This window comes from Mesoplodon bidens, assembly GCF_964165515.1.
Source record: "Mesoplodon bidens genome assembly, chromosome: Y".
Classification (NCBI taxonomy): domain Eukaryota; kingdom Metazoa; phylum Chordata; class Mammalia; order Artiodactyla; family Ziphiidae; genus Mesoplodon; species Mesoplodon bidens.
This window is the reverse complement of record NC_138180.1, coordinates 53,227,978-53,300,066: the sequence shown is the minus strand read 5'-3', so window position 1 is coordinate 53,300,066 and position 72,089 is coordinate 53,227,978. Positions and strand designations below refer to the sequence as shown.

The following is a 72,089-nucleotide window of genomic DNA, read 5'->3' as shown; positions in this document are numbered from 1 at the left end:
CTCGTGCAATCTGTGGACACATCCACTTGTCATAAAAATGAGAATAGTTAGCGATTACAGAAACCCACTGCATTGCCCTCTTCCAGCCCTGTGGGTCCCCCACTGACCACCACTCCCCAAAGGGACCCTCCTCAGCTTCTGAAGACCTTCAATTCCTCAGTTTCTTTTGTCACCTAGTTTTACTGTATCTCTGTTTTGTGTCTAACTTTATGAAAAAAGTGTATCCTGCCCTGTGTAATTTTAAGGAACTCACTTCTCCCCCTGAAAATACTCTTGTGAAGATTCATCCAGACCATGTCACCGCTGTCTTTTTATTTTGTTGGCTCTATAACTAGGTGAAAATGCCACATTTAATGGATCCATTGTCCTGCCTGTGGATATTGGATTATTTCCAGGGAGTTGCTATTTTAGGGCAGGGCTGCGAAGAACATTTTTGTACGTGGTTCCTGATGGGCAAATCAAGACTGCAATGAGACGTCCTTTTTTAGACCGATTTGATTAGCAAACATTTTAAAAATAAAATAAAGATTCCTGGCACTTGCAAATGTTGGAGGAGGTGCCATGAATGGTTTCCTCCATGGGGAGGGTGCCGCCATCTTAGAAAACCATTGAGTCTCATCTCCTCAGGTTGAGCAGGGCATCCTCCCCAGGCTGGGCAAATGCCACACTTAATGGATCCATTGTCCTGCCTGTGGATATTGGATTACTTCCAGGGAGTTGCTATTTTAGGGCAGGGCTGCGAAGAACATTTTTGTACGTGGTTCCTGGTGGGCAAATCAGATGGCAATATTTATTTTATATTGGAGTACAGTTGATTTACAATGTTGTGTTAGTTTCAGGAGTACAGCACAGTGGTTCAGTTCTATATATACGTGTATCTATTCTTTTCCAGATTCTTTTCCCATTTAGGTTATTACAGACTGCTGAGCAGAGTTCCCTGTGCTCTATAGTAGGTCCTTGTTGGTTATCTATTTTATATATAGTAGTGTGTATATGTCAATCCCAAACACCTAATTTATCCCTCCTCCTCCTTTCCCCCTTGGTAACCGTAAGTTTGTTTTCCATGTCTGTGAGTCCATCTCAATCTTGAGTCCATCTCTCTCTTTTTTAATTTATTTATTTATTTTATTTATTTTATTTTTGGCTGCATTGGGTCTTCATTGCTGCGTGAAGGCTTTCTCTACCTGTGGTGAGCAGGGTCCACTCTGCATTGCAGTGTGCGGCCTTCTCATTGTGGTGGCTTCTCTTGTTGAGGAGCACAGGCTCTAGGTGCACAGGCTTCAGTAGTTGTGGCACACGGGTTTAGCTGCTCTGTGGCATGTGGGATCTACACGGACCAGGGCTCGAACCCATGTCCCCTGCATTGGCAGGCTGATTCTTAACCACTGTGCCACCAGGGAAGCCCTATCTCTCTTTTGTAAATAAATTCATTTGTGTCATATTTTAGATTCCACATATAAGTGATGTCATATGATATGTGTCTTCCTCTCTCTGATTTACTTCACTTAGTATGATAATCTCTAGGTCCATCCATGTTGCTCCAAATGGCATTATTTCATTCGTTTTTATGGCTGAGTAATATTCCACTGTATATATGTACCACGTCTTCTTTATCTATTCATCTGTTCATGGACACTTAGGTTGCTTTCATGTCCTGGCTATTGTGAATAGTGCTGCTATGAACATTGGGGTGCATGGATCTTTTCGAATTATGGTTTTCTCCAGATATATGCCCAGGAGTGGGATTGCTGGATCACATTGTAGCTCTATTTTTACTTTTAAGGAACCTCCATACTGTCCTCCATAGTGGCTGCACCAATTGACATTCCCACCAACAGTGTAGGAGGGTTCCCAAAGGAAGTTTTTTCTTGTGACACCCACTCTTATTGAAGTTGGGGGCATGTGGTGATGTCTGCAAAGAACTCCTGATGAAATGACACTGCATCCAACAATCTCCTGGATCCCCTGTTTCCGTTTTAAGCTTATTGATTTCTCTTTTTCTAGCTTTCTTGAGATAAATGATATATAATACTGTACTCGTTTCAGGAACACACCATGGTGACTTGACATAAGTATATATTGTGAATGATAATCACAGCAAGATTAACTAAAGACATCTGTCACCGCACAAAATCACCATTTTTTGATAAGGGGTTAACATCTAAAATACATAGGGAACCCAAAAAACCCAATAGTAAATAATAATAATACGATTGAAAAAATAGGCAAAGAATCTGAATAGACATTTTTCCAAAGAAGACATCCAAATGGTCAACAGGCACCCAAAAAAGATGCTCAACATCATTAATCACCAGGGAAATGCAAATCAAAACCACAATGATGTATTGCCTCACACCTATCATAATGGCCATTATCAAAAAGACAAGAGCTAATAAGTGTTGGTGAGGATGTGGAGAAAAGGGAAACCTCGTGCACTGTTGGTAGGAATGTAAATTGGTGCAGCCACTGTAGAAAACAGTATGGAGACTCCTCAAAAAGTTCAACATAGAACTACCAGAAGCTCATTGATTTCTTCACTTCTCTGATTCTTCAAGGATTCTGAGTTTCCCATTGTCATTTGGAAATTATGTTCAACATATTTTATTCTTCACGTCATAATGCTCTTCTGAGGACCACCACACGCAGGAGAGCAGAGGTTGACAGGTTAGGAATTCACTCCATTTTCCCTGAGCTGTCCCAATTTTAAAAATCAGGTTGTGTTGTTTTCCAGGGGATGGAAGTATGGGGTCCTTTCTCCTAAATCCCTTCTGGAGACATTACATGTTATGTCAGATTCTTAACCCTTACCTTCAGGGAGCTTTTCTAAAACTCTTCTGCAGATAATGATTTTTTTAAAAAAAATTTGCAATTCCTACAGTCAGAATATACATGAGAATACAGAAGTTCAAATAACACACGGGTATGTTATAAATGAAGGAACAGTTGTCTCTCACTGGCCATCTGGAACCTTGAGCGCCCACCTCCCATGCAGTTGTCTCCTCTCCATTCCTGAGGTCCACCTTGCACATCCAGCCTCTGAGCCTTTTCTCATGCTGTTCTTCCTACTTGCAATGCCCTCCCCGTTGCCCTGTGTGTACACCACACCCACGTCCCGTCAAATCCCATCTTCTTCCTCATGTCTTTCTTGACCCAAAGACCCAAACACGTCTACCTAAATCTCCACTCTGCCTTGTTTTAGAGGGGGGACCCAAGCACATCATTCCCTTCAATCTCCTTCTTTTTCTTTAGTCTGTAAAATAGGACTAATAAAACCACAACGTATGGAATATTTGTGAAAATTCAATGCAAGAGTCTTTTCCATCAATAGTGCTAGAGCAACTGGACATAAAAAAAAAAGAACCTCAATTCTTATCTCATACCAGACCCAAAGTTACTTCAAAAGGGGTCCTAAACTTAAATGTAAAAGTGAAACAATAGAACTGAGAAGAAAAGAGGAAAACTCTTGGTGACCCTTGGATAGGCAGTGATTTCTTCCATGGATTACAGAAGGCATGACCACTGTTTTTGTTTAAAGGTGATAAATGTGACATTATCAACAATATAACTTTGGTCTTTGGAAATCACCTCTAAGGCAATGAAAAGGCAAGCCACATTTTTCGAGAAACTATTTGCAACACATGGGTCTGATGACAGATTCATACACAGGATGACAACCTAATGGCAAATAACTCAATTTTGAAAAAGAAAACAAAAAAAGCAGTAGATGTGAGCAGATCCTTCATCAGAGAAGACATATGGATGGCAAATGAACACAGGAAAAGACAGTCAGCATCATTAGTCATCAGGAAAGTGGAAATAAAAACCACAACAAGATGCCCCAACATAACCAAAAGTATATTTTCTGAGAACATAATAACTATGTAGTCAATAAGCTACTACATAGAAATAAATACATAAATAATACAAGGTATCTATCTGGTAGTAAAAATGGCAGAAATTAAAAACATGGATAATAGCAAGTGCTGACGAGGATAAGGAGCAACAGGAACTCTCTTATACCACTGGGTGGAGATGCAACATGGTGCAGCCATCTTGGAAAATGGTTTGATGGTTTCTCATGACAGGACAAAGGCACCAAACGTATGATCTAGCTGTTGCACTGCTGGATATTTACCCTACTTGATTTTTACCCAAGAGTAAAGGACATGAAATGACTTGTAGACAAATATTCATAGCAGCTTTGTTTACAAAAACTAAGAACTGGAACCAGCCTGAATGTCCATCAACAGGTGAATGGATAAACAGACTGTCTTCTCTCTTTTTAGTTCCATAAAACTCAGCAATAGAAGGGGATAAACTCATTGTGCCCTCAAAAACATGAATGAACCTCAGAATAATTATGCTGAGTGGAAGAAGCTGGACAAGGAAAAGCATATACGTAGTGTGTGGTTCCGTTGATGTAAAATTCTAGAAAATACCCACTCACGTGGAGTGACTCATAGGTGGTTGCCTGGGTTGGGTTGGTGGGAATGACTACAAGACGAAATCAGGAAATTTGGGATAAGGAAAGTCAATGAAAATAATCTGTATCTTGATGGTGCTAATCATTGCATGGCTACTATGGATTCATCAAAATGGACTTACTGTGCACTTAAAACGGGTACAGTTCATTGTAGGTAATTGATACTGCAACGAAGTGGACTAAAAGTTTTTAAATGCAGTGAGCTTGGGGTGCATTGGACGGACTGTGATGAATGAAATCTTTTCTTGCAAAAGCTGTGGCTCCATGTACAGCTCGGAGTTGCCTTACAGGTGGGTTTTCCATGACACTGATGCACCGTCTTCCTGACAGTCCAACCTCAATACATAGTTTTGCATCGGCTGAGTCCTAAAACAGCCAAATCTGCCCAACCCCCTGCACCAGGGGATCCCCTCTGTATAGATTCCTAGAATCAGGTAAGCTCCAGCCTTTAAAACTTAGGCACCAAGTACCAGTGAAAAACAAGCATGCCCTCGTCCTCCTGTTTTCTTTTCCAAGGAGCTCCAGATCCCAGCAGACGGAATTTCCTTCAGCGCATGCCGCTTACGCCTCCCTTCCCCGCAGGTGTGAGCCGTGACCTCCAGCCTGTGACCTTTGCACTAACGAGCTGGTGTTTCACTCACTCCTCCTTTCCAAGATGTGCCCAAGATACAAAACCATTCCAGCAATGCCCACACGGAGAGAGAGCACAGAAAGGACCATGTAGTTTGTGATTTCCTTTCCCAAAATAGTCTGAGCAAACTTCCCCCATTGCGCCCCCACCGCGGAACGTTTTGTATAATTTATTTCCATGTCATGCATGCTTACTGGGGGTCCCGTGGATAGTTAGTATACCTGTCTTCTGTCGATAACAAAAGCTGGGACCCAGGACATGAATTCTTGACAAGAGGTATACATGCATAGGTTAGATGTATCCATTTTCGGGGAGTTCCTGAAAGAAACCCAAAGATGCTCACTGGATGAGTCAGGGACTGAGGCAGAATGGGTGCGACACCCCAATACGGTGTCTGCCCTGAATCCCCTTGTGTCCTGCACTTGGTCCTAATGAGATGGAGCGATTCACAGGGACCATTCCTCATGCAGGAATGAGATGGCCAGGTACACAAAGATCCGGTCAGAGGGTCCTGGGGGAAGGCCACTAAATGGTGGACATTTGTTACAGCTGCAACAGGAATCTATCATGTGGGGGACATCCTGGAGGGGGTGGTTGGGGCGGGACCCCCACACACACACGGCAGGACCCCAGATGTGAGAACAGAGCCATCTTCAGAGCCAACAGAAGAGAGTAGGTTTCTGTGCCCTTGGGTCATTCGGGATGGAAGCTTGAGCAGCCGCTCCGGTATTTAAGTTTTTGCATTTAAAAAATAGTTAATTCAATCCCTGTATCGTTATCACCTTCAGATATATCAAAACCTCCAAAGTATAACATGATCTGTGAAAAACTAATCTCCCTTCATGCTTGGCTGGCCGCCTGCCTGGCCCTGACAGGACACCATCACTCTACTAACTTCTGTTCTTTCCAAGCAAAAATGAATGTCATGTATATTTTACCCTTAACGCAGTCTTCTTAAAAATATATTTTGAATATATCTTGGAGATTTTCCACTTCAGTACAGAATGAGCTTGGTTCCTCATTTTTGAAAAGGGACATAGGACCAGGTGTAGGGATGGACCATGATGCATGTAACCAGTGGAGTCATCGCAGAGGTTTGGATGGTTGTTGATAACTCTGTTTTTACAGTGTTGCCATGAATGATCTTGGCCGAGTAACCAGGTGGTAATCTGAAGGTTTGGATGGTTGCTGATACTTTGCCTTTATAAAGTTGGAATGAATGTCCTGGGGCAAGTAACTGGTGGCATAATAGCAGAGGTCTGGGTGATTATTGATACACTGTTTTTGCAATGCTGGCATGAGTGACCTTCGGCGTTAGCTCTTCTGCATCTGTGAAGGCATGTTGATGGATAACCTCGCCGGGAAGAGTTGCTGCCAAAAAGAATGTCCATCTTTATGTTCATGGAAACCACCAAACAGCACTCCCACCAGCACGTAGAGCCATGGACGACCCTTCCCATGCCCACACCTTCACTTCCAGAGAAACTATCAGGCTTTAGAATGTACACCATTCTGGTGAAATATAGTTCTCTGATTATTTTCTTTTAATCTTTATTATGGAACATTTCACCTACAAACACCATCAGAGAGAAAAGTGTCCTGGAACACCTGACACCCATCTCCAGCTCCAACCCATGGCATCGTTGTACCACCCTCACGTCATCTCTCCCCTCCTCAGTTTTCAGTGTAACTTACATTTCTAGCCATCCTCTCATGAGTGGAGGTAAGCAACTTCCCACATTTTGACTCCTTGCATTTCCACTTCCAGGAATTTTCCATTGGCACCTTGCATCCTTTTCCTATGGAGTTCTTCAGCCACTAGAAAAGTGTGCATCCAGTCGGCAACTTCTAGGTCTTTTTTATGTATTAGGACATCCTTTTCTCATTTTGACATTTATTTGTGAGCAGGGGGCTGGTTAAACACATGTCCACTGCACTTCGTTTCTCTTACAAGGGTTCAGTTATTCAGTTAAATTCTCCAGAGGGGTTTTAATTGTTTTTTTTTTCAACGAAGTGACCCACTTTTTTTTAATGTTCTGTGATGTTTACTTTCAATGGTCCATGTTGTTGTTCTTAAACTATATTGTATCGAACTCTCTGTGGGTTGGCGGCCACAATCACAGCCAACATCTCACACTTCTGTCTGCAGTCCCAGGCAAGGAAAGCGTCATAAATCATTGTGGGGTTTTTTAGGTAGAATGCACAAAACGTAAAATTCACCATTTTAACCTTTTTAAAGTGTGTGTGTCAGCGGCACTTAGTACCTTCACATGTCGGGCAATCATCACGTCCATTTACCTCTAGAACATCTCATCTCCCCAAAAGACACCCATCCCCATCGGGCAGTCACTCCCTCTCCCCTCCCCCCAGGTACTGTCAACCACAAATCTGCTTCTGTCTCTATGGATTTTCATATTTGGAGTATTTCACATGAATACTTAGCAACCGGGGGGAAAACATTGGCCACAGCCCGGTCTGACCTGCTCAGGGAGCCAGCTGCCTGCATCCCATGCCCCTCAGCCTCAGCACCCCTCCCGCTGTCTGCCCTCAGCCTCCTCGTCAGCCCAAGAAGTCTTCCTTTTTCTGTCCTTCTGAAGCGATGTAGCCCACTGGGAGCTGGGGCAAGACCCAGGTAGACACTGAACAAGGAATGGGATGGGGACAGGGTATGAGGACTGGTATTGGGAATTATAAGGCCCCTCCCAGCAAGCCTGATTTCAGGTTCACATTGGGGAACGGGGACAGTGAGTCTACAGGAGAGGCGGTGTTTGTCCCAAAGTGGTCCTGCGGGTCACGGGATGGGACTTCCTGCACCCTGGTGGTCTCCTGATGGCACACTCATCGAGCTTCCCCTCGGCCCCATATCTGCACGTACACATCTGCCTCGTGTTGTAAATACATTTTAGGTTTGATGTATCACAGCAGGGTGCCTGTGAGAGGTAGCGAGTTCCCTGCCTTTCTCTCTCCCACCATCTTTGCGGGGCATCGGGGCAGTCAGAGTCAGGGCAGCAGGAGTTTCTGCTCCGAGGCAGGGGTACCTGGGAATAAGCAATTCCTGTTTTCTTGTAATCCCCGCTCTAAGCAGGTTTAATGGCCCTGTTATTGCCGAGGAAAATTAAGTCCTTATGAAACAAGTTACAGAGTGCCTTTGTGGGTCCCGTTTTTCAATAATAAAAAAAAAAGGGTTTTGGTCACGTCGGGCTGTCTGCTTCTTTTTAACACGTTGCCTGCACGGGGCTCCCTCACCCAGCACAGGGTTCTGTTTTCATTAAACACCTAGTTTAGTGGGGCTGTCATTTTTTTTTTTTTAACATTCAAGCAAAATGTAGAACTTGAATTGCAGATGACCTCGGAGAGGAGATAGGAGATTCCAACCTCCAACTTCTTGTCCCATACGATCCCACCCCAGCTTGGCCCTGTCCTTGTCACAGTGGGACAGGGCGTGGAGAGAGCTGAGTCTGCATCTCAACATTTATCCTGGCAGGTGGACATGTATGACCCCCTGGGTAACGGAAATGGAGCCAAAGGCTTTCTGACTCCTTTGCGCTAGTGCCGGAAACTTTCCCAGAAGATAGATTTGCCAACCTCACGGCTTGCAAATTGCCTTCAAAACCGTGTGGAGGACAACGTGGTTCAGAGGGATTTCGTGATGTTTCCACATCGGTGAATTTAGAGTCTGACGGGTTTGCACGTGATAGGGTGGAGAAGGGAGAAGGCTATTCAGGGACACCTAGAGCCTGGAGTCCGCATCCCTGGGGAGGCTCAGCCTGTGGGTGTGAGGGCCCGGAGGGCCCGGCTTCTGAGGCAGGGGCCCCGTGACCTCTTGTGCACATGTCCACACACAGAGGAGACAGATGATGAGGCCCACAGCCGCGGCTCTGAGGCACCTCGCCCAGCACACACCACTTCCAGTTTGGGTTTTCGTTTTACTGTGTGATCTCTCCGGAGCCATCAGTTTGTTAGAGAAGTAGTTCCAGGACCCTCTGGGAAGGCGTAGGGAGGAGAGACTGGGACAGGAAAAACAGTAAAAGATGTGTTTTCCAGCAAGTTTCCGCTGTAGGCGAGGGGGCACAGACCTGCCGGGCCCTCCAGGAGGGTGTCTGGAGCACGCGGCAGGGTGGCCGTCCTCCAGGGGCCAGGAGTCGGGCTGCTCTTCAGCCGCACGCTCGCTTGCATCAAGGGAATCAGCCCTGCTGTGATGGCCCCTCTGGCGCCCACAGGGACAGCGTCTTCTGTCACTTTTATCACACACACGTGTGTCCCTCAGAAGGTGCCTGGCACATCCTCAGCTCTGCAAGAACTGACTCAGTCGGTCCAACAAGGGCCGATGCCTGAGTCGTACAAATGTTGGAGACACACGTGTGGCCCTCCAAGACAGGGGGCATTTGGCCAAATCCGTCCAGCCATCTCCCTTCTTTCTGCCCCGCTGGCCGCTGGCTCCTGCCAGGGCTCGCAGTGTTGGCTCCTTGGTTTTTCTAAGATGTTCCAGGATCCCTTCATCCACCCCAGCCCGAAGCTTCCCCTCCACCGTTTCCCCCAGCCCTTGCTGCCGGCCTCCTGGTGCAATGCTTAACCTGCATGCCCTCCTTGAGCCCCACGAGTAACCTGGTGGTCAGCCCCCATCCACTGTGGCATGAGTGTGGAAGAGAGGAGGTCGATCAAGAAAAGAGGTGAGTCTTTCTCTGTCTGACTTACTTCACTTAGTATGATCATCTCTAGGTCCATCCATGTTGCTGCAAATGGCATTATTTCATTCTTTTTTATGGCTGAGTAGTATTCCATTGTGTATATGCACCACATCTTCTTTATTTATTTCTGCGTTGGGTCTTCATTGTTGCACACAGGCTTTCTCTAGTTGTGGCAAGCAGGGGCTACTCTTCGTTGTGTTTCCAGGACTTCTCATTGCAGTGGATTCTCTTGTTGTGGAGCACAGGCTCTAGGCACAAGGGGTTCAGTAGTTGCAGCATGTGGGCTCAATAGTTGTGGTTCACGGGCTCTAGAATGCAGGCTCAGTAGTTGTGGCACGTGGGCTCAATAGTTGTGGTTCATGGGCTCTAGAATGCAGGCTCAGTAGTTGTGGTGCATGGGCTTCATTGCTCCTTGACATGTGGGATCTTCCTGGACCAGGAATCGAACCTGTGTCCCCTGCATTGGCAGGCGGATTCTTAACCACTGCACCACCAGGGAAGTCCCCACATTTTCTATATTCATTCTTTTTTTTCTAATTAAGGAACTATGTTTTTAATTATTTTATCTTTTTTGATGGGCACTTAGGTTGCTTCCATATCTTGGCTATTGTAAACAATGCTGCCATGAACATTGGGGTGCATGTATCTTTTCAAATTAGTGTTTTCATTTTCTTCAGATACATTCCCAGGAATGGAATTGCAGGATTCTATGGTAGTTCTCTTCTTAGTTTTTGAGGGAATCTTAAAAAATATTTTTAAAAACTAGTGAATAGAACAGCAAAGAAGCAGACTCACAGATCTAAAGAACAAACTAGTGTTTCCCAGTGTGGAGAGGGAAGGGGGAGAGCAAGATAATGGTGAGGGATTAAGAGGTACAAACTACTATGTATAAAACAAATAAGGCACCGGAGATATTGTACAGCCCAGGGAAGATAGCCATCATTTTACAATAACTACAAATGGAGTATAATTTTTGAAAATTGTGAATCATTATATTGTACACCTGTAACATATAATATTGCATATCAACCATACCTCAGTTAAAAAAAAAAAGAAAAGAAAAGAGGTGAGTGAGACATCCAGGCAGCTCCCTGCTTAAAACATGACATCAAGCAAACCCATAGGAAATATCAGGAGAGGAAAGAAAAAAATCCACAAAGCAAATCTATCAGCTGAACGAGGGTTCAGGTCTCTGGCTGTCAGGTAAGGGGGAAGTCATTTGGAGCATAAGTCTATCCCGTGCAGTCTTTGGGAAGGACTTATGCTGAAGCAATGATGGGTTGTTGATGGGATGCACAATGTAACCAGCTGTCCTGGGTTTTCTCTGGTAACCCCAGGAAGGAAGCGCCACTGAAGGGGGGACAGAAAGGTAGGAGATGCCCTTCTAGATTCCCTCCTGCTCCCCTCCTGGGGGCATTTGCTCTGGGCTCTGGCAGGGAGGGGTCCACCCTTCTGGTTTAGGGTCTGCTGAGGGCTGGTCCACCAGGGCTGGCCCTCTTTAAATAGATTTGTATTTGCCCCTTACCTCCAGCTTATGGTGACTTGTTCATTAAAGCCCATCTTATACACCAGGCTGTAAGTTGGGTTGGTTTGGTGATAGGGTCCCACATAGGAAGGACCACAAGGAGAACCAGGGACAGGGTCACCCCCTCCCATTAGGGTCCCAGAGGGTCCCACCTCCACTCCGGGTCTGTAATTTCCCCACGGGGACTTCCATGGGGTCTGGGGGATTCTAAGCAAGGGATTACAGGGATAAATGATGATTTTGGCAATCAAATGCAGTTATAGGGACCCCCACTGATGGGGGTCCTGAGGGCACAGAACTTCCCATGGCTGCTTTTAGCTCATTTCCATACTAACAAGGAGAGTCAGGGCAGGCTCCAGGCTGGGGGACGTGCATGGCCACACAGGGGTTACCTCAGTGGAGATGACCCCCGAGGGGAGCCTAGTCTGCATCCAAGAGGTAAGGCTGCAGCATCTCCCTCCCCAGGGGCCACAGGCACCATGGGATTGGGGAGAGAGGAAATGTTTGACTTTAGGCTTTGCCGAATCTGAGGTCTGGGACATTTGTCAATATACTATATACATATATATGGTGTATGAACACACGCACATGTACAAATATGTGGTGCATATGGATGTATGAATGAAGGGTATAGATATATTCATACACATATGTAAATATATACACCTGTGCAAATATATGGAATACACACATATACATGTATACAAATATATATGGTATGTGTATATGTACTATACAGGAATACATATCGTATTATTACTTTTAGATATGTGTATATAGATACGTACGAATATTTACGTACATATATAGGTAGTGTGTTTATACACACATATGGTGTATATGTATATATACACAGATATATCAGTATATGGTTTACACATATACATATGTGATGCGTATGTATGTATGATGTGTATATATATATGCATGCACATATGTAAATATACCATATATACATACTTACACAAATATATGGTATACCTACACAAATACATGCACATACTTATATACCTATATATGGTACATGTATATATACTATACATGTATACATGTCATGTAATAAACATAGACACACACACACACACACACAGGGTCCTTGGCTTGGAGTACGCATCCCAAGACGTTATTCATTCCCCATGAGAAGGTCTGGGCCAGCCCACACCTTGATTATTCCACCTAACTGTCGAGAAGGAATGCCGGGAGGACCATCCTGTCCCCAGGAGGCCAGCTGTGGCTGCGCCCCAGGAGCCACGGTGAGAAGTCAGCTCCAGGAGACCCGTGAGGCATGAGGATGTAAATTGTTTCCATGCGTCCAGATGTACAGATGCCTATGCAGAGTCAGAGGGGCACCAGGGTCCGGACTGTGCAAGCCCACCAGGAAATCCTACTTGATGGAGCCTGTTCCTCCCATTTTGTCACACAGTTCTTAAGGTACATGGTGTTTCCTGGGGCACATGTCCTACCCACAGCTGTGTATTCTCACCAGAGATGTGGTGAAGACACCATGTTTGTGCTAAGGGACAGAGAGAAATCAGTCAACTCTGCGGGAGAGGTGCCACCAACTTAAGTTGTAGTCTCCTCCTACAACGATGTTCGAAATCCTGTTCAGAGTGTGAGGGACCATCTTACTGGAAGGATGGCTCAGCCTGGCTGTGTCTCCTTTGCGTGAGACTCCTGGGAAAATTAAGGGAGGATTGCAAGCAATTCCCTGGACCTTGGCTCCTCCTGTCTTGGAGGGTACCCCAAAATACGCTGCACGCCTGAAACACTTGTGTCAGTGTGTTGGGATGCACTAACACCTTCTAACTCTTGGATGAGATGTGGGTAGGTTTTTCAGAGGTGCCCGCTGCAATGCCCATGATAGGATGGGAGGTAATCAACAACACCTGTGTTTTATTACGTGCCCTCTGACGGACGGGGAGAAATGGATGCAATGCCCCTTTCATTTCTGAGCAGCAGAATCCCATTCCTTCACTCCCATGCTCCTTGGATGCAAAGCAATTCCTCTTCCCGCCGTTAGTTTCAGCGGGTCTCCATCCCTCTTTCCTGGCAATAACCGTGACCATCAGGGCAATTATTCCCGTCGATGGGATCTCATCCGAGACTCTTGTACCCTAAGTACCTGTCCTCGGCCGTGATGGAAAAGTGGCTCCTCGGTGGCGCAGATTTGGAAACGCGATTTGTACTAAATCATACTACTGGGAGCCGTTCTGCCCTCTAAGTGGATGCAGGCGTTTTAAAATGCACGCAGGGTTTCTGAGACCTGACTTGCCAAAGGCACTTTTCCCCATAGACCGCTGAAGCGCTGAATAAATAAACCACGTTTCCCCGGCGCGTGACCGAGCGTCTGTGTCGTCCTCCAGCGAGGGGGAGGGAATTAACACCCTTCAGAGAGGCTCACATAAGTATGCAGATGTGGGTCTGTCGTGAGCACACTCGCCCTGACAAACATTTACCCTGACACCTATTATATTTACCGACACATAGCTCTCCTTTTTCATTATAATAGAAATTTGTAGGCGACCAACGGGTTCGCTGTTGAATATTAAAGGATCAGAGCCTACGTGTGTGCCCGGTGACACTTTGCAGAGTGACTGGCTTCCGTTCTTATTTTCCCCAGATTCCCACGACATGGGGTCATTGGAGGAGAACCGACCTGTTCCCCTTTACGTATTCGGGTCCTAGAATGAGGCCACTGGGCGTTTGTAGGAGGTGGGTAGTGCTTCACTTTTGAGAAGTGGACTTTTTTTTCCCTTACTCCTTTTTATTTAAATTAAAACTGTTTAAAGCTGAAAATAGAAATGCTTTAAAACAGGCAGGAGGTCTTGCAATGAAGAGCTGCAGACTTCTGTCCTATATTTCTCCAAGTTTTCTTCACCCTCATAGATGGTTTTCATTCTTCTGGAGATTTCTCTGTTGGCAGAGAGTGTCTTCATAACCATGACTCAAAATGTTACCCTTGGACACTGTCGATTTTCTTTTTCTCACTTATCACCCTGTCATCTTTTCTCACATCATTTTCTCCAAAATTTGCATCACTATTGGGATATGGTGATAGAATAAGAAATGTATATTTGGCTTTTATTCCTGGTCACTGGCACAGACCTCCTAAAATGTTTGAAATACCCTTAGTGATAGGAGTAAGAACATCTTATAATCTGTTGTTGGTCACAAGTTCTTCTCCACCGTGCCTGAGTTTATGCTAATGAGGTGACACCTGGAGGAGGAGGCTAGTTATCTGCAGAACCAACCGTGTGATTAGACAGTTGGAACTTTCAGCCCAACCCCTGATCTATGAGGAAGGTTGCGGGACTCCTGATCGAATTAATCACCAATGGCCAATGGTCTCATCAAAAGCAAGAAAGTGGGTTCTGTCCGGACACTGAATGAGCCTGGAAGTGGATTCTTCCCCACATCCTTCAAGAAGAGACCCACCTGGTTGTCACCTTGATTTTGACCTTATAGGGTCCTATACAGAGAAGCCAGCTGAGTCAACTTGGACTTTTGACCCAAAGAAACTGTAACATGATGAATATGTGTTGTATTCTATCCTAAGTTTCAGGTAATTTGTGCTTTGGCAGCAATGGAAAAGGAATGTGAAGGATAAGCTTTAAAACCACAGGACAATTCAGTAGCAACAGGACAAGACGTGGGGAAGATGGAGGTGAGGGGTGAGTCCTCCACACTGGATGCTCGGACCCTAAGGGATTTTGTTTCTCTGTTCTGTTCTCTGTCTCCCAGGAGACATGTGCTGCATGCATCACTTGTGTGGTCCTTTGGATGAAAGGCAGTGTTATTACCAAAGGAAGGAAGACACACAAGAAGACCGAATTGGTTATTTTGCTGTTTGAGGATGTGTGCGTCTTGAGTGCAAATGGCCCCAATTCCAGGTAAAGACCTGGGCGGGGGGTGAGGGGCTGGGGGTCTCATCATACATAATACACCAGGGCATGGTCTGCAGAGGCTGTGGTCAGAATCAGTGTAAAGGCTCCCCAGAGTGTTAAACACAGTTACCATGTGACCCAGCAACTCCACTCCCAGGCGTATACCTCCATAGGAGGATTGAAAACAGGTTGCTGAACAAGAAACTTGCACAGGTGTATCCACAGAGCATCATTCACTGTGAGGGTTAATTTTAATTGTATGTGTCAACTTCACAGGGCCACAGGAAAGAGGGGGCAGGTATTAGGCTAAACAATACATCTGGGTGTGTCTGTGATGGTATTTCTGGAAGAAATTTGCATTTGAATGGGTGGACTGAATAAAGCAGATTGTTCTCCCCGGGACTGGGTGGGCCTCATCTAATCAGTCGAAGGTCTGAATAGAAGAAAAAGGAAAAGGAAGGGAGAATTCATTCTCTCGCATTCCCTCTCTCTCTATATATATATATCTATCTCTCTATCTCTATCTATCTCTCTGCCTGATTGATAAGCTAGGCCATTGGTCTTTTGCCTTCAGACTTGGATTGGAACTTACACCACCAGCTCTTCTGGGTCTTCAGCTGGTAGATGGCAGATCATGAAATGTCTCAGCTTCCACAATTGCAGGGAGCAATTCCTGTAATAAATCTCTTTATTTATGTGTGGGGGGGTATATAAAGAGATTTATTATATATAATATAATATATATAATAATGTTTTATGTATATCTCTCCAAACTAAATCTTATTATATGGTTCAACCTTGAACAGCACAGTTGAAACTGTGTGGGTCCACTTATATGCAAATTTTTTCAATACTAAATACTACAAGCCACACTTGCCGAGGTTGGTTGCATCCTTTCATGCAGAGGCAGAGGTATGACTCTAAGTTACAGGTGGATTAACCCCCGTGTTGTTCAAGGGTCCACTGTATTATATTACACATACATATATAAAATCACCTGTCTATTCTGTTTTTCTGGAGAACCCTGACTAATATATTCACAGTACCCAAAATGTGGAAACAACCCAAGTGTCCATGGATGCAGGGATGGATGGACAGAAGGATGGATATACAGAATGGAGTCCATCCACACAGTGGAATATGACTCAGCCATGAGAAAGAGTGAAGTTCTGACACAGGCTACATGGATAGACCTTCAACACATGATGCTCAGTGAGAGAAGCCCGACGCAGAAGGACACACAGTGTGTGATTCCATTGATAGAAAATGTCCAGAACAGGAAAATCCACAGCGACAGAAAGTGGCTTCCTGGTGCCAGGGGCTGGAGGAGGGGGATGGGAGGTGACTGCTCATGGGGGCGGGATCTCCTTTTGAGGGTGTGAGAATGTTCTGGAACCAGACAGAGGTGGTGGATACACAACATTGTGAATGTGCTAAATGTCCCCTGAATTGTGCACTTTAAAAGTGTGTGCTAGGTGCATTTTGCCTCAATAAAAATTAAAAACAGTAAGAATCCGTGTGAACACAGAGACCAGGATAAAAGAAACCTAAGACTAAACACTCCCTTCTCCTCTCCCAGGGAAGCCGGGCATCCTTCCCGCCCAGAACAGGAGCATCCCTCTCATTGCTGTTTCCTAGGCAAAGACTAGGGGTGATTGAGCAGATGGCCCTCACCAAGCAACTTTGCTTTGATGAAATGCCTTGAAAGTAGACACCTCTCCCCTTCCACATTCGTGTGGCTGCAAATTGTCAGTTCTTTTTCGGGTGAGTGGAGGAACATCTTGTGCTGAGAATCAGCTTCAGACTGAGAATCACAAAAGCCATGTGAGACCAAAGAGTCCACAACCCAGCCTCACGGGGCCCCTTATCTGTCCTGGGGCGACTCTGTCTTGGGCCCTGAGAGGTTGTAGATTTTTCTGGGAGCCAAGATGGAAGGGGAGGTTTCGGGTGGGAGGTTTCCAGCTCTTTTGTCAGAGGGGCGTTTCAGACAGGGTTTTGTGTGAATGAAAGGAAGGCTTTCAAAGTTTTTCTCTCTCTGAGAGAAAGAGAGGGCAGAGAGAGCTTTGCAATGAGCAGGACGTCCAGTGGACTTTGAAAGAGTTCCTCAGCGGTTGGGCTCCTGGAAGCGAGGCATCAGGTCAGATGGGGCATTTTTGGAGAGCAGAGATCAAATGCAGGGTAAGGTGAAGGTCTCGGCTGCCAGGATGCAGTCTCGGCGGGGGTGTGTGTAAAAAAAGAAATGTCAACCTGCACCCTCCCAGTGTGATGGCTAGGGTCATCTTGGAAGGCAGAGCTGCACGGTAGGTAGTAAATGTGCAGAAACTTCGGGTAAAGGGAGGGTCAGACAAGCTTTTCCTCTTGGGGGATGTAAGGTCGATGCTACCGAACCAGCGAATGGGAGCGTTCTTTAACACGAGTTCTGCGTTTAGGGATCTTCCATCTGCTTTCTCTCTAGAAGGCAGCCTCAGGAGAGTGTGCTAATTTGTTATCATCCAACCAGACCTCTTGGATTCCTAAGGATTCTGAGAAATGGGGTTTATTCCTGTGGAACGCTCGTGTGGTAGTAATTGCTGGATGTGGAACCCTATTGGACGTTAGTTATTGGCCCGAAAGCATCCTGGAGAGAATGGAATGATCCGGATCTTTCTGGAAGCTGCAATCAGCTTTCTTCTTCTACTAGGTGGTAACCAAGGGGAAAAAAACAACAATCACTTGTGTGAGTATATCATGCAAGCATTCGACTGAGCAAATGAGTAACTGGACTCCGGTTTCGTTTAAGGGTATGCATCCTGCTGGCCTGTGGTTATTGCTGGGGGGTTTTGGGTTCATGCAGAGGTAGGCTGTGTGACCTCATGTTAACAGCGTGGCCGCAGCTTACAGCAGGGGCAATGCTGGTTCATGATTCACTTTTGCCTTTTGCCTTGAACTTCATCCCCGTCAACATGGAAGAGATTGGCTCTAGACCAAGCCCTAATGCCTGAACAGAGACCACCCCCCGCCCACAAGGAAGCCACATGGACAGCTCTGGATTGGTCAGGGAAGTTCTTGGGGGAGGGACAAACGACAGGTACTGCTCCCTCAACACTCATTGCTGTGGTTCATCGGCTCACTCAACAACCACCTGTCGAATGCCTGCCAAGAACGTCTGTAAAAGAGAACAAATGGGTTAGTAACCAAAGAATAACTGGCATAGTCTCTTGACCTTTCCTTACTCCTAGCCTCAAAGCTGGACCACTCAACTTAAGTCCTCAGTGGTATAACTCACCACACAAATAAATATCAAGTGAATTAGGATGGCCACTACAAACAAACAGAAAATAATAAGTGTTGGGGAGGATATGGAGAAAATGGGACTCTTGTGCACTGCTGGTAGTTTGTAAAATATTGCAGCCACTGAGGAAAATAGCATAGAGCTTCCTCAAAAAAAATTAAACATCGATCTATGACAGGATCCAGCAATGCCAACTCTGGGTATATATCCAGAAGAATTGAAAGCAGGGTCTTGAAAAGATATTTGGGCAGCCATGTTCATGGCAGCATTATTCCCAATAGCCAAGAGGTGGAAGCAACCCAAGTGTCCATGGATGGATGATGGATAAACAGAATATGGAATAGTATTCAGCCTTAAAAAGGAAGGAAATTGTGACACAGGCTGTATTGTGTGTGAACCTTGAGGACATGGTGCTGAGTGAAATAAGAAAGTTACAAAAGGGCAAATACTGTGTGATTCCACTCATAGGAGGTCCCTAGAGGAGTCAAGTCCATAGAGACAGAAGGTAGATGGTGGGTCCAGGGGCTGGGGGAGGGGGAGGGGGAGCGAGTGTTTCATGGGGACAGAGTCTCAGTTTGGGAAGATGGAAAGTTCTGGAGACGGACGGTGGGGACGGTTACACACAGTGTGAACGTGCTTCATGCCCCTGAGCTGTGCACTTAAAAATGTTTAAAATGGTAAATTTTATGAGTTGTTTTTTTTATCACAATTAAAGTTTTTTAAATGTCAAATGCAAGTCAAAGAGTGTGAGGAGATTGTCATCCCTGGCCACACCTGTGCGCAGCTTGGACCAGCCCACTTCACACCGAACGGTCTCGCGCTAAACCCACTTCTCTTTATTCCCCCTCTTCCTCCAAGTTACTCATTTTGGGTCATTTGGAAATGCACATTTTCCTCTCTATGAGAAACTGGTACTTGACCTCCCCTGTCTCGGGCATTCTTTTTCTATAATGCAGTAAAATGCTTGAGAACTTTATTCCCAATATTTTTACAAGCTGCATTGGGATTTTATGAGAGATCCACATCCTTCCTGACACAACTTTCCCAGAAATGTCTTTCTGTTACAGAAATGCATCCTTGGCTTTGATTTTTTTTTTCATGTTAATTTATTTGATATTCAAAAGTGCTCCTCCAACTCAGGGTTCTTTCCAGTTTAATCTGAATGTTTCCTCAAGGCGTCATGGGAGACCCAGGGCTGTTCCAGGGGCACCAAGAATGCATGAAAGCCACAGCACCACGTGGGTAACATGGGAAGGGAAATGAGTTGTCTGTTGCCAAACCCTCCAGATACACAAACCTCAGAGGAGCTGAGAAGTGGTGATGGGCATCTTGGTGCCCATGGAGAAAGCCCTTTAGGGAGCATGAAAGATCATTTTGAGCCAAAGAATGTCTGTGGACCTGTGTTATGCTCCAGTGAGAAGGTAGAGCTTTTAGGAGGGGACCATGAGAGGACCCATAGGGCTGGGAACTGTAGGTTGGGACGTATAAGGTTGTGACTCATAGTTTAAGCTCCATAGGGCTAGGACCCATAGCGTGGGGATCTACACAGCTGGGATTCTAGGGCTGGAATCTTGAATCCATAGGAATGGAATTCCCAGGGTTTGGGCCCATAGGATTGAGATCCAATGAGAGTTGGAATCAATAGGGTTGGGATATATAGGGGTGGGACCCATCGTGTTGTTGGGGTCCATAGGGTTGAGATGCACAGGGTTTGACTCATAAAGCTAGGATCCATAGGTTCAGGATCTATAAGGCTGGAATCATTAGGGTTGCAACCCATACTGTTGGGGCCCATGGTACTGGGATCCATAAAGTTGGATCCAAAGAGTTGGATGATTCTGTCAACACAATTTGGAAGCATTTTTCAAGAGCTTCCACCTGAAGAAAGTGACTGACCTCTTTCCTGAGTTCGACTTTATACGTTCTCCCCACACATGGCACATCCATGTAGGACACCCTTCTTAATCACCAGCAACCTCATTGGTGACTATTTTTTAATACTGAAGGGAAGCAATTGTTGGTTTCCTATTGCAATTGTCTCATTAAATTAGGTAACTGTTGTGTAACAAGACCCTACAGGAATAGGACATGGGACTGATAAGGTTTTTTGTTTGTTTGTTTTGGTTTTGTTTTTTGGTTTTGTTTTTGTTCTGGCTACACCTTGTGGCTTGTGAAATCTGAGTTCCCTGACCAGGGATTGAACCCAGGCCCCAGCAGTGAAAGCACTGAGTCCTAACCACTGGACTGCAGGGGAATTTGTCTTTCTTTTTGTCTTCATATTGAAAGGATATCTCTAGTCACTCATCCAACAAATATTTATTCATTAGATGACCATCTGTGGATTTAATGCCTTGGATTTGGATGGATGGATGGATGGATGGACGGACGGATGGATGGATGGATGATAGATGGATGGATGGATGATGGTTGAATGAGTACTGTGTGGTGGATGGATGGATGGATAAGTAGGTAGATGGATGGGTAGATGGGTGGATGAGTGTGTAGGTAGACGGGTGAATAGATGAATCTGTTCCTTGCCTTCTCCAGCTACTAGAAGCTGCCCACATTTCTTGGACTGTGGCCCCTTCCTCCAGCTTCAAAGCAAGCAGCATAACATCTTTCTCCAACTCCAACCTCTGCTTCTCTCATCACCTCTTTTCTGACTGATTCTCTTCTCTTCTCTTCTCTTATAAGGACTCTTGTGATTGCATCTAGGTTTCATCCAGATGATCCAGGGCCATCTACCCATCTCAAGATCTTTAAATTCATCCCATCTACAAAGTCCCTTTTGCCATGTAAGGTAACATAGGACAAGTTCTGGGGATTAGGATCTGTGGACATCTTTGGGGGCAGTTCTTATATTTTCCACAGGGAAAGTTCTTTTAATACAAATTTCTAAATGTAACATCCAAGGGGGTGTGGTGATTAGAGAGAACAATGGAGAAATCCCGGCCATAGCCAACTGAGCTCTATCTCAGTGATATGGACTTGATGTTTGTGTTCCCAAAAATCCATATGTGGAAGCCCTAAACCCTAATGGTATTAGGAGATGGGCCTTCGGGAGGTGAGTAAGATTAGATGAGGTCATGAAGGTGGGGCCCCCATGATGGGATTAGTGTCCTTATAAGAGGAGGAAGAGACACCAGACTCTTTCTCCACCATGTGAGGGCATAACAAGAAGGTGACGGTCTACAAGCCAGGAAGAGAGCCTCGCCAGGAAGTAAATCTGCCCACGCCATGATCTCAGACTCCCAGTCTCCAGGATTGTGAGAAATGAATGTCTGTTGTTTAAGCTCCCCAGTTAATGGTATTTGGTTCATGGCAGCCCCAATGGGCTAAGAGACTCAGTTAGTGAAAGAAAATTAGCCGACAGGAATTCCCTGGCAATCCAGTGGTTAAGACTCTGTGCTTCCAATGCAAGGGGCACAGGTTCGACCCCTAGTTGGGAAGCTAAGGTCTCACATGCCACACAGTGCAGCCAAGAAAATTGTTTTTAAAAAGTTAGGTGACATTCCTCCCAGTGTGGTGCCTGGCATGAAGGTGGGATTGCACCAATTCTATCCCCAATATTATCAGTCTTGACCTATTTCTGTGTCTGGAGGAAAATTGCGTAAATGCTTTCAAATTATGGAAGGCAGAGAGGAAGGGTGTGGGTCACAGGACAGCATCAGTTTCCTAAGAGCCTTCTGTTCACTGATTAGGACATCCATTCATTCATTGGCTTCAGTCTTTCCTTGATTAGGACGATTAACCTTCGCCACTGGGAACATCAACCATTGCTTCAATAACACGCCCTCTAAACCTTCCAGATGATGGCTTTGGGTGGCATCTCTTGGTTTTCTCGTCGATGAGTTTCCTCTTCGCTGTGGGTTTCCATGAAAGCAGAAGACTTAACGTGGCAATTACATGGACCAGCAGGCGATGAGGCCAAGGAGGCGTCCCTGGAGGAATTGGGGGGAGCGAGGGGGGGCTCCCGTGTCTGTCAGGGTCTTGATGAAGACAGCTTCTCCCCTGCCATTCTGGGTTAACGAGGCAGAAAGCATGGCGTGACAACGGCGTGCTCCCCGACAGGAGGCCAGAGATTTCCTGTCGCTGAAAAGTCAAGACAAAATAAATTGACCTCCGCATTGAAACGTTTCCAGTTGGTGCTCAGCCCACATTTTCAACCAGAAGGATTTTTTTTTTCCCAAGATGCCAGAGCCACGGAAGATAAGGGCTTCCACAGAAATCCACACACCTGGCTCTTCTTTACCAAAGTCGTTGTCATGTCCTGCGCAAAAGATCGAGGACACGGCAGAAGGGGTCTCAGGCAGGCGGACATGGGGCCACCTCCCTGTCTGGGGTGGGGACTGACACCTCTGTCGTCAGCATGGATGCTGGCTCTGCTGGGCTGGGGACGGGGGTGGGGGGGCAGTCCTCAGATTCCGATGCCTTTCCCCCAACATGCCCAGGGAGATGGGTGCAAGAGACCTCTCATGTGCAGGTGGAGTGTGTCCACGGTGGCTCCAGGCAAAGGAGGCTCCGAGGAGAGGTTTACTGACATCATTTTGTTACCCTCTCGGAGACTCAGGGTGCACGTGGCTTCCGAGCAGACCTGACGTGCGTAAATGCCAGCTTGTCAGCCTCATCAGGCGCCAGCAACCGGAGTCGAAGACGCTTTTTTGAATGCTACCCCAGAGTCAATTAAAATACAGTAGGCTGACATCTGCAGAATGCAGGATGATCAAAGGGGAAAATGCCCACACAGATTCTGACATAAAAACAGTGTGTTTGGCGGCAGACTGACACAGTGTAACAGGTCAGATAATTATGAGAAAATCTATGATATATCTGTTGCAATTGCTTCTCTTGTTTCCATTATCAGAGCCATCAAACACACCAGCGGGCTCACTTCTGCTGGATCCGAAAGCTGGTGACACCCTCGCGATGCTGATACAGATGGCATCTCCTGAGCGACTGAATTAATTTGACAGTAAATAGATGATCGCAGTTACCAGCTTGTTTAAATATATATTTTTTAATTGCAGCAGGACGGGGGTGTTTTGCACTTCTGGGAATAGCTAGGAAAGCATCAGGGGTGTTAACAAGGCGCGCCCTCGTCTCCCTCTGCAGCCCGCACCGTGCACGCACACGCGCCCACCCACGCATCATCGTTGCACGTGCACACTGACAGGCTACTGTTGTTCTGTTGTTTGCATGGTAATTACTCTGCAGGCGTGCTTTTTTTTCCCCTCTCTTCCTCCAACCCCAAAACCCCAAGCTGAACACGTGCGTTAATTACGATGATTAAGGAATCCTCCCGACTTTGGCCTTGATGTGTTGATTAAATTAATGAAGGATTTGACAGATGAATCCTCGTGCTTAAGGTACAGCTGGGAGAAAGCCATGGGTGTGTTTCAGATGGCTGGGCATTTTCTGCCAGGCTCACATCGTAATTGGCTTAATGGATTTTCCGTTATGTACCCTGGCTCTTCCCCCTTCCCCAACCCCCAGCTCTCGAAAGCAAACTAATTACAGCTTTTTACATTAAATCCTAATAGATTTCAATTTATCTCCTCTAAATCATTCACAATAATCACAGTAATAAATTAGGCACACAGATGCCGTTCATCAAAACAGTTTGGGTTTGTCATCATAGCAGCACATTACAACGCATGCTGACTAAATGTGTGATAATTACTGGGGGGACGTGTTTGGTGGGGATGCACCTGTGTGTGTTTGTGTGTCCGCTGTGTGTGTTTAAGTGCATCTGTGATGCGTTCTGAAAATCTGCAACTACTTCCCACACAGAAGCTGGTTCACTTCAAAGGTAGGAATATTTAGAAATAATGATTTTGTACAGCCCCAAGTCTCTTTTTTTTTGTTCCTGCCTTTTCCCCAAATGCGTCTTGCCCACACAAATATGCATCACAAATGTCCTCTTTGCTGAGTGAAGGAAGCATCGCATTCCATTTATATTACCAGCACCTATGTTCCATTTTAATGGCCTCCCATTATTCTAGCAGAGGAGGAACGTGGTTGCCGTCAGCTTCCTTTAATCAAGACAGCTGTCCCCCCAACTCCCGGATCCCAAGGCCCCACCGATATCGAGGCCAGGACATACTTCAATGGCCTGGACAGGCATCCCGGCTTTATTTGTCACTCCATGCTGAAGCAGAATGTCATGTGTGGGCTGCCTATGAAGTTCATGGCCCATTCTGATATAAATTGTAACAGGAGAGATGGTCCCAGAGTTTCAGGGATTTAGACAGGAGGGGTTTTTTTTTTTTTTGAAAGGTAACTAGACCAAACTCTCAGACGTGCCTTCCATACTCTGGAGGTGATGGCTCACAGGCAGTCACAGCATTTCAAAGCTTATCTGTGCAAAAAATAGCAGAAAATTGAAATACAATGCGACGCTTGGGTATGATTTAAATCCAGTTTCTTTCCAAGTGCACGAGTGTCCATCTTCCATAGGTCCTTAGAATGGCAGCGCGTCCTTTGAGATCATATTTTTTTAATTTCTTTTTTCTTCTGCTTCTTGGGCTTATAAGAATTTCAAAGCAATTACTTTTACGGAGCTGCACGCAGCTATGGACAGCAATGATCGTAACTGCCCTTGCTCTTTAAGAAAATTTTCCTTAAAATGCAAACAATCCACATTTACTCTCATTATTTAGTGACAAGGGACACACATTGTTTCTGTAAAAGGTAAGACAGTAAATATTTTAGGATTTCTGGACCCTACTACCAAACTCTGCCATTTTATCACAAAAGCCACCAAAAACAGTACATAAAGGAATGAACACACCTGTGTTTCAATAAAACTTTATTAACAAAAACAAGTAGGGGGCCGGATCTGGCCCTCGGACCCTAGTTTGCTGATTTTAATGACTCAAATGGCTTGAACACAGTCATTAATCTTCCTGCCAATTTGGGGGGACATTCAGTTGCTTCAAATTCCATCCCAAATTTATTTTTAGAGGCTCCCAGATCAGCTAAGATGGGATGCAGGGCTCCTGTTTGTTTATTCAGTGATAAGCAAGCACTGTAATGAATACTCAGGTGTTGTCAAACCCAGGCATTCTTCCTCAGCATCCTTCTCAACCCAGCAGACCCAGGAAGGTTCTGTCCATGGATTGGAATGAGATGCAAGACACAACTTCCCTGCTGTCTTGACTTGGACTGAACCTTGAAGATTTCACTCCCACATCTGCCAATATTTATTTTTCTTTCTGGAAGGGTATTATGCGAACCACGAACCACTCTTTCAAATGCATGTTCCCTCTGAACGACGCAAACACAGAGACGCTTTCAACCAGCCCTACATCAGCGGCCCGTGCTTCCGCCCCATGTGTGTCTTTAGTCCTGGACTGTGGTGTCATGACTTCACGCACATCACCTGGAGATTTTTACCAGAAACGCCTCATTCTGAGACTATAAATGAGGATGGTTAGTGGGTCTCTGATTTCAGATGCTGCTTTGTGGCCTTATCAGTGAATAAGACATTTGGGGGGTGGATGTGTGTGATTTGGTGACATGGGGCTTGTAGAGGGGGAAAGCCCACCAAGAAACAAATATGTTTTCTTGACCAGAGAGTTTGTAGTTGTGTGTAGATGAGGACAGAGACGTAGCAGAGAGAGAAACAGAGACAGAGAGAGAGACAGAGAGAGAGAGACAGAGAGAGAGAGACAGAGAGACTGCACCCAGGACGGCGCCACTTAACCCCTAGGAACTGAGTACAGGGTATGGAAGAAAGGAAATTCTGTGTGCAGAGTGCCTGGCAAACAGTAAGAGGTAACTAGAGGCATGTGTGAACATTAGGAACTAACAGATCTGCAACACCCTCTCAAGAGCGCACAGAACCTTCTCGTAAGGAAACATGAGGGCAGCGCACATCCCCTGTATGTATATATATGTATATATACTTTATATATTATGTATTATATACAGACATATATAATATACACACATATATCTATTGTGTATTTTATGTATGTATATAATACATGAACTTACATACACAGATATCATATACACATATGTCTATGTATGTGTGTCTGTAACTCTATTTGTATATAAACATATCCATAGCTGTATGTATATGTACATGTACGGATATGTATATAAACGCATACACTCTTGGGTATTCATATAGGTACACGCAGTGGAGTGTATTTGCTATAGATACATGATACACATTTTAACGTATGGGCTGTGTAGAGAGGGACGGGGAGAGAGGTGGGGAGAAGCTCTTCAGACGCGGGTGCCACCCCCCACCCCTCCGCAAGCAACATGATTATTTCACAGCATTTGTTTCTGTCCAGATCCCAGCGCCAACATCTCCCCAGCTGGAGTTTCCCCCAAGCAGCGCTTGGCCCAGGTGTGTAGCAGGTGGTCTCAGGTCCTTATGAGAGGACCCCAGGGCTCTGCAGTCGAGAGGACAGCTCTCCCCTCCAGCTTCACTCCCTATCATGCACGTGCGTGTGACCTGTGGGGACAGACGGGCCCTGGGATCCCCGCACCTCTGCCCAAGGGCTTTGCAGGGAGAAGACGGCCGCCCAGGGGGGAGGCGTGGTGCTAGTTCAAGATGCCGTGGGGTCACCGCAGGGAACCCGCTCCCAGTTCCACGGGGCGTGGAACACGGAGTCCACTGTGCCGGGCTGTGCTCAGGTCTCCCGAAGATCAGCCTGACGGCAGATGCTTGACCACCAGGCAGCAGGTCAGAGGTCACGGTGCTGGCTGCGCACTGCTGGACGTTGAGGGATGGGAGAAGCCGACGGTGCATGGTCAGCTGAGCGTCCAGGAGCCGAGACCCCAGTGGCTCTTGTCTCCTGGGACCTGGGCTGTGTACCGCCCAACATGGCAGAGGGAACACGCTGGGCTTGTGCTCAGGTGGACCTGGGCTCCGATTCTGGCCCCAGCCGACACCCACACTTCCTTTCCCTCTCGGAGACCTTGTTTTTCTCTCTCAAAAGGATAATCGTGTTGCCGGTAGGTGGGGGGAGGCACTGGACCCCTTCTCGCTGGCCTGGCAGGGAGAGAGGGGTCATGGTCAGCCAGGAGAGGAGGCCCCACGGCCTCACGGAGGAGTGGACAGGGCAAGCAGCGGGGAGACCCCACGGACACCCAGGCCACTGCCCCTGCCGGCCCCTGAGTGGACAGAGGCTCACGGGCTCTTCCCTGCGATAAAGGCCACGTGCTCCCTTGAGCCCATAAACAGCACAGGGACGTGGCCCAAGAGGTACCAGATTTGGTGGACTTTATAAAATGTTTGTCGAACAGATCCAGGACAGGGCAGTTGAAATAAAGTTGAAGAGTTTAGGAAACCACCCGGATCAGTGCTTCTCTCACATACCCGTGTACACACGTGAATGCCCTGGGGGTCTTGCTAAAATGCAGGTGCTGGTGCTGTTGGTCTGGATGCGGTCAATGGTCAGCATTGCTTGAAGGCTCCCCCGCCCCGGGGATGGCAGGGCCGCTGCTGCAGGACCACGGCGGGAAGGAGCTGACCGCTAGATGCAGAGTGACCGCCCAGTGGTAGCCAAGGACCTTCTAGAAGCCTCCTGGGTTCCTTGGTTCTCTGCAAAGCCGCCCACTGGATCATCCTCGCATTGTCTTGTTGCTCTTGTCCGCCAATTATGTTCGGCCAGTTCACTGGATTTACCCTCGATTCCACCCCACTCAATCCCCTCCGTCGTCAAGGTCTTTGTACCAATCAGGTTATTACCAAGGGAGCTACGAGGTGCCAGGGCACCCTGCAAGGGACAGAGAATTGGGATTGCCATCTATGTCTTTCTGACCCCAAACTCCCCAAGACCACAGCCCTTCCATCTGCCCCCTGCACTGTCCTGTGCTGGCCTTCCAGAAAAGAGACCAGACCATGGAGTGGATGCACAGTGAAGCTTCGTCTTCCGAGCTGCACTCAGCTTTGTAAGTGCTTGGTGGTCAGCACCCAGCCGACACGCGGTGATAAGAAACACAATTCAAAAGGAAGGAAGGAGAGGTCTCTTCATCCTTATGGAAATTTTTTAAACAGTCCCTGTTGGACATTCATCACATACACACAGATGGTGCTTTCTGGAGAAAAACCCATTGAAAATTTGACCACTAGTTTTCTGTGCCGTGTGTTTTTTTTTCTTTATCCTAATCAAATTTTAGCACTGTATAGTCACGGCAGCATCATATAAAGGTCCAATCAATGTCTGCCTTGACATTAGAATCCTGTGGTCAGAAATTCCCACTTTGACACAGAAGAATGGTGAACCTCAAAAAGGCAGGGACTGTACCAGTTTACTGGTCTGTAATTGACATGTAAATTGACCATGCATTTGAATGACAGGTATAATAAAAAGGACTTACAGGACCGATCTGAATACAAAAGTTCCAAGCATACTGAAAAGCAAACAAACCAAAAAAAAAAAAAAATCAGTTATGCGTGAAAGCAAGGTAGATAATTTACTCTGACCCTGATATTGTCAACTGTGAACTGCAGTAACTGGATCAAAGTTACAGGTCAGTGATGCGTGATGCCCACCTGGCCCAGATGTGGATGGAGCAGGGCCTGTGATCAGAGTGCTCACCTGGGCCAGGTAAGCTCAATATTGACCATTGACTCATGGACACGCACTAGGAGAGCACAGCATTTAAATCGAGCCAGGAGAATCGTTTCATACACACACTCCAGGAAACCAGCCTCAGATCAAAAATGAGAACCAAATAAAATTAAATGTGCCCCTCCAACTAACTGCTTTAATCTGTTAATTACATGAACCCAAATTAGTTGGTTATAAAAAATAACAATAGCCCATTTCACCTTATCGGAGCTAAATTACTTGTTTCTCCCCACAAACCATATCTACGGATTATACACATTAATTTTTTTTTCTATTTTTATATACTGGAAGGTCCTAGAAATGAGGGTTAAAAAACAAACCTCCAGGGTTTAGGTCTGGCTTAAAATTAAGTGAATTCTGTTCATTATCAGCAGTTTTTCCTAAATTACAGAGGTGTAATTGCATCTCAGCATTTAGCACCAATTTCCACCTTCTATGTAGGTTCCTCTGTGTCTGCTGGGGACAAGTGGGCCGGGCAGAAAGGCGGGGGGAGGAGGTGGTGACTCATCTGAGTGACGGGAGCCAGTGGGCGAGGCAGCCTGGGCACAGGGACACATAGAGGAGACGTAGATGTAGATATAGATGTTCATAGGTGAGAGGGATGTGGGTATCAGCAGAGGTGTACGTAGATAATACAGCGATAAGAATATATAGATATAGACATGATAGAGAGAGAGATACAGCTGTAGATATAGAGATGATTAGAGACAGTGATAAAGGTATAGATTATGTATAGATATATCATGTGTATATAGATGTATAGATACATGATACAGGTATAGATTACACGATACAGTCGACTCTCTGTATCCATGGATACAGAGGGCCAGCTACACCACACCATTTTATATAAGGAACTTGAGCACCTGTGGATTTTGTGGGAGTCCTGAAACCAATCCCCTGTGGAAACAGAGGGACAACTGTATATACATATATATACAGATGCCGATATAGAGGTACATACAGACATAGATGTAGATATAAATACACATATAGCTATCTAGTTGATATAGATATAAATATATACAAGTAGATATAGATTTAGGCATAGATATGATATAGATCTACACATAAATATATAGAAGCTATAAACATAGGTACAAATATATAGATACAGATGGTATAGATATAGATGTAGATAAGATATAGATATATAGATGATATAGATGTAGCTATGATACAGATATATAGATATAAATATATAGATGATATCAGTACAGATATACAGACACAGATGATGTGCACAGTGCAGTATAGACAACGGGGCTTGTCCGTGGATTAGACAAGGGATTCCCACACAGCTATAAGAAAAGGCAGACGCCCCAGAGAACAAGGACAAAGCACGAACAGCCCCTACCCACAGGAGGATGTGGGAGCGGCCAATGAGCTCATGAAAACGTATTCAACACCGTTTGCTCTCAGAGACACGGGGACGGAGACCCCAGTGAGATTCCAGAGCCTGCGTGTGCTCCGGGACACTAAGTGAGGACCACGCCCTAGCCTTGCTGCTGTTTATCTCTCAGTCCACTTAGACAAGCACATGGGCACTACCTCCTAACAGGCCATCGCTGTGGAAACCACAGGCCACCGGACGACGCCATGAGCGTGCTGCGGGCCGGGAGGGGTCCGCCCACCAGCACAGCATGATGGGGAGGCCCAAGGGCCCTCCAGACACACCATCACAATCAGCCTTGAAACCGCATTCGTTTGCTGGGGCTGCCATAACTAATTACCAAACCAGGCGGCATAAAACCACAGACCTCCATCCTCATCCCCCCAGTCCTGGGGACCAGACGTCTGAGGTCAAGGTGTCCCAGGGCCGCACTCCCCCCAGGGGCTCCAGGGGAGGGTCCTCCCTGCCTCTTCCAGCTTCTGGGGGCTGCATCTGCTCCCACGGTGCTCTCCCTGTGTGTGTGTCTGAGTCCACATTTCACTTTTTTACGGGGCAGGCAGGACACCAGTCATAGTGCATTAGGGTCCACCCTCCTCCAGGATGACCTCATCTTAACTAATTACATCTGCACCGACCCTATTCCCAAATACAGATACATTCTGAGGTCCTGGGGGTTAAGACTTCAACCCATGAATGTGGGAAGGGATGGACACAGTTCAGCCCATCCCAGATCCTTTGCCTGGAGCCCCGGGGTGGAACGTAGTTAAACATAAAGCAGGTGGTCTCCCATGGGAAAGCAAGGAGCCTCCCTGCCCCATCCAGGGGCCACCGATGAAGGGGGCTCCTGGGACCCCATCAGTGCTAAGACTCCTCAAGACTCTCTCCTGGCCTGCAATGCTGTGATTCCATGAGACAGACAATTGGGTACAGTTGGATGCCCTTTGAGAAGCTGTTTCCTTCCTGCTATTGCTTAGGGCATGTTTCCAGAAAAAGGAACTGAAGGCCACCGTGGTCATCTACTTGTGTGGACCCTGGGAAGGCACGGCCATTCGAGCCACAGAGCTCTAAGTGCACGGATCGGTTTTAGAGAGACCCCCAGGTTGCCTGCCTTAATATCCCACTTCCCTTGCTTGTTCCATAAACACAGGGAGAACCGCTGCACAAATTAAGGCGTCAGTAAATTTTGCTTCTACGATTTGTTGAATAAACAGGGTTGAAGCTGTTGCATAAATGAATCAACATGAGCTCTCAAAAGCACGTCTGAAGCCGCTCTGTTAGTGTCGATTTGCATAAGTGGGTAAGCCGTGAAAGACCCAGCCAGAGCCTGAGAACGCTGGAACGGAGGCAAAAACTGTGTGCACACCACACCGTTGTGTGTTCTTCCTGTTTAGGAGAATGCTTTGGCTTTTAAAATCGCTGTCACACCGTGGGTTGGGCCCCTCGGATTCATTTTGAGCTGGGGTGGCCCGGCATGACTTCAGGGAGGGAGGGTTGAGCAAGCTGGTGACGAAGAGTCCCTCCTCGGTTTAGAACTTTCAACCATGACCCACAGCCTCCTTGTTCTGGGGCCATTGGCTGAGCGCCTGCCATGTTCCTGGTGGCGCTAAGGGCAGAGCAAGCTTTTCCGCATTTGCTCTTCATTCTGACCTCACAAGGTAGGTGGTGTCACCTCCTTTTTACAAATCAGGACACCCAGGGCTATGGGTGCTGCATCGAAGCTTGTCAGGATTGGGAGGCTGGCAGCTGGCAGGGCTGGAACCAGGTTTGGCTGATTCCAGGGACATCTGGTAGCTGCTGGCTTCGAGAGAGTAGCTGGGGAGGTCACAAGGCATACAGGGAAATAGAGGGCCACCAACCTGCCCGGAGTGGGGGGGGGCAGTGCCAGGGACACCACCCTGTGGACAGAGACACCTTTGTCCTTAGAGCCGGTTTCCTTTTCAAACGGAAGCATGAAAGTAACAGGCACCCAGCCCCGAACGCAGGACCCTGTAGATGATGTGTGCCTTCTGAGGGCTCTATTTAGACAACAAAAATCTTAATTTCCTTTTGTGGGAAATAAACCTGATCTGGGTACACATGGAGGAGATGCCTATTTCAATGTTTCCGAAGGGTTGTCTTCGCCAGCCCCAGCTGGAAGGCTGCCAGGGTGTCCCATAGGGCAGCAGAGCAGGCAACCGCAGCGGGCAGCCCCAAGTGCGTTCTGGCAGGTTGACCTGCCCCAGGAGGGGGCTGCTGACAAAGGAGGACCCTGGGAGAGTTGAGACACTCTGCGGGTCCAGGGAAAGAGGCATGTGTGGCTGTGTGCATGCGTGTGTGTGTGTGTGTGTGTGTGTCTGCGTGCGTGTGCTCTTTTCTCCTCCATTATGGAGAGGAGGGGGAGACGTTAGATTAGAAAACTTCAATTAAGCCTTTAAAAGGACCATCTGCCGAACGCTGACTGGGGTTTCATGTAAACAAAATGCCTGTGCTGGTTACAAACAAATGATCTTATCTATTGTATTGTGTTACAAATTAAAATTAAATTAAGCCACCTACATGGTACCTTGGCTGCATCTTCAATTTCTGGTGGATCTGAGCTGTGCTCCACACATATTCAAACCGGCCTGATGAGCCCTCATTATCTCTGTAGGAGCATTACTTACTGGGCACAGCATAATCAAAGCCTGGGGGTACGTATTAATTATCCTTTTGAATAGTGATGAAATTTTAAAAAGATCTCCTTTAGGCTCACATCATCAGCAGATGAAACAAAGGCGGACACAGCTTGTGTGCAGAGACTCACATGTGTTTTTACATCTGTTTGGGATATTTCAATTTGAAGCTCAACAAGCAGAGACTGGGATTAAAGAAGAAGATGGAGTGGGGGGAGAGAGAAAGAATAAAGTATAAAATCCTGCAATAACAAATAGACTCCTTGTTAGCTCATCAACCAGGGAGGAAAATGAGTTTCCTCCCCGGAAAATGCACTGTTGCTTTATGAAGTGGCCATAATGACTGTGATACAAAAGCAACAGTCGTGCATGCACGTGGAGGCAAGGGGGCAAGGAGTCCACCTGTTACCTCCAGACACCCGCTTAGCTCTTGAGCCTGCAAATCAGGGCAGCTCCCGATGCTTTCCGAGGTACCAAATTGGCAGGCTCCGTCGGCGGACTTTGTAATCTAACCTGAAGTAGCATGCAACTAATGTACAGCAGCAGAAATGAACACAACATTGTAAAGCAATTATACTCCAGTAAAAAAAAAAAAAAACACAAGAATGCAACTGTGAGGGCACAGAAAGAGAAGGGTCCCCCCTGCGGGAGACAGTTTGGGTGATGAGGGAGAGGTCTTTGCAAGTTGAGAGGATATTTCACGGAGTTCTCTCCATTGGGGTAGAGGTTGGCGGAGATGCAACCAGATGCCCTGCAGACCGAACTTGTCAGCGTTGGGTTGAAATGTAGGTCCTTGCATGAAACTCTTGATGCTTACAAATACTAATTTGCTTTCCATACCCTATTTAAAGTCGTACACAGGGTGTCGTGAAACGCCCACACCAGGAGGGTTTTCTGGAAAGATCTTCCAGAAACTGAAACGTAATCAAAAACCATTTGAGCTGTGCAACAGCTGTATGACTGAAAGCATCTTTGAAAAGGCATTTGACACACAATGTCCCCTTACATCCCTAGGCATGATGACAGCTTAACCCCAAAATATAGTTTAAAAAAAATCAGTGTCATTTTTTAAAAATCTCTGTACCTGTTTTTCTGGACAATTGGAGATGAAGTAGTTCCCCCAATGATAGGGTAACCATGAATTAAACTAGAATCAAAATAGAGTGAAAAGAGTTTAATGAAAATAATATTGTTTGGATGTGGGATGTAAATCCTACTGATCTAGCAAAATTACCTGCTCCTATGAGCAGAATGGCTGAGCTCAGAACAGTGAAGTGAGCCCTGTTACACTCCTCCACTGTGTGCTGGCTGCCAAGTGGCGTTTTTGCCCACTCTGGGGAAACTCCAACTGGGATGTCTTCATGGAGGAATCTGGGGGGACATGGCCCATGTCCATGGCTAAGTGAGGGAGAGACGGGAGGGAGGCAGCCACAACCCCAGGGACACCTGGAGCCCCCAGAAGCTGGAATAGGCAGGAAGGACCCTCCCCTGGTGCCTCTGGAGGGAGCATGGTCCTGGGACACCTTGACCTCAGAACAGGACCTTATTTGGACAAAAGGTCTTTGCAGATGTGATGAAGGGAAGGGTCTGAGGTCCTCCTGGATGAGGGTGGCCCTACATCCAATGACAGGGTCCTTACAAGACACAGAAGCAGAGAGACGCAGACACAGAGGAGAAGCCCTGGGAAGACGGAGGCAGAGACGGGATGGAGGTGGCCACAAGCCCAGAGATGCCTGGAGCCCCCAGAAGCTAGAAGAGGCGGGAAGGACCCTCCCCTGGAGCCTCTGGAGGGAGCACAGCCCCACCAACAAATTGACCCCCAAGTTTTGGCCTCCAGAAATGGGAAAGAACAAATTCCTGTTGTCCTAAGACCTCCAGTTGTGGTCGCTTGTTATGGTCACCCCAGGAAACTCATGGTCTCCAAACAGACTTTGGGAGGAGGGGAGGGGGGCATAGATCAACTCGAGGTGGTTTGACCCCTGAAAACTTTCAGCACAGAGAATGCTTTACCCACCCAAGTGCACATGTCTCCTGGCCACCCACCCCATCTGACAAATAACCAACTAATGCAACAGGACCTTCTTAGGACCCAAGGCTACCACATGGGACTATGACCTGCCATCCACCCAGAATCAGAAGAGCAAAGATTAGGACCTGGGAGATCTGCAGAATCTTCTCTGAACCCCAGTCTGAACTTGTGTTTGGAGAACCATGGGTCAGAGTTCTTGCGCCCTCACATCTGGGACGTTCATTTGCTTTACACAGAGAAATACTGGTTCTAACCCGTCACTCTGTAGATGAGGAAAACAAGGAGGGAAGCCCGGGGATTCAGTAGGGAGAAATGGATTCTTGGTTATACTAGACGTTCTCAAAACTGACCCAGGTTATAAGGCTTATGTTGTAAGTCCCCCATGTTCTAACCAACTTATTTTACTCTGCAACCCAGAAGATGGCACCAAAAAATAGAATAACATGACTCAGAGTTGGATTCCTCTGTTGAAAACACTCACATTTGTTGATCTTTGGGTATGTCCCTGATTCAGTATTTTTCTGTTTGCTGGTTCACATACCAATAAGTATAGCTTTATTGTCTTTTCAAGCATCAGTATATACGATCTCTTTCTTTTCTTTTTCCTCCAAGGATCAAGAATCTGCCCCACTGGATGGTATGAATATTCTATATCGTCTTCTGTTTATTTATCATTGTTTCCACCTTCACCACTCAGTGGTAGCCTCCACCAGAGCTGGGACCACGACCGAGTTTGCTTACAGATGCATCCCTGAATCGAGCAGTCAGCTGGTGAATCCATGGATGGTCCCGTCATCGTTGCATTGGGAAGACTGACGATACAGAGGCAAATCTATCTTCTGCAGCACCATTCATCTGAGATGCTCCAAGGCATCCTGTGGCTGAAGAGTCAAGATTGATCGTGGTGGGGCAGCCGTGGAGGATGGAGCTGGGAGGAAACAAGCAGATCTTGGTGAAGGATGAAGCATCAGTCTGCCAGTGATGGTCAATCCCTATACCTTAGGTTCAAAATAGCCCTGGACAAAATAGTCCTGAAGTAGATGTGGATTCATCTAGGGCTTAGATCCTAAGCTAAGAATGTCAAATGCACGGGGCATCAAGGTAAGGCTGCTCTACTTTACCTCGTCAAGTGAATAGAGGTCTCACAGTGTTCCAGGGTGTCCCCAGAACTGATCCCAGTCAGGAGCACAGAGAAGACACAACCTCACAGCTGACCCTATTGAAGTAGACCCAATGGGCACATCTCCTTGGCCTCGTCCCACAGCCGACCCCAACTACATGGACCCACTGAGCACATCTCATCAGGCTGGTCCCACATCTGACCCCACTCCCAACGTGTCATTAGCTGGAAAGCTTCATGGGTTGGGAATCTTGTCAAAGGAATGCCCTAAATTTGGGGTCTTCACCTGGGTCCAGAGACGTCCAGAAACATCACAGGCATCCTGATATTATAGGGGAATTTTTAGGTGTGTCTTTCTAAGAGGAGATCCGTACTTTCATATGATTCTCACAAGGTCTTTATCTAAAGAAGGTTTAGATTTCCTGTCATTGGAAGTTAAGAGAATTTAGAAATGGGGCCTCCCCGTGATGAAAAATGGAGGGGACATTGCTTCTAAACCCATCCTTTGGCTGATCCAGCAAGGCAGTGGTCTGGCCATACTGGTGCCTCAATGGCCATGTCCACGGGCCTCCGGTCACATGGCATTCTTACCAAATGACCCAGGAGACAGAATTCCAGACAATGGTACCCTGTTCAGCTGTACAAAATGGCAGGCCCGTGGGAAAACCCACCCAGACCCCAGACTGTGCTCAGCCACTCTTCCCGGTTGAAACGTCATTGAAATGCACTCTGATGATCTCTTGAAATGACCAGATTTATTTTTTTATACTGTCTTGATTTCTTTTTAATTGTTTCTTTTGCTTCCAGGCTGAAATTTTATGCCTTATTTCAGCCTACAGCGGATTTTAACAGCTGAGTTATAAGCCCCTAAAAATAGGGTTCTTCAGCCAAAGTGCTGACACCACTTTATCTCCTAAGGAATGAAGGTGGCACAGCTATAATTAAAAGGACCCAGAGTACTCTGTCTTTGACTAACCTAAATAGCTATCAGGTTAACTTAAAATAAAGTTTCTCTGCATTACGGAAGGCTGCAGGACATAGAAACCGTGTTCTTCCCTGCAACGAAAACGGATTACCCAATTCCGATGATAGGTGAAGAAAAGCGAGGTTGTCTATGGGTTTCAAAATGACACTAATAAAATATTCTTTGAAAATGCACGGAGACTGGACAGCAGATGGGGAAACGGGCTCTGCAGAACCCGTGCAGAAACGGCTAAGATGCTTCTCTCCGCGTCATCCAAAGGCACTTGTCTTGAAAGAGGTTTCAGCCGTGCCGTTTGATGGCAAGTGTAGCTGTTAATGCTTAAATTGGATATTAGGTAATAAAAATAAACATTTCCCCTCCTGTATCTCTTTTTTTTTTCAAGCGCCGTGGCTATTTTTTTTCTCTCTCTCTTCTGGATCCGATCTTGCGCTGATTTCTTCAGCCTGTGAGAATGAGAGCATCTGGGATGATTTTTCATGTTCATTTTTGCTTAATAATATTTTCTTCTTAAATTTCGTTGGATGCCTTGATAAAAGCCCTCCTGCATTATAACTTGGTTTTATGACTTCCCTTCTCCATTGTTCCCACATTCACTCTGAGGTTTTCTTTCTTTTTTCTTTCTTTCGTTTTCTTTTCTTTTCTTTTTCTCTCCTCTTTCTTTCCTTCTTTCTTTCTTTTTTCTTTCTCTCTTTCTTCCTTCCTTCCTTCCCTCCTTCCTTTCTCTCTCTCCCTTTCTCTCTCTCTCTCTCTCTCTCTCTCTCTCCCCCCCCCACCCCTGATTTGGGCTTGCTTCTCTCTTAGCTCCTGTTTTCCAATACACTGTTAGGAAAAGAGGTTTTCCGAAGCTGGTAAAATAAGACACGTCTTGTTTTTTATTTCATGTGGATAAATTGATCTCTGGGATGTTCTCTGTGGATTCTTTTCTTCTGAATATGAAGGATGGGTGAGCCCTAAGATGGGATGTTGAAAAAAGAAGGAAGAGAGAAAGATGGAAATTTCATCCTTAGCCCAGAGGAAGCAGAAGAAGTAGGGGAAACAATAAAATCAATGCGACTGTTCTTGGAGATGTAAAGGTTTCCACCCCACCAACATCATCATCATCAACATCATAATCATCACCATCGTCATCATCACCTTCATCACCATCATCACCACCAACATCACTACCATCACCATCACCATCATCATCACCATTATCATCTTCACCATCATCACCATCACCACCACCATCACCATCATCATCACCACCACCATCACCATCATCATCACCACTACAACAACAACATAATGACCATCTACATGAATTTGGAGCAGATTCTTCAGTTCCCATGTGGCTTTCCAGGTTTCAAAGCTGAGTGTTTTGAGACACCCCTTCTGAGAAACCCTGTAGGTCTGGATACCGCTCATCCCAATTTCTGGTGCTAGTCATCATTCAGAACTGCCCCTGGGTGCTGCCTTCTGAGCCTGGGGGGCGGGGGTCCTGGTTCAGTCTTTCATACAGGATGATGGAAATTTAACAGGCTTTGGTGGGTTTTGACTTTTTACTGTTTTTGCACACAGCCTCTCAGAATTTTGGGAAGTTGATGACCTGGCAGGTTGTGAACCTTGGGGATGGAAAAATGCCTTCATGCTTTTTATTTCAATAGAGGGTGTGGTTTTGTCCTTGAGCTCAGAGCCAGGCCCCCAGACCATGGAAGTTGTTGCATGTTCAGGCAGAGTCAGCCTCTGCAGGACGGCCAGGAAACGGGGATGTGTGTTCGTCGGATGCCCTCTGCTGGGGGAATCTGAAGCTTTTCTCTTGCTTTCTCATCCCTACATCCTGGGGCCTTTGGAAGGGATGGTTGCAAAGATCCAGTTGCATTCCTTAAGAGAGGCTGGAGGAGGGGAAAAACCCAGGTATGGATTGACCCTGAAATTCTACCTGCGGTCAGGACCCACTGAAAATGCAAAGGTTAAGCACAGGGGCTGTTGGTGGTGGTACTGGGAAATTACTTACCCTAAAGGGCACCAAGAGAGAAGGGGTCCATGCAGGGAGAGATGGTGGTGCTCACACCTAACTCCACATACCAGCAGACCCCATACCTGCTAGCCACCGAGCCCCGAGTCCCAGTCATCCCAGTCCCCATGAATAAGTGGATGGGCATTACGTTGCTTTCCTAGGGTTGGTGCAAGAACTACTCCAGACACAGTAGCTTAAACACCACAGATTTATCACCTTGCAGTTCGAGGAGTGAGAAGTCTCAAAGGGCTAAAGACAAGGTGTAGGCAGGGCTGGTTCCTTCTGGAGGCTCCAGGGGAGAACCCGTTTCCTTTCCCTTTCCAGCATTCTTCAAAGGGCATCATTGCACCCTTCTTCCTATCCTCCCATCTCCTCTGACTTTGACCCTCCTACCTCCCTCATATGAGGATGTTGGGATGACACTTGGTGGATCCAGGGTCATCTCCCATGTCAGAGTCCTTAATCACATCTGTAAAGTTGCTTTTGCCCCATAAGGTAACCCTAAGAAATTCTAGAGGATCAGGATGTGGACGTCCTTGTGGATGTTACTGTGTCCACCACACAGGGACCCTGACGTGGACATCTCTGGGGACATTATTCTGTCCACCACACGGGGACCAGGACGCGGACGTCGTTGGGGACATTAGGTCGCTCACCATATACATCTCTGAACTGAATGCACCATCCTCACTGCCAGGTTGACCCAAGGGGACTTTTCTGTCACCCAGGACTCACCATCAGGGGCCTTCGAGACATCAGACAGTGGACATCAACCCACCCAAGAAGGGGCTGAACCAAAGCGGTCAGTGTAGGAAGAGCCAGAGGACACCGTTGAGGTGGGAACAGGGCTGAGCTGGCATGGACACCACTCTGCTCCTGGATCACTGCTCCCAGCAGAGCCAGGGCCAGTGTCCAGAAGGTTCCAAGCTTTCACTTCCTTCCCTCAGCGGTCTCCCTACTTCCCCCCGCTCCTCCAAGACCACAGCATTAACCTCCCCAGACATCACGGACGTGGGCCATCCCGTGCACGTGCACCTGTGTACAAATGCATGTTGAAACCAACTTGGGAGCAGACCCTTACAGGAGAATCTCCGTGCCAGGCAGAGTGGCAGGTGCAACCCAAGGAGACCCAAGCCCCCCCTGAACCAAACACATTCGTCTCTGGGGACCCACAAAACACCTCTGGATTTCGAGGAGCCCTAACAAGCAAGCGAGCGTGCTTCTGGGGGTGGGCCGTGACCAGGGCCACAATGCTGGGGGGTAGAATCCTCCCCTTGAAACTGCAGGTTACCCGAATTCTACTGGAACAGAGGGACAGCTAAAGGGCAGGAACACACACCAGAATGCCACCCCGAATAACCAGCAGAGGTAACTCCACTGTGAGTGGAAAACCCTTCTCTTGGCGTATAGCCCTGGAAGACTTGAGACCCTGGGAAGAAACGTCCTTGTCTCTGATTTGGATCATTTTTATGAGTTTCAGTCGAGTTAATGTTCTGGGCTGTAGGGTTGGGGTTAGGGTTTCATTTCCTTTTCTTTTGTGCATTTGTAATTAAAAATCTGGAGTTAGCAAGAGGACAAAGGAAAGAAAGCTCATACCGCCCCTGTTCACGAGGACTCTTGAGGAAGGGCGTTTTTCCTCTTCTGCGATGGATCAAGTTTAAGTGATATCCACACTTAACCAATAGCCCCATCTTCCCTGCAAATGCAGGGCTCTGCCCAGCCTCAGACACACATGGCGAGCACACGCCAGAGACCATCTGAAACGGAGCACTAGGCTTCTGGGGCCCCGTTTCCCTCTGTGGCACCACATCCATCTACTTAGAGTGTTCGACCACTGGCAAGAGAGAAAAAAAAAAAACACTGCTCTGATCTCATATTATATATCACGTACAGGTCTTCATGTTTTAAAAGGTAACAAAAATATCAGTAATGTCATACAGGACAAGCGCTTCAGAGAGCTCCACCCCTCGAAATTGACAATGATGGTGTTCTCTTGTAATGGCAGAAAACCACAGTGGTGTGGAAAATACCCGTTCTCAGATGGCAGAAGACACAGGGTCCTTTGTGGACGGGGGCATCCAAGGAGGATTTGGCAGAGCTGTTGGGTGATCTGTTCACAGGTCATGGTGGACACACACAGCTAACACTGGCCAGAGAGACTTGGATGGTGGTTCTGTCATTTGGGATTTATTTAAACCTTTGGGAGTGGATGTATAGATAGATAGAAAAAGATTGGATGGATGGATGGATGGATGGATGGACAAGAGAGATGATAGATTATTGATAGATGATTGATGATAAACAAACAGATATACATATATCTACATATACATGCATAGGATGCATATGTGCATATTGTATACATTATATATCATGTATATTTTAAAGCTTAGTACATATATATACATATATATAGATACATATGCATATACACACATATATACTAAACTTTATAATGTTCAAGTTCAATATATGTGTGTGTGTATATATATATACAGATAGATAAAAGGATAGATAGATAGGTAGGTAGATAGATGATAGACAGGTAGATTGATAGGTGTCAGATAGATAGATATATAGAGATGGAGATATATAGTATTATTCAGGGTTCTCCAGAGAAACAGAACCAATAGGCTATATCATATATGTATAGAAAGTGATTTATTATAAGAAATTGACTCACATGATTAGAGGCTGAGAAGTCCCACCATCCACCATTGGGAAGCTGGAGACCCAGGAAAGTGGATGGTGTACGTCCCAGTCGAAGGACAGGAGAAAAACCAATGCTCCAACTCACACAGTCCGGCAGAGAAACTATCCAAATCTAACAGGAACATGGGTAGATGTTTTGTTCTCCTTCAGAGGATAGGAAAATCTGGGGGACCCCATGATTCAGAGATAGAATAATGTCCCCAAATGTCCACGTCCTGATCCCTGTGTGGTAGACAGAATAATATCCCCAAAGATGTTTATCCTCTCCCAGTCCTGGAAGCTGGAATCTGAGATCCAGGAGTTAGCAGAGCTGGTTCCTCCCGAGGGTTCTCTCCTGGGCGTGTAGACGGCCGTCTTCTCCCTGTGTCCTCACGTGGTCGTCCCTCTGTGTGTATCTGTGCCCTGATCTCCTCTTCTTATAAGGACACCGGTCCTATGGGATCAGGACCCATCCTAGTGACCTCATTGTACCTTCATCTCCTCTTTAAAGACTCCTCCAAAAACAGTCACATTCTGAGGTCCTAGGGGTCAGGACCTCGATATAGGAATTTGCGGGGGAGGAACACAATTCACCCACTAACAACCAGCATCCATCACATCTTTGTGATTTGAATCCTTTGTTTCATCAGCACCTGTGATCTCGCCAGTGCACCAGTGCGGGGTCCCCAGTGAACAGTTTCTAAACCCCACTAGAACCTTAGCTCCACTGCTCCAAACACATCCTCACCTCCCTCACCCCTTTTTTGTCTGGCTGAAATCGTGGGCTCATGCAAACCCCCGCCTCACCTGTCCTCTCCATCTCTTTCCCCTTTGGCAAAACTTCAGTCACTTACATCTGACCCACTCATGCATCAGCACAGCCAACAGCACCTGGAGAAGGGCACTTGTCCCCAGCAACCGGTCTCCCTCGGGATTTGTGACCGTGAGCCTGACGGGGTCCTCGCTGGGCATCTCTGTTCTTAACCCAGCCCGCCTCTCAGTCCCCCCAGTGACAGCCCCCTTGCTTCATTCTGGTCAATGCCCTTGCTTCCTTTTCTCTGAGAAATCTGAAGGCATCAGAGGGAAGCCCCCCTTGTGCCCACCCACGAATGAGCTTCTGGCCTCACCCGTGCTCCACACATGGGTGGACCACCAACACTCCTGTCCACACCCACACTCTCTGGGGCAGCAATCCCTTCTCCCTCCCGATTTGAAGCAAGACCCTGTATTCATCTCGGTTCTCTAGGGGAAAGAATCAATAGGCACTAGATATATAGAGATATCAATACAGATGTCAATAGATATAGATAGAAATAAATAGCTGTAGATAGAGATGTAGATAGATATCGACACATAGATGTAGATGTAGATGATGTAAGTATACACCTAGACAGATGTAGATGACATGGAGATGTACATGCTGATGTAGATGTAACTATAGATGTACATTTGGATATACCTATAGATGCAGATGGAGACATAGATGTACCTGTACCTAGAGATGTAGATATAAATAGATATACAGATATGTATATATAGATATACATGCAGATGTAGATATAGATGGAAATAGATGTGGATGGAGATGGAGATGTAACTAGATATAAATACACTATATATGTAAACAGAAATAGATGGAGATGGAGATGAAAAAAGATACAGATACAGATATAGATAGATATACATGTAGATGTAAATAGATATACATATATAATAGATATAGATGCAGATGAGGATATAGATGGAGATGCACATATAGAAGTAGACATAGATATACAGATACATATATGTAGATATACATGCAGATGTAGATATAGATGGAAATAGATGTGGACGGAGATGGAGATGTAACTAGATATAAATACACTAGATATGTAAACAGAAATAGATGGAGATGGAGATGAAAAAAGATACAGATACAGATATAGATAGATATACATGTAGATGTAGAGGTAAATAGATATACATATACATGTAGATACAGATGTAGAAGTAGACAGATATACATATAGATATAGGTAGATGTAGATGTAGAAGTAGATAGATGTAGATGTAGATGTACATAGATATAGATATAGATTTAGATAGATATAGGTGGAGATGTACATGTAGGTGTAGTTGTAGATATAAATAGACATACAGATACATATAGATAGATGTAGATGTAGATGTAGATATGGAGGGAGATGGAGATGTAAATAAACATAGATACACTATACATAGATGTAGATGAAAAAAGATATAGATAGATAGATATACATGTAGATGTATATGTAAATAGATACAGAGATAGCTGGAGATAGATGGAGATGTAGTTGTAGAAGTAGATAGATTTTGAGATCTCCTATGTATTATAAGAATTGGTACACATGATTATGGAGGCTAAGTCCAAAATCTGAATTCAGCAGAAGCTGGAGAGCCAGTGGTGTAAGTGCCAGTCCAAGGGCAGGAGATGACAATGTCCCAGGTCAAAGAACATCAGGCACAGAGATCGAATAATTCTCCCCTCGTCTGAATTTTGTTCTAGTCAGGCCTTCAACTGATTAGATGAGGCCCACCCTGGGGAAAGGCAATCTGCCTTTTTCAGTCCACTGATTCAAAGGCTCATCTCACCCAGAAGCACCCAGAATCACGTTTGACCCGGTATCTGGGCCCCCCATGGCCCCACTAAGTTGACACCTGCAATGAACCCTCACACACCCTCTCTGTCCGTCTCTGCTCTTGATGGTATCCTTCCCACCAGCAGAGAAATGGGCTTCTATTTTTCACTTGAAACAAATCTTCTGATCGCTTTCCCCACCAACCACTTCCCTGTGTCTTGGTTCTTCCTTCCAGCAAAGGGGACTCCCTGTTAAGTAGCTCTCATCCCACCAGCTCCAGCTCCCCCATCTCGTTCTCTGTCACCCCCATCCCTACACACACACACACACACACACAGAGTCTAACAGCTCTTATCAAGACCCCTGATAATGCCTTGGGACTGTGGAGAAGGATGTCGCCTGCCATATCAGTAAACAAAGGATGTTGCAGCCACCAAGCCCTCAGCCACTGCAGCTGCCCCCAACTGTGCCCCTGAGGGGACTCAGGATGGAGAAAAACAGGAAACTGGCCCCAGATAGCTGAGGTGCAGATCAAAGGAGTGATTTCAATGAGCCCAGACTCTTGCATCTTCCCAGACATAGAAAAGCACTAAAATCATTAACTTGAGATGCCTGGTTTTCTTTAATTGACAGTCATGTTTTGATGTTCAGACTACCTGGTCTTTGTTGCAAAAACCCCTAGATATTCTGGTCCCTCCCTTACGTCTTTGGAGCCGTCCCTCAGAGCCTTCTGAGTGGCTGTCTCCAGGACTTGAGTCCTCAGAAGTTCTGCCCAATAAAACGAAATTCTTCTGCGGAGCAACTAAGCCCGTGCGCCACAACTATAGAGCCTGCGCTCTAGATCCCAGGAGCCACAACTACTGAAGCCCACACGCCTAGAGCCCATGCTCCGCAACAAGAGAAGCCACCGCAATGAGAAGCTACGAAGAGCAGCCCCCGCTCGCCGCAACTAGAGAAAAAGCCCGCACATAGCAACGAAGACCCAATGAAGCCAAAAATAAATAAATAAAATAAGTGAGTTTAAATAAAAGTAAAATTTTAAAAAAAATTCTTAACTTTTAGGTTGTGCTTTTTTTTCAGTCACCAGGACAATTCCATCCTGGACCCAGCAGCAAAGTGGACCCTTGGCTTCCAGAAACCTCCCACCCAACTCTGTTTACATCTTCCTCCTATCCCTCTGCCTGCACCTGCTCTCTCTTCCAGAATATTCTTCCCCAGGAATCCAGCCACTTTCCAACTCACCCCTTTTCCCAGAGGCCCCCCTATTTCACGATCAAACAGCTTACACACACACCCCGTCCTTCGAACCGTATTTCCAGAGCCCTTACACCGATTTTAACACACCATATAATTTCCTTATTTGTTATGGAGGGTGCTTATCCCCCCTACAACGGTATCAGTTTCACGAGAAGGAGGGTCTTTGTTCTGTTGACTCCAAGCCGCCGGGCCCACGATGAGGACCCAACGCCTGTGGACGGAACTGAGTGAGTGGGGAAGTGAGTGGATCCTTCCACGCTGCGGGGCACCGTCTTTTGAGTCCTTCGGAGCTGACGACCTCACCCATCTTTGGTGGGGCACGGCCAGCCTCCCGCTATAAACCTGCTTTCCCAGACCGCCTTTGTTTTCGATGAAGGTGATATATTAGCCCGGTCCTATGCTTTGCCTCTTTCAACCTATTCAACTGCATTTGTTCCTAATGGGAGACAGAGAGGTCCCCAGACGACCGGGCCCTCTGCACGCTTGTTAGCATCTGTTGTCAGATCGAGGCCTGATGAGGTGCTAATCGGATACAGTGCAGGCAAAAGAGGCCTCCGACATTTCTGGGTCACGTCTGTGTAATGTACGGCCCTGATCTGTGGGGCTTTCATGTGGCGCTCTGCAGGAATGCGTGTCACTCCGCCGGCCTCTGCCCCGATGCTGGCCGGACCCTTGGAACGTCTGAGGCTGATTTCCTCAATAAGGAGCACCTTGGGTCTGCCCATGCTCTGCAACAAGACAAGCCACCGCAATGAGAAGCCCACACGTAGCCCTTGCTCGCCGCAACTAGAGAAGGTCTGCAACGCAGCCAAAGGACCCAACGCAGCCAAAAATCAATTAATTAAATAAATAAATGTTTTTTAAAAGCGCGGTTTATGTTCTTCCCTGATGCCGTACAAATGGCAACTGTTTTCCAAATCGTGCGGAGGAGTGAGTGATTTCTTTCACTGTTAACCTACTCACACTTTTTCTCCATTCATCTGCCCCTCTGCTGTCTGTGAAGGATTTATTTCATGGGAGGTGAATGGAAAGGCCAGTGCAGTGGGATATTTTACTGGGGTCCACGTGGCCATGGGAATAATTGATTCCATATAGAATCCACGTGTGACAATTGTGGAGAGCTGAGGAAAGCGGACCTTGATTCTAACACTAGTAGAGACGCTTCTATTCTAAAGCAAAAGTGTTTAAAGACTGGGTGTGTGGCTGACTACACAGAGAGAGACCCCCTTTCACAGGGCTGATTATTACTCAGACACACTCAAGCCAAATAGACTGGACCAGGGTGTGTCCACCTCAGCACTACTGACACTTGGGGCTGGAAGACTCTGTTGTGGGCATTCTGTGCCCTGTGGGGTGTGGAGCAGCATCCCTGGTCTCCACCCACCACATGGCAGTGGGATCCCCTTCCAGTTGGGGCAAGAAAAATATCCCCAGACATTGCCCAGTGGGGGTAGAGTCTTTCCCAACTGCAAACAACTGGATGGATAGATAGATAGATAGATAGACAAATGGATGGATGGATGGTTAGATGGATAGATAGATAAATACATAGATGATTGTTAGAGATAAATACATAAATAATACATAGATGATAGATGAGATAGATAGATAGATAGACAAATGGATGGATGGATGGTTAGATGAATAGATAGATAAATACATAGATGATTGTTAGAGATATATCCATAAATAGATAATACATAGATAGATGATAGATGAGATAGATGATAGCTAGATAGACAAATGGATGGATGGATGGATGGATGGCTAGATGGATAGATAGAAGATTGTTACAGATATATACATAAATAGATACTAGATAGATAGACAAATGGATGGATGGCTAGATAGACAGATAAATAGACAGATGATTGTTACAGATATATACATAAATAGATAATAGATAGATAGATAGATGATAGATAGATAGGGTAGATAGATAGAAATAGTAAGAAAGAGAATCTCTTGTGAATTGGCCAGAGGTTCTCAGCCTCACACTACTGACATCTGGGGCTGGAAGACCCTCTGATGTGGGCATGCTGGGCACTGTGGCTGTGGAGTAGCATCCCTGGTCTCCACCCACCACGTGCCAGGAGCTCCCCCTCCACCAGCCATGACAACTGAAAATGTCTTCAGACTTTGCTAGGTTTCCCCAGGAGGTGAGTATTTCCCCATTCGAGAACCCCTGTTGTAGAGAATTCTCTATTGTGGATGTGTGGAAGGCACCCCAACCCTGGTGCCTCCTTGGTGCCGCAAAATGCTTGACCAGTAGGTCACAATTGCAGCCCCGAATACCCTGTAGCATTTAAAACCCAAGAAAGGGAAGGGCTCAGCTCTTTCTCCCTGCTTCTGGGTCCAAAATTAAATTTTTGCACCGAGAAAACACGACATGGTGGTTGGCCTCTTAACCACAGTGAGACTCAGTCCGTCTTTGCCTCTCAATGTCCATCTGGGAAATAATTCTTCTCTCCCCAACACGATCCACATGCCCAGGGTGAATTTCCCACTTAACAGATCACCATCTATCAGGATTTGTAGAAAAGTCAAGTCTGACCAAAGCTTCGTGAAAGAAAGCTTCCCTTTCACTAATAGCCTCCAACTTTGGCTTTTTTTTAAGGGGGAAAAAAAGCTAACCATAGAACACTTCCTTTATTTATTTTCTCCCCCAAACAATAAACTATTTAGCCAATGCCGTCCCAGGCTTCTCACCTTGGTGGTCAACTCATTAATTATGAAGCCTGGCTGGCTGCTAAAAGTCTCTGCTGGCCACTCCTGCTGGGGATGCAGAGAGCGGTAACAGTGGTGGTTTGTCTGGCCTGGGGGAGGGAAGGGGGGCCCTAAAAGGGCTACTGTGGCTGCAAGAACGGGGCGGGGGGGAAGACAGGCAGCCGGCCGTGCATGACTGTACTCTCTTTCTGCGCCGCTGCAGCAGGGAGCTGGTGGGGCTCGAGGACAGCATGGATTTTCTGCAAACTCAGGCTGGACGGAATCAGTGTCCACCATGACTTTTCACCGGTACAGGAATGGGAGCTTCATGGGCTGCAGCAGCAGGGTCCTGCCTTCCGGAGTGACCCCTGCCTCTAGTTCTTCCCCATCAGAGCCAGCCAATAAATACACAATGGAAATCAGGGAATAGGAATTGCAGCCCCACAGGCAACTTGACCTCCCTCCTATCCATCTGCATGTTTTGAATCTCTCTGGGTGATTCTCACCTACAGCCTGGATTCAGAGCCTCCTCCAGCTGAGGTGTCAAGGTTTCTTCTTTCTCCCCCATCTCTGTTCCCTCCCCCCTGCTCCCCCACACCCCGAGGACCTTCCATCCTGCAAAATGGAAGTGAGCCCTGGTCACACTCCACTCCTAGGAGTTGACCATGGGGAAGCACAGTACGTGCCTCTCGTGGCCCATAACATGGGATGCCCGCAGCTCCCTGGAGAAAGAGGGGGCACTACCTTTCTTGGGAGGATCAGCTCACACTCAATGGCTCAGCGATGCCTTTGGTCCTAAGGAACAAGGTAGACAGGTTCCAAGAGGCACATGAAATAGCATCACTGTCGTCCTGGGTGAGCCTCAGCAGACACGCCGGGTACATGACAAAACATGGCGGGAGGCCGTTCTTCAGTGTGAAGTTAAGATTCTGAGTGTCCATCACTGGCCAGTTTGTAGGCTGTGAACTTTTTTCTCCTCTGACCCCTCCCACAGTCAAGTGTCCACCTTGACTTCCAAGACGTACAGTTCACATATCACCTTCAGCCACTCCCGCACCTACCCAAGCATTTGCTGTTTTCATCTTGACATTGTGCATGATGGACTCTCTACCCATGAGAATCTAAAAGCCCCTTTAGCTGCTTTATAGAGATGATTTATAATATCCAAGGGAATAAAATGTGAGTGTTTTTATTAGAAAGCTAAATAGAAAGCTAATTCTATTGACCTGAGTTTACTCTTCATAGTGAGGTATTTAGTTCATTGAAAGCTCTAATCTCACCCTGAACGCTTCTTACCCATGAAGCCTGCATTCCTCCAAGAATCTTTCATGACTATATGTTGGATATATTTTAAACTCCACCAGCCACTAAGATCTCATGGACATTTTTCCTTCCTCGATACGGTTCTTCATGATTAAAAAAAAAAAAAAAACGTTAATGGGGACAAAGTTTCAGTCTGGGTGATGAAAATGTTCTACAGATGATTGTGGTAATGGTTGCACAGCAAAGTAAAGGTCCTTAAAGCCACAGAACTGTGCACTTAACAGTGATTAAGATGGTAAATTTTACGCTATATATATTTTACCACAACAAAAGAAGACTGTTACACTCAAAAATTCATTTGAGGGCTTCCCTGGTGACGCAGTGGTTAAGAATCTGCCTGCCAATGCAAGGTTCGAGCCCTGGTCTGGGAAGATCCCACACGTTGCAGAGCAACTAAGCCCGTGCGCCACAACTACTGAGTCTGAGCTCTAGAGCCCACGAGCCACAACTACTGAAGCCCGCGTGCCTAAAGCCCGCGCTCCACAACAAAAGAAGCCACGGCAATGAGAAGCCCACACACCGCAACGAAGAGTAGCCCCCGCTCACCGCAGTTAGAGAAAGCCCACATGCAGCAACAAAGACCCAATGCAGCCCAAAATAAATAAATAAATAAATATATTTAAAAATGCATTTGATTCTTTTATTTTTCATTGACTTTCATTGTATATCCTTGGCTATGAAATGAACAAACACTTAAATCCGTGTTGTCCTCAGGATGTAATAAAATCTCACTTAAGAATAATATAAACCATCTTTTTTCCTGTGAGAATTTGGCCTTGTGAAGAATTTAGGCTGGAGTTGTCAACTCAAGCATTGTTTAGATAGAAAACCTTGATGTCTGTAGCTAACCTTTAGGAATTCAGCTCGTTCTGTTTTGAGTTTTCACAAAGCCCTATTATCTAGAGAAAAAAAAAAGTCCTGACTTCAGCCCTGACATCACCCCAACCCAAGCACTCACCCAGAACCTGCCATGGCATCACACCTGCTCCGCACATCCCCTCTGTATGTCCAGGCAATGTCTGGGCTGGCTCAGATGCTGCTTCTTCCTATGCCAAGAAAACAGGACATTTTCAGAAACAAAGGGGCTAAAAGGGAAACTTGTAGATATTAGAAATGTAATCATATCATTTTCACCAGACCCATCAACTCAGAAATACCAGGAGAAAATCTGCAACATTTTAACTGGAAATAGTTTGGGCATTAAGAAATTATATAATCATAAATCCCACCTATAGAGTTTGATCATTAATGAGTTTCACATGTACTGGGTAAATCACACCAGGCCCCGAATTTCAGAACTTGGGCAATGAAATCTAAAACTCACCCTTCACTGTTGGGTTACCTGATACCTAATTGTGCGTTGCGTTTTTTGAAACAGGAAAAAAAAAATCAAGAAGACTTTGAATTATTTAAGTATACAGAAAAGATGACATTTCATTTTACGTGGTTTTTAATAATATTTTTTATGAGGCTAATCCAATTGCAATGTTCTCCTTTTCGGAAAATTCTTCACAAGGACCATTTTGCTTGGATTATCGAAAGCCCAAAAGTGCAGAGTCAGCATAGGGACAGACCCTGCTTGAGCGTCTCACACGTGGCCTCCTATGGGCTCCGGATCCAGTGTGTAAGGACAGCCGTCAATTCTGGGTTTTGCTTCAGTCTGGAAGAAAAACATCGGGAATGGCCCATGAGGGTCAGGGATCTGGACAAACACCCTGGTGAAGGTTCTGGACCCTTGGTGACTTTTCTCACTCCTGAGCTGACCGGGGCCCCAAGCAAAGGTGCTCAGTTTGAATCATGCTAACAAAACCGTTTACACCCTAATGCATGCCTGGGGCCAGCTGGACGCACTGACCTGTAAAATCAAACCTCTCCTAATTGCAGCGCCCACCTGCCCATCAGAGGTGGTGGTGCCTTTGCCCCAGAAGCTCTCCTGGCCAAGGGCACTTGGAGGGGAGGGGGGAGAGGTCACCAGGGCACAGGTCAGAATTAGAAAGTGTCCATCTGCCCAGGTGCACATGGCTGCCCTCCACGCTCTGGAGCCCTCTGCAGATTTGGAATCCTTCCACACTCTGGGTCTGTCTGCAGGACTGGGGGCCCCTCCATGCCCTGGGTCTGTCTGTAACACGGGGGGGCCCTCCATGCCCTGTATCTGTCTGCAGGATTGGGGACCCTCCAGACCCTGGGTCTGTCTACAGGATTGGGGACCCTACATGTCCTGGGGCTGTCTGCAGGATTGGGGACCCTGCATGCTCTGGGGCTGTCAGCAGGATGGGTGGACCCTCCAGGCCCGCGGTCTGTCTGCAGGATTGGGGGATCCTCCATACTCTGGGGCTGTCTGGGGCTTGGGGAACAAAATAACATGCGTCCACCTCTTAAAACTTCATCTTCCTGAAAGCAAGCTGACTCCAATGCTATACCTGTTAGGACCTGGATAATCCATCACCCGAGCAAACCCGGGTGGGGGAACAGCAAACGCTCTCCCAACTGTGAAGGGTCCCCAACACCTGTCCCTTTTTCTTGTCCAGATTCAGGCCCTCCTTATCCCCACAATGATTTCTAAACTACTTATTTAGTCAGAAACAGGAAGGTCCCTGGCTCTCTGCTTCTCTTCAATCCCACTTTTAACCTGATGCTGTGGTGTTCCAAGCGCTCCAGGACATCTTTTGAGCCGATTGCTAAATGCCAGCTACCTGAGAGCCACGGACAAACCACGGTTTTCCCTTCGATGACATTGAGCTGAACCAGGAACGCCCAATTTGGACATCTTTGCCCCGGTCCGGTGTCTCTGGGCTGTCGACTGCTACAACGGTCCCATCCTAACGAGGTCGATTTTGAGGAAAAGACTGGGTTCGTTTGGGATGACTTGATTACCCATGGCGGGGAGAGTCCATCTACCACACCCGCCATGGAGTTTGGGGGCGTGAGATGTGTACAGTGGGCTCTCAGCGGAGCTTGAACTTTTCTTAGATTTTTTTTACCCACATAAGGCTGTTTTGAGAAGCCGCGGACATCTGCTGCCCCCCAGTGGCGCTTCGGGAGAGTGGTCCAAGGATTCGGTCTGAGAAGAAACACCTCCCACCTCCATCTTGCCTGTGCAGTCGACCCTGAAACTCGAGGAAAAACGGGAGGTATTTCTAGAGGGGTCCAAGTGGGTATTCCAGACAAATGCAAGGAAACTCCCAGAGTTTCTGCATTTTTGCATATCCTCCCCGTGTCTTGGTCTCCGGCAGAGGGCTGAGCATCTTTTGTAGACCCTTAATTTGGAGCTTTCTCTGTCAGAGATGGAAAGGAAATGATTCATTCATCTCCCCAGCCCAGCTTTCCGGGATAAAGAGGCTCAGCAATAGGAAGTTGAATTTCCGTGACATCCTGAGCAAGAGTGGCTCGTCTGCAGGGACAGAATTGTGTTGATGGCCACCCACGAGTGTCCCTCTTCGTGAGAAGGCAAAGGGGACTCCGTGCCCCTCAGAGGGGATGCTTATAAATACTGGTCCCCAGTGACCCGTCCCCCGTGGGCCCATCACCGCCTTCGGAGATGCAGCCAACCCAGCCCTCATCCTTCATAACGTGGATCCAATGTGTAAGCAGCCCTCACCTGCCCAGACCGAAGGGCGCTAAACGCACCAGGACGCATTCGTGTCTGGGATAAGGCCATGTGGGAAACTGAGGCCACCAGCTGGATTCTTTTTTCTTTTCTTTCTTTTTCTTTTTTTTTTTTTTACATATACATGTATCTAAGTGTTTTCCATGTATTAACTTACTTTTTTAATTTTTATTTTATATTGGAGTAGAATTGATTAACAATGTTGTGATCGTTTCAGGCATACAGCAAAGTGATTCAGTTCTACATATACATGCATCTATTCTTTTTCAAATTCTTTTCCCATTTAGGTTGTTACAGAATATTGAGCAGAGTTCCCTGTGCTCTACAGTAGGGCCTTGTTGGTTATCCATTTTAAATGTAACAGTGTGTACCTGTCAATCCCAAACTCCTAATTTATCCCTCCCCCACCCACCTCCCCCACACTCCATAACCATAAGTTCAAGTTCTCTAAGTCTGTGAGTCTGTTTCTGTTTTGTAAATAAGTTCATTTGTATCAGTTTTTTTTTTAGATTTCACAAATAAGTGATATCATATGATGTTTGTCTTTCTCTGTCTGACTTACTTCACTTAAACTTCACTTAATATGATCATCTCTAGGTCCATCCATGTTGCTGCAAATGGCATTATTTCACTCTTTTTCATGGCTGAGTAATATTCCATTGTATATATGTACCACATGTCCTTTATCTATTCATCTGTCCTTGGACACTTAGGTTGCTTCCATGTCTTGGCTATTGTAAACACTGCTGCCATGAACATAGGGATATATGTATCCCTCTCATTCTTTAGATTCCACATATAAGTGATATCATATGATGTTTGTCTCTCTCTGTCTGACTTACTTCATTTAGTATAATCATTTCCAGGTCCTGGAAAAACTGGACTCTCTCTTAGCGTACCTCCCTTTCCAGGAAGGAGGTGGGGAAATGCATTATTCTGTAAAGGTAGCCAGCACCTACCTCTGCCTCCGCCACAAGCAGGCACTCCGTCCAAGACTTCCAGTGAGGGTGGAAAATGATGGGTACCGAGCGCGTGGAAGCAACTCAGAAACGGTTTCCGTTTTTCACCAGATTTTAAGTTTGACACCACCACCTGAGCATCCTGCATTTTACCCATCGCTGGATCACCACACCCCGGTTTAAAGTATCATTCAAACTAAGTCTCTGAAGTTGTATCCACGGTTCCACGGATGTGACTCATGGTTAAAACCTCATACAGGGCCTCCCTGGTGGCGCAGTGGTTGAGAGTCCGCCTGCCGATGCAGGGGATACGGGTTCGTGCCCCGGTCTGGGAGGATCCCATATGCCGCGGAGCGGCTGGGCCCGTGAGCCATGGCCGCTGAGCCTGCGCGTCCGGAGCCTGTGCTCCGCGACGGGAGAGGCCACAACAGTGAGAGGCCCGCATACCGCAAAAAGAAAAAAAAAAAAAAAAAAAAATAAAAAAAAAAAAAAAAAAAAAAAAAATAAAACCTCATACAAATGATTGTCCTGAGTTTATGAATCTTGGCAGGGGTGTTTTTTAAGACCTGAAATGGCCGGGCAGAGGCATGAGAAGGCACACGGTTCTTTTCATTTTTTTTCTGTGCAATTCTTCTTAGGATGCTTCCTTAATCCCATACCATCATATGTATGTGTGCTGCCCTGTGGCAAATGGTTCCAGGGAACCAGAAAACAGTCCCCTCTAGTAGAAGACTTGCTTTTGTTCTGCAACCAGACCCAGGGTGATTTAGGGCCAGATGCGGCCACTGGCCCCCTGTCGCTTCCCAAAGAGCAGGCAAGTGGCTGCAGGAATGTCTCACACGTCCCCAGACTTAAAAGGCCCTCACAAATGCCCCTGTAGTCCATCAGGGTTGCCCTGGAATAGGCATCGTTTCTCCAAGCCTGGTGGGGGGATGCCAAATCCCAAGGCATTCAACCTGTCTACTCTTTAGATGAATTTAATTACCAGTCGGGACCCTGTGCACGCAGGTCTGGAAACACCACCCGATGAAGCCGAATCTTGAGTCCTTGTGAGAGCTCTTCCAGGCCTCCTTCCAGGAAGAGCTGTTTTTCGTTAAAAGCGAGCACACTATGTTACCTGTCACCGGAATGTCTTACGCACCCTGTATGTCTTCTTTCATTAGCGAAACAGGGGTGATTTCCTTTGTCCCTGTTTCTCCAGAAATGAGGGAACCCTGCCATCTGGCTCTGCTCTTGGAGCTGGACATTCCTTAAGGCCTGTGAGTTCAGCTTGCTTACGAAGCGCTGGGCACAGAATTATGGGTAACGCTGCCGTGATCAGTGGAACTTCCCACACCTGCCGTTTCCCAGAAGCTGAAAAGAGCTTTTCTTTTTTAAGAAAAATTTATTTTAAAGACAGAGGGGACAGCTGGAATCATATCCATAAAACACCAACAAAAAAAATATGACTCAGCCATGAAAAAGAATGAAATCATGCCGTTTGCAGCAACATGAATGGACCTAGAGATGATCATATTAAGTGAAATAAGTCAGACAGAGAAAGACAAATATCATATGACATCACTTATATGTGGAATCTAAAAAAATGATACAAATGACTTATTTACAAAACAGAAATAGACTCACAGACACAGAGAACGAACTTAGGGTTACCAAAGGGGAAAAGTTGGGGGGGGGGATACACAGGGAGTTTGGGATTAGCAGATACACACTGCTATATATATAATAGATAAGGACCTACTGTAGAGCACAGGGAATTCTACTCAATATTCTGTGATAACCTATATGGGAAATGAATCTGAAAAAGAATAGATATATGTGTATATATAACTGAATCACTTTGCTGTGCACCTGAAACTAGCACAACATTGTACATCAAGTGTACTTCAATTAAAAAAAAAAGAAATCAGTGCATATCTGTTCTAGGAAGGGCCATAATACTTGTGAATGGGTTTGTTTTGATTTTGCATGCGGTGAAGCAGCAAATATGGTATTATTCTTGGTAGCAAAGACCGTGTCATCGGAAGGTAATGTTTTTCTATTTTGGGGGCCAGTTTACCTGCTGGAGGCTGCTTTAGGAGAGCACATGCATTTCTTTGGAAGGCAGGTCTCATTAGACATAGAATTAAGTGCGTGGCTGAACTCAGGACCCAGTGTAGGATCACAGAGTGGGGTTCTGAAAAGAAAGAGCTCACACTCGCCCAAGTGTGGGTCTGCAGTCAGAGGGGAAGGCGAGGACCAGTGCCCTCTTCACTATGTGATCAGAGCTCAGCCGCCCAAACTGAGCTTGTGAGCATCTGAGTCCATGCCTCAGGCATCGCTCAGCCACCTCAAGGCCCACGACATCGGCAAGACACATTGGTACCAACAAGGCCTACTTCCGGGGGCTGTGCTAGCCGGGCAGAAGTGACCTGATGACAATTTTGCACCAGACACTTCGCAGCAGCCTTTTGCAGGATTACAGACATAACTGTAGAAATAAAAAGTAGAACAGGCTGTATGGAAGCTTATGCATTTAGGCAGAAATAAATAACAGAATAAACAATATCAAATTTTATGCATTTAGGCAGAAACAGATGGTAGAATAAACTATATCTAATCTTATGCATTGGGGCAGAAATAAATAGAACCAACTCTACGGAAACATGCATTTAGGCAGAAATAAATGGCAGAATAAATAATATCTAATTTCATGCATTTAGGCAGAAATGGATAGTAGAATAAGCTATCTAACCTTATACATTTAGGTAGAAATAAATAGTAGAATAAACTCTGTGCAACCTTATGCATCTAGACAGAAATAGGGTAATAAACTATATCTAATCTGGTGTATTTAGGCAAAAATGAATTGTAGAATTAAAACTATCTAATTCTATGCATTCAGGTAGAAATGAAAAGTGGACAAAATATATCTAATCTTATGGGTTTGGGGGGGTATTTTGTTTTTTTGCCTAAATAAATACTGGATGAATGGCCCGGCTTTGAAGAGGAGGCTTTTTGTGTAAACAAATGATAATTAGAAAAACGAAGCTTTTACATCACATCTGACACCTCCCTTCTCACGCCCAGAAGCAGGCTCCCTAACAAATGAGGCTATTGGACAGGCGTCTCAAACCTCGGCTGCTGTCTTTGGGTGTCCTGTCCACGTTTCCCACCTCGGGAATGCTGGGAAATTCATCATTTGAGATGCTGTGCAGGGCACCAGGGTCTGTGGGGGCGGTGGGGGGGGGGGGGCGTGTGTGTTCAGATCACAAAACGTCGGTTTGCAAATTCCCCTTCATCATGTTTGAAAACGGACAGAAAACTAAAAGGGGGCCGGGGTGGCGCCTGCTGCCTTAACAGCAGATTTTCCATCATGAAGACACATGATTCTCATCAAGCAGCTCAGAGGAAGCAACACGTCAGGGTGGAACTTGGGGAGATGCTGACCTTCTGGGGAGATGAGGAGGAAGTGAAGGCAGGTACACGCCAGGGCGTGAAGAGCCAGGTGCATTCCTTTCAGAAAAGGAATTTATTCACACTATTTACGACGCCCAGGGAACACAAAGCAGGAGCACAGCAGTCAGGGATATTCGCCCCTGGCCCTGGAAGGAACTTTGAAAGCAAAGCAGTACCCAGATGCTGCAAGGAGGGGCTGGATTTGCAGCTACATCCAAAAAACAGCTTCCGGCGAGGAATCTGGCAGAATGGAGAAAATGAGCATTGGCAACGGTTGGGGACAGCAAAAAAAAAAAAGCTTTGCACATGTGGCGACCCGCCTCCGGGGACAGAGGGCAAAGGAAACAAGGGTTGTGCTCCCAGGCGCCCACAGGATCACGGGTCACAGTGGAAGGCTAGTACCCAGAGCCACAACTGGAACCAGGATGGAGAAACGGTCCCTCCCCTCCAAGGGGAGAGGGCTGCAGGTGGGGAGTGGGGCGGGCTCCGGGTCCGGAAGCAAGGAAATGTGCCCCCCAGGAGAATAAATTAGAAGAGGTTAGGATGCCCTCGGCATGGCTTCACCCAACGGACCATCACCTGCCCAGCTGCGTCGCCAGACCTTGGAATCTAACACAGGTGTGATCTCATGTGCAAATTCTGCAGAGATTCGGTGAGCATTTGTGGTAACACCAAACGTTCCCTTTTCCCCTTCATCCGCAGGGAAAGAGGACGTCCCTCTAATGTGGAGCTGGTTGGTGACCGTACACCACACTAGCTCAGTTCTGTGCAGACACATCTCTTCCTGCGGAGGGCAGCTGAGTAGATGAGGGTGAGAATGTTAGAGCTGTTAGGTGAGCTGTTAGGACCATCTTTTAAAAGCTGTGGGTTGCAGGTAAAATCGAACAATTGATGTGAATATTCATGTAATGAAAATGTATTGATTAATGCAGAGTAGGGGTTACTGTGTTGATAGGGAAGGGGTCCAGGATTAGCCACTGTGGCATAAAATTATTTGGAGCCAAAGGCATTTGAGCTCCTGAAATTCTTTATCTGTCTGAAAGCAGAGCCTCTGCCAAAACCCAACTGTCATAAATCCACTCTGTGGAAGCAACTGTAATCTTGTTTCCTGGGCAATGAGGTTGGTACCACACCCAGACAGACATTATTACACAAATATCGTATCTCCCATCTGTTCTCCTAAGGGCACATTTATCTTCCCAAAGAGTCATTTGTTTTTCCATAAGTGCTCTTTCTCTCCCCATTTCCAAGAAGTCATTTGTTCTCCCAGAAACACTCTCTTTTTCTCCTCATTCCCTATTAATATGGTATAGGAAGCCTGAAATTCTAACCACTTCCGTGAGTCAGATTTCTCTGTGAACTCCTATGCATATATGCATCATGTAATGTTTTATTCTCTTGCTAATCTGTCTTTTGTCGGTTTAATTTGCACACCCCAAGGACAGAACGTAAGAGGGTAGACCGTTTTAGTCTGCCTGAGGCCCACATCCCCTCCCTTCCCCTATTAAGATGGTCTGTAACCTCTCAAACGTCACCACTCTTTTGGGTGCTCACCTCTTCTCCTGTGAGGCCCTCGTGCGTGTACTGTAATGTTAAACCTTAATAGGTCTGTGTACCTTTCCTCCTGCTACTCCGCCTGTTGTCAGTTTATTTCGCAGGCCCAGCTATCGCACTTAGGAGGGCAGAGGTAAAGGCTTTCTTCTCTCACAACCCATACACCAAGTGATAAAGTGAATATCAAGAAGGCTTAAAAAAGCTAAAACCCAATAAAGTGTATTCTCTGAAAACAATAAAATTGTACTAGAGACCAATGACAAAAAGATAACACAGGAGTTAGGGGGAAAAACGCAGTAAAATAAATTCAAAGAAAGTATTGGAAAGGAAATTATAAAGATTTTTAAAATAGTCGGGGAGGGCTTCCCTGGTGGCGCAGTGGTTAAGAATCTGCCTGCCAAGGCAGGGGACACGGGTTTGAGCCCTGATCCGGGAAGATCCCACATGCCGCAGAGCAACGAAGCCCGTGCACCACAACTACTGAGCCTGTGCTTTACAGCCCGCGAGCCACAACTACTGAGCTCGTGTGCCACAGCTACTGAAGCCTGCGCACCTAGAGCCCATGCTCCACCACAAGAGTAGCCCCCGCTCGCCGCAACTAGAGAAAGCCCGTGCGCAGCAACAAAGACCCAACACAGCCAATAAATAAATAAATAAATAATAAAATCGGGGAGAAATACAACCAAAGCAAAGACATGGTTTTACAACAAAAGTGACAAAGTTGATAAACCCCCGGTGAGACCAACAGAGAGAAAGAATGAACAAACAGCGGATCGCAGAAACATAACCAGGAGAAGAAATAGAAATCGTGGTGTCACCATTAGAACAGAAGAAATAGGGAATTCCCCAGCTGTCCAGTTGTTAGGACTCTGCGCTTCCACTGCACGGGGCAAGGGTTCAATCCCTGGTTAGGGATAAAAGATCCCACAAGCTGCAGGAGTGCCTCCGCCCCGAAAAAAAAAAAAAGAAAGAAGAAATAAAATAATTATCTGCAGATAAATAATTATGTACCTAGAAAATTGAAAATAATCTAAAGATGAGTGAATGCCTAGGAGAGTTTATCTGCCAAGAGCCGAACACAAAATCAATATACAAAAATCACTTGTTTCTACCTAGTAACAAAAAAAATTTTTTTTTTTAGCATTAAAGAAAAGATGCCCTTTAGGAGAGCATAAATCTAGGGGCTTAGAAAAAATTCCAACCAAAGATGTAAAACACTTCTGATCGGAAAAATTCCCAAAACGTTACTGAAAATGGAATCGGGTGATATAATACATCGTACTTAGGTTACCAACCAGGGTTCTTGGCCTCCTCAAGCAACAGAAATTGATCAGAGGGCAGACAAAAAATTCAGGCCAGGCTTTATTTAGGCCCCTGATGCAGCAGGGTGAGCGCGAGGGCGGCGAGCTGGCTCCTTATACGGGGTGAGGGTACCGGTGGGTCCAGGGGTCGGGCAGGAGGGGAGGTTTAGGTGGTCTGCCCACCCCTTAGGTGGTGTTGAGTGCAGGGGGCATGCTCAGGACCCTGCTTTCGCTCCACACTCTTCAAAAGGGGCAACTGGGTTTTTTGGTCTCTTTGTATCTTTTAGGTCCAGGATTTGTCCCGACTGCGCATGCACGCAGCTATTTTTGGTCCCATAGAGTTTTCTTTGTATTTTGTTGTGTCCAGATGCAAGCATCGCCGCCCTGCAGCAAAGAGTCCCAGGTCCCAGCCTGTCTCCCTTACAAGTTCAGATGCTCTGTATTTTCAAGAGACTGATTGTCCGCCCATCATCATCTGGAAATCCCACCCAAGTCCAATTAGAATTTAAACACGTTTTTTTTCCGTTGTTATTGACAAGCTGTTTATAAAGGGTGTGTGGGAATTCAAAAGGGCTCGGATTCGCCAAACAGAGGGGATGGGGGGGAGGCAGACGGAGAGAAAAACACGAAACAGTGTATCAGACAGCCAGATGCCACGTTTATTATATTTTATTTTATTTTTTCTAGATGATTGTGTTTTTTTGAGTTTCTGCTTTATAATAAAGTGAATCAGTCATACATATACATCTGTTCCCACATCCCTTCCCTCTTGCGTCTCCCTCCCTCCCACCCTCCCGCCACGTTTATTAATAAAGCTGCAAAATTAAGTCAACCGGCCACGGGACAGGGTCTGGAATGAACCCCGCAGACCCCAAGAGAGTCCGGGACGGGGTCCTGGGTTACAGACCTTACGTGACAGCAGGGGGCGCTGTAGACACGTCAGGACCGGCTGCCTCGGAATAGCTAAAAATGCGTCCCTCACTCCCACCTGACTCAGAATCTCCATCCAGGTGGATTATAAACCTCGGTGTGAATATTAAACCGTAGAGCGCTCAGAAACTCAGATAGGAGGACGGATGCATCACCTCGGGGAAGGGGGATTTGTTTATACGAAAGTGTGAAAAGCACAAAATAAGCAGGAAAAGACGCATCAATCGAGTTCTGCCTGCCAGAAGGCTCCAGGCACCCCGGGGAGGTAGGGTGAAAACTCATTTCCTGCTGGGATTTTCCCCAAGGCCCTTCCAGACGTCTCCATTGTGTTTCTAACGTATTTCTTGCACCCTCCTAGAATTCTCCAGGTGTGTGCGTGTTTATTTTTTATTTTCTTGGGGCATCGTTTTATTTTATTTTTTATGCTAACCTGTCATTGTAGTATTGGCAGAATTATTTTTACTGTATTTGGGGGATTATTGGGCATGGTGTCAGGACACATGCCCCTTGTGCCTGTCACAGAAATGTGCTGATTTAGAGCATGATCCTGGTCCACCACCACCCCTTGCCCCAGGCACCATCGGTCAGGCGACACTGCCTTGCTGCGCAGGAGAAAACAGGGTTCCACAGAAAGGTCCGTTGGTTTTCACATCTGTGTGGCCAGACCCATTAAGCATAAAGATACCTAAACACAAATTTTGCTTAATCGTTGGCTTGAGTTTCTCGCCTCTTTTTGGTGTCCTTTCACCCCGTGGGGACTCAGAGTTGGCCTGAAAAATAGTTTAAGCTGAAGACACTTGAGATTCAACAGATGCTGGGAAGAAAAAACAACAACAACTTTCTAGAGCTTCCCTTCTCTGACCCAAAGGGTCAACTGCTAAGAAATAAGGCTCCATAAATTCCTCTTCAAGATGGATCTACTCCCAGAATTCAGAACACCAGAAAACCTCCCCTCCCCCCAAAAAAAACCTAAAAATTAAAAACCTCCCCCCAAATCCCTTCTCCAGGGGAGTTTTTGTCCCCAGAAGCAGATGGAAAAATCACTCATACCCATACAGACAAACATCATCACAAACTTTCTCATCTCCTGTTTGTGCTCGGAAAACCCACTTCTCTTTCCAAAAAGTTACCTGTTTTCCCCTCAGTGCTTTTCTGGCCAGCCTCCCTTTCACCTTGAAGCCCCCAAATTCTAACAATCCTTTCCAGTTACTCAAAACACGCCACCCCCAAGTATGCCGCTTTAGCCTGTGGATGATTTGCACCTAAAAGCCACACAGAGACGGTAAACTCCAGATAAGGAGATTTCCACGTATAAAGGAAATGCTCATTTGTAAAGATGTATCTCTCTCCCATACCTGGAAAAAGAGGTGGCTTAAGAACTCTTATCAGTAGAGAAGGCTCCACTCAATCTACATAACAAGCCCTGATAAACACCCTCTTTCACCATAGTTTCCTAGTCAGCTCCCCATAATTTGCCTTCTCCCCCCGGAACCCTCAAATCTGTTTTCCTTTATTTAGCTTAAAAAAGGTATATATAACCACCCCTTGGAACTACTTGCCTCTGGGTACCCCCAAGTGTAACCGAGATGCTGTGCTAATAAACTTCAGTTTTTCTCCTGATAATCTGTCTGTGGCCAATCTCAGTTATAAGACCCCACCCAGAGAACCTAAAATGAGTACAGGAAAAATTTGTTTTTTCCTCTGTACGCTCACCACTGAACTCTCCTCTAAGTATGCACATTGCATGCATAAATCACCTCTGGTGTTTTGTCCCTTCTTGTTAATCTGTCTTTTGTCAGTTTAATTCATAGGCCCCAAGCACTGAACCTAAAAGGGTAGGGGAAAAATGTTTTTCCCCTACAGTTCAAACCTCACTATGGAACGATCATTACATAAAGAGTCCTCTTAAGAACCACTTGAGGGCTTCCCTGGTGGCACAGTGGTTGAGAGTCCGCCTGCCGATGCAGGGGACACGGGTTCGTGCCCCAGTCAGGGAAGATCCCACATGCCGCAGAGCGGCTGGGCCCGTGAGCCATGGCCGCTGAGCCTGCGCGTCCGGAGCCTGTGCTCTGCAACGGGAGAGGCCACAACAGTGAGAGGCCCGTGTACCGCAAAAAAAAAAAAAAAAAAGAACCACTTGGAAGCAGAGAATTCTGCAGTCATCCAGTCCTTAGACCAGATTCTGGGGTCTTGTTCCCAGCACTTCATCTGTTCCATGTGCCCAGTTGGCTTGGGGTGTGATTGACATGCTAAGAATGTACCCAGGGCAGCAGGAGGGTCCATAATGGGGACCTTGTTAGAATCAGGACAGGTTATCAAAACCTATAAATATTCGGAGAGGGGAGCCTGGATTCCAGGGGCCCTGATGTGGCCATATTTTTGTCACTTTATCACTCACCAGGAGCCAGTGGCTGACGGGGCTGGGTGCGCCTCGTCCAATTAGTTGAAAGGCTGAATAGAACAAAAGCATGAACTCCCCTGAGCCAGAAGAGGTGCCCAGGAAGAAATTTAACAAACGGCATACAAATCCTTTATTGAGAAAATTACCTGTCTCTACAGGAGATCTACGCAAATGGAAAGATATACCATATCCAAGGATGAGGAAGCTTATAGATTCATTGAATGAGTTTCTAGTTAAGTCCAGGTAGAGTTTCTCAGTGACTTGGAAAGATGACCCTGAAACTCATACAAAAGAAAAAAGGATTTTTTTTTTATTATTATTTATCTTTGGCTGCATTGGGTCTTCGTTGCTGCACACGGGCTTTCTCTAGTTGCGGCAAGCAGGCACTACTCTTTGTTGTGGTTCATGGGCTTCTCATTGCAGTGGCTTCTCTTGTTGCAGAGCACGGGCTCTCGGTGCACAGACTTCAGTAGTTGTGGCGCGCGGGCTCTAGAGCACAGGCTCAGTAGTTGTGGAGCACGGGCTTAGTTGCTGCGATCTTCCCGGATCAGGGCTCGAACCCATGTCCCCTGCCTTGGCAGGCGGATTCTTAACCACTACGCCACCAGGGAAGCCCAGAAAAAAGGATTAAGACATTTTTAAGAAGAAGAAAATGGGGAGAGATAGAGGAGTACCCTCCTGAATATCGAGATTAGGGTTATGAATAGGCAAACACACTAACAGAACAGAAACAAGTTCTTATGTAAACGGAAACTCTGTTTATGGCAGAGAGGGCCACACAGTGGGGAAAGGGTGGGTGCATCAGTAGAAGGTGGTAGACAATGGGCCATCCATAAAGAAAAAATAAATAAAATTAAATCTCTGTGATAGGCGTTAATTTTGGCCCCTAGATTCTTCTCGCCCTGATGCCACACCCATGAATATGTTCCATTGCTTGCCAGAAATCTTTGCAGAGGTAAATGAGATTCCTACTCAGTTGTGTTTAAGATAAAGGACCCTGTGCTATATAATCACAAAAGCCCTTCAGAGAAGAAGAGGCAGGTAGAGAGATTCAAAGCATGAGAAGGAATAAATTCTGCCAGGATGCTGAATGACCTTGGAAGTGGATTCTTACCTAGTTGCTTCCAGAGAGAAACGCAGTCCTGCCAACACCTTGATTTCAGCTGTGGAAACAGATCCTAAGCAGAAAACCCAGCTCAGAAATGTGCTTGTGCACACCCAGAAATGTGAGATACAACGTCTATGGTTTGGTGTCACCATGTTTGTCATAATGTGTCATAATGTGTTATGCAGCATAGCTACCTAAAATAATCCCTAACTCAGAATTTACATGCAAACCTATCCAGATGGAATAAACGCAAACTTACAAGTAGGAAATTATTACAACTTCTGGGGGAAATAGGAAGCTCTCTTTATGACATCAGGATAGGAAATGACTGTTTAAACAAGACACTAATGTGGAGTCTACAAAAATGATACAGATGAATTTATTTGCAAAGCAGAAAGAGAGACACAGATGTAGAGAATGGACGTGTGGATTCCAGCAGGGGAAATGGGGCTGGGATGAAGTGGGAGATTGGGATTCACACATATAGACTATTATACTACCTATAAAGTAGATAACTAATGAGAACAAACTGTATAGCATGGGGAACTCTACTCAATGCTCTGGGGTGACCTAAATGGGAAGGAAATCCAAAAAAGAGGGGATATATATATATAGATAGATAGATAGATAGATACATATAGCTGATTCACTTCGTGGTACAGCAGAAACCAACACAACATGGTAAAACAACTAAACTACAATAAAAATTAATAAAAAATAAATAGATAAAAATGAACAAGACAGCAGACATTCACCCTAGAAACCAAAAGTGTTGTAAGCATCCAGGTGAGTGAGTCCGTAAAAATATTCTGTTACACGTGAACCAGCAAAGGGATTTCAACATAGGTCATCAATCATCAGCCTTCAGATTTTATGTTTGAAAGAATCCAGAGAAGTCTGTAACCGGCCAGAATTCCTAAGACCTGGGTGAGCCCGAGAGATATCTAATGAAAGTAGTTGTATGAGAAACACCGTCTTCCGAGGGGACGCTTATGACCCTTTTTCTCCAAGGAGTTTCAGATGAAAAAACTCATGGATGCAAATGATGCACAGATTAAAACGTCCCTCACTTCTGCTGAAATGAGCTTCCTGAATCCCACATTTCCAGTAGGATAAGTGGAGACCACCCAGATGTGAGAATCTGGGTGGTGGGGGTGGGGGGGGAGTGGAAGAAAATCAAAACATTCACTCTTTATCAAGTTCTGGGTCTTACAGCCCTGGGAAGGTTAAACCAAGAAAGCAGGGTCAGCAGTCACACAGGGGGAACTCCCTCGCTTGCTTGTTATAAAATTTAACTATTTGCAAGAATGCCTACGCTATGATCTGGGGATTTTAGAACGTGAATATGTGAGCATGTGTGTCTTAAATTGATTTTGCATCGACGAACTCGGTAAAAACTGTGATTTTGACTTAAGACTGGGAGCCTCTGAATTCATGAAGCTCAACACCTCTTAAATTCATGGGTTTTCTTGGCAGGCATGCAGCACCTGCCTGTGGAGCCTTCAAATATGCCTCTTAGGGAATTTTTTTTTTAATTGAAGAAAATGTGAAAATGTAGTAAGCGGTGATGTTAACAAAACATAGACATTTTTATGATGTATTTTTCCAAAATAACCAGAGGCCCCTTGCTAGTCCTGGCAGATGTCTGGAATTTTTATTTTTGTTTTTTTCTATTAAAAACCAAATTATTTGCCCTGTATCACAGAAGCACCCACAGACAGCATCTGACACTCCTCGCTTCATGGGTGATAGGATACAAGAGATTCTGCTTCCAGGCTCCTCCCCGACCTCTTTGAAACTGTCCCTCAGAGCCATCTGGAAAGCTGTATCCCAGGCTTGAGTCCTCAGGAATGCCCCGACTAAAACATAACTCTCAACTTTTAGGTTGTGTTTTTTTCCCATGGACAGAATCATTCACAGCTTCTCCCCATGAGTTTAGAGATTTGTGTCCCTGAGGCTCGTCATGACCACTGGTGGGCTGGCATCAGCTGGCACCTTTGTCTGGGGGAGCTGAGAGGAGGGTCGTTCGCCGGGGTTCTTAGCTGTGACCTCTGGGAGCCCACAGTCCTGAGGTTCCCCACCCCTGGAGTGCAGCAGGCAGGAGTGTCTCCAGATGGCCAGGGGGCAGACAGAGCCCAAAGCAGCCTCCGCGGGTGGCCCAGAAGCACCGGGGAAAGTGGACACTGTTCCTTCATCCCGCAGGGGGGCGCAGACCCCAGCTGAGGGATGTGGATGCCCAGGGCATGATGCAGGGCTGGGCTCTGCCGCAGCACCAGGAGTGCCCAGCGCCCACAGACAGGACTGCAGCATGGCCACAGCCGCAGGTGTCCGCATGGAAGGGCAACCACAGCCAGGACCAGCTGCAACCTTGGACAAGCCCACGGGTTCCAGTGTGGAAACCCACAGGAGAGCGCACTGCTCTCTGCTGGACCAGGAGGCCCCGAAACCCCAGCCAGGGAGCTTTGTCACCTGCCCTGTGCAAAGGGGCAAGAAAGGAAGACCCATGGGATCTTCCCAAATGAACCGCCAAAACTGTACCTACTCAGAACTGAATAGGACACGCTATTTTTTTTAATTGAACTATGGTTGATTTACAATGTGTTAGGTTCAGGGGTACAACATAGTGATTCAGTGACATTTTTTCCAGATTCTTTTCCGTTATACGTTATTACAAGATACTGAGTATATTTCTCTGTGCTATACAGTAGGACCTTGTTGTGTGTCTATTTTATATATCATAGTACCTCTCTGTTATTCCCAAACTCCTAATTTATCCCTTCCACCTTCCCCCTCTGGTAAGCCTAAATTTGTTTTCTATGTCTATGGGTGGGTCTATTTCTGTCCTTTAAAAAAATGATACAAAATGACGCACTATTGTATTTCTGCCCTCCTGGGAAAGGCAATGCCTGAGATACATTTGTGCTGCAGAGAAAGAAACGTCTCACAATTTGCTCAGAGTGTGGGCGGAGGTTTCTCCATCCCCTGGAAGTGGAGGATGGAGGTGCCATTCTCTGAGCCTCCCCCAGAGAAAACACTTGTTTCTGTACTCACAACGCTTCTCACACCAGGGGGGTGTGGCTTCCACACGGAGAGCTTCTCCGATTCATTGTGGACAGCAGGCGGTGTCCCAGCATCCTTGGTGACCCTGAGTTCCCCGGGGTTAGCGCAGACCCCTCAGGGTAAAGGATCAGCCCCACCAGACTGGCCACACTTCAGCTAAATGTTAGGGATGCACGGGGCAAGTAATGCTTACCCCGTTGATGGGACTAGATTCTGGAAATCTCCACACACTTCCCCCAGAAAAGCCTGGTGTGAAGCAGAGGGCCTTGTGCCCACCTGGAACATACAGGAAGCGGATTCCAGATGACCACACATCTCAACTTTGTGACCCCAGGGGAGGATCGTCTGCAGCCTCAGGTCCCCAGGAGACAGAGGGCTGCCTCCCTGGTCAGTGCTGGCCCCTTGCTCCCAAGAAGGGGGCCTAAGCGTCCAAGCAGCTCAGACTAGCCCTCCTCTGTCTTCCAGGATTCAGTGGGCATCTTGCTGTACACCCTCCTTCTCAGAGTGTGGTGCACACGCCGGCCATGTCAGCTCCCCTCTAACCACTCCTGGGGGGAGCTTGTAGAAACGCAGCTGCTCTGACTGCAGAGGCACCTGCTGAATCAGAACCTCTGGGCAGGGAGACACAAGGCTTCCGGGGGGCTCCAGTGTGTGAGACCCCCTCTTTTCACTCCAGTGAGTGAGGAGAAGAGAAACACTGCATGATTCCCAACTCAAGGACTCTGGAGAAATGAAACATGGACCAGGACACGAAAGATTCAATGGTGGAGATACAATTAAAACCTCCAGGGTGGGGCTTCCCTGGTGGTGCAGTGGTTGGGAATCCGCCTGCCAATGCAGGGGACATGGGTTTGAGCCCTGGTCCGGAAAGATCCCACAGGCCGCAGAGCAACTAAGCCTGTGCACCACAACTACTGAGCCTGTGCTCTAGAGCCCGCGGGCCACAACTACTGAGCCCATGTGGCACACCTACTGAAGCCAGTGCTCCTAGAGCCCGTGCTCTGCAACAAAAGAAGCCACTGCAATGAGAAGCCTGAACACCGCAATGAAGAGTAGCCCCCGCTCACCGCAACTAGAGAAAGCCTGCACGCAGCAACGAAGACCCAACACAGCCAAACATAAATTAATTAATTACTTTAAAAAGATAAATAAATAAAACCCTCTCGCAGCCCAGAAACAAGGTCCCAGGTCCAGGCGTGCAGCCCACCCTGAAATCTTCCTCGGGGAAAGGTGACTTCTGGGGTTCCTGCTCTCCCACTTCCAACCCTGCACCACAGCTCTGACCCAGAAATGACCTTCCCAAACGGGAACAATCACATAATGCCCACCTCCCAGCTTCCATGGAAGAGAGTGGCCTTACTGCAGCTGAAAACCTGGCCCCAAATTGCAACACCTACATCCTACAGAGAGGAGACAATTAGCAATGGTGTCATGAGAATGCAGGGGGAACGGGTTGCTGAGCTCAAAAACAGAGAGAGTCCTTCTATGTTTGCAAACCCTTAGCGGGCTGCCTGCGATGTGTGTTGTATTCTGGCTTGGTGTTTGTTCACTAATAAAAGTGTTTTCTTTCCATTTCTATCTTTGTGGAGGAATTTTCTGGGGTGGGGAGAGATTTTGTTCAATTATAAATCCCCAACACCACACACACACACACACACACACACACACACACACACACACACACAGAGACGACTCCAGGTATATCTGATCAAGTTTATTTACTGCACCCTGCAGAGAGAGACAAGATAAACTTAGTGCCAGTCTGAAAAAAAACAAAGAAAAAAACAACTAGATCTCAATAATCTAGAAATCTAGACACATCCTGTACGTGAAGCTTGACGGCATCAAACTAACATTGTCCACAAATATCAGCAAGCTGTTTACATCTCACCGTAGTTCTCAAGACAACTCTTTTTTTTCTTTTTATTTCAATATAAAAAATAATAATAATGCACACTCAGTGGGGAATGTTTCAAATGTTCATGCAGGGTTTTTACATTCAAATATCTCTTAGGAATGATGTCCTGAGTGTGGACTCAGGAATTAAAACAGAGTCTGCTTAATAAAATGCCTCAATGGTTGCAAACAGGGTTTTTCCCTTTTGGAGCAAGAGCCGGGTGGCTGGTTTTTGTTGGTAACGCAGAATTCCTTTTGTACCTGGGGGTGCCGTGCCTCACCTGCTGGGTACATGTGCCGCGTAGCAAAAGATCTGAGGAACCACTCAGGTGCGAGTAGTAATGGCGTAAGGGTGGGACTGGGTGGGCACGTGCGAAGGAAGGTGGTCTCAGGCTGCTGGCTGTCCTTCCTTACGATTTAAGTGAACTGTGACAACGTGCCAGGTGAGAGCAAGAAAAAGCCCAACCAACGGTCTGCCACCTATAGGGGATCCGCATTCAAGCCCTTGGATACCGACATGGATGAGATGCATTGGTTGGATGGTGGGGGTGTTGGGTGGCCCCAGACACCAGCATCCTCAGCTCTGGGGAGTCCCGTTCACAGTGGTTTTTAGTCCCTGAGATGTTGTCCTGGGTCCTACAATGTCAGCGTAGATTTTGATATTGGCTTTTGAGTTTGCACCCCCTCAGAACATTATATATGAGTTGTCACTCATCACAAACATAAAATCCCCGAGAGAAACCACCTCTCCGCCCTGGGGGGACTGGCGAGGGAGCTGGTCGGGCTCCCCGGTGGCCTCTTCCTCCTCTGTCTGCCGGTACACAGGGCTCGTCACCGCTGTCTTGGGCATCTCGGCCAGCTGGACCACCACGGCCTCTTCCGGGATGGACTCCTGCTCCCCGTCTTCCATCTTATTCAAGTGAGCCACGTTCTGCGTGTCCTTGATCCACTCCTGCCATGATGAAACATTGTGACTCAGGCTCCATGCAACAAACCCCTCCCCTCGGGGCCCGTGCATCCCCGGGACCCTCAAAGCGGCTGGCCTGTGGTCACTCCTCACATATGAGGACTGCCTGAGGGGCTTTTCCAGAACCCAAAACAGGAAACACAGATTCCTCCCCCTCCCCCACCCTGCAGGTATGTTCTCTGAGATGGGGGTGACTTTTCAGAAGGAGGATTATCACTCAGCAGGTCCAGGGGGCCCAGATGCTGAATTCTAACAAGTGCCCTGGGATTTCCTGAAGCTAGCCGGGGGCACATCTGGAATAGGGTGCTCCACGGGACTGTCCTCCACCAGGTGACTCTTCTGATCCCTATAACATCTCCCTTCCCTGGCCCAGCCTCCCCCATCTCTTTTTCTAGCCCCCAAGTATTGAAAACCTTCAGATTTCCTGTCCTAAACTCTGCTGTAACCCCCTCTCTTCTCCCTTGAAAGGAACTGGGACACCCCTAAATATGCCGCTTTGGCACAAGGATTATTTTCAGCTGCAGGCAATGGAGAATGAACCGCTACGGAGAGGATTCTCTGCTCTCCGTTTATCTTCCCTAGAAGCAGGGCATGAATCTCCCTTTTGGAAAGGAAATGTACATTTGTAAACGGTCACCCTGACCCTTCCAACTCCAGAGACAACACTTATCACCTGGGAGAACTTGAGTCTGCATAAAATCTTACTAAAGAACCCTTATTTCTCATGCATTTCCTAGTCACCTTCTCATATCTTGCCTTCCACCCACAAGTCCCCAACCCCTTTTCTTTTACCTGGTCTCTCCTCCACACTCTATCACCCTTTGTTAAAATGGCACATCACCCTCCAGGTCTGTAACTACTTCTTGGGGGTTTTCACTTGTTTTCATGTGCATACAAAATAAACGTTTTCTTAATCTTTTTTTTTTGTCCATTTAATTTGCAGGTATCAGGGACAAAACTTAACAGGATAGAGGAATGTTTGGGGGGTTTTCTTTCCATTTTTTTCCCCTCTCCCACACCTACGTAGTTTTAAAATT

At 46.5% G+C, this 72,089-nt stretch overlaps 1 protein-coding gene across 1 annotated transcript in view; it reads right to left on the bottom strand.

Moving 5' to 3' along the window:
* Positions 1 to 70,290: 70,290 nt before the first annotated feature.
* The window catches only part of LOC308609719 (cytokine receptor-like factor 2), a gene marked incomplete at its 5' end in the record, with an annotated part of 14,022 nt that continues 12,223 nt past the window's right edge, over positions 70,291 to 72,089 (bottom strand). Inside the window, one exon of the mRNA XM_081223429.1 lies at positions 70,291 to 71,037. Coding sequence (XP_081079555.1) covers positions 70,771 to 71,037 — 267 coding nt within the window. The 3' untranslated portion in view covers positions 70,291 to 70,770. The remainder of the gene's footprint in view (positions 71,038 to 72,089) is intronic.